Genomic DNA, 71298 nt, shown 5'->3' with positions numbered 1-71298 from the left:
ACGTTATTATTGAAATGAAACTGTTCCATGAAAATGCACATGTGAAAATCCTAACTGACACCCAGCTCGGTAGAAATGGTAGGATAAATTGTAGGCCCATGCTTCCCCAACCTTGAGACTCACATGATGCCTATGAAGTCTTTATTAAATGATTGCTTCCACCTTTCTATGGTCGGATTTTCAAGCAAGGTAAGACATGGCTCATAATATGAAGTAAAACGTTCAGGTTTGAAACAATTAAGTATGTTTTCAAAATGCATACTGCCTCCAGCTCACATTGTAAAGTGGTGGGTAACCCGCTGAAAGCCTGCCTACCATTGTTTTTTCTCCTGGTCAATTTGGCCAGCAACCATTTTATTTATCGGCTTTTCATTTGTTTTCGGCCAAAAGCTGGCATTTTTCGGCTAACAGAAACAATGGGGTCAGAGCCAGGGTCAGCCATATCAGCATCCCTGGAGGAATTGGGCTTAAGTACTTTGCTAGAGGGCACCTGTATACATCAAGGCCTGGTCAATCGTCATCGTGACAGAAATAGAAGTAGATGCCACAAAAGATACAGCCTAAACTCAAACAACAACAATTCAATTCAGGATCTTCTGAGGCATTGGGATTTTGCTGGGGAGTACTGTTCGGTTGGACAACGGGATTTGGCTGGGGAGTACTGTTTGGTTGGACAACGGGATTTGGCTGGGGAGTAGGGTTTGGTGGAGAAGCAGTATCACTGTACTGTATGAGGTATTCTGGGTAAACCTGATACTTTTCAAAAACTACAAATACTTTGGGGTCTTGGATGTTGTCCACACAGCTGTCATAGAAGATGGATCCTCCTGTTTCTTTAGGAGGTGGTTTCACATAGCTGGAGTTTCCCACAGTGTAGTCTCCCACCAGCACACGACAAACAAACATGGACCTCACTCCTGACTGGCTGGTGTAGCTGTGTGAGCACTTAGCATCCCTGGCAAAGTAACTTCCTGAAAATAAGATTTATTGACTATGTTAAGCCCAATGTTTAGATGCTTTCATGTATTAAATCTTAGCTATAAATTGCCTTTGTTCTTACTGACAGTAAGGGAAGGATATTCCAAGCTTTAATAAACCAGTTGGGACATTTTTCTGTCTAAGAATATGTAACTGGCCATTTGAACAAACCTTTTGAAATTATATTGTTTATCCATTGGGCATACCCTAATAGTCTATGATATTCACAGGCATAACAGCCTTTGTTTGTGCCAACACAACAGTTATTCATTTGGATTCATTGAAACATTGCATACACAAAGTATACTACTATACTGGCATCCAACCTTTTCCAAATGAAGTACCATTTGTTCCACATAGCCTCCAGTCAAAGTTGTTTCTGCAAATGCTGTCAACATATTTGGAGTCAGTTCCATTGAAAAGCTGCTTCTCATTGATGCTTGTCCCTGAGGATTCCATCTGATCTCTTTGCCTAAAAAGGAATATACTTGGGTCAATTAAAACCCAACTAAAGAAAAAACGAAATACATTTGTTTTGATATAACAGTCTTTAAGAAACCTACAGCACATAGAACTTCCATAGGATAGGGTTTTGCACTCTCTCGATGGTGCGTATGTGAAACCCCACTGTTGTTTTCTCAAAAAGGGCCTTGATGTCTTTGTATTCCTTTGCTGAGTTTGGCAACATAACTCTCTATGAAGACAGATTTACAGTAAGACAAACTCCTCATAAGCTCATTCATATTCAGTGCTCTTTCAATGTAAGGTCAGACTCACAGTCAGTGAGTATTGACACAATATTCAGTGTTTTGTATTACCTCAATGCCAATCCCAGGCAACCGAGACTGGTCCCAGAAAGGTGGCACAGATGAAGTGTTGGTATTAGATGTGCTTAAGGAAAAAGTGAAGGGATACAGTGTCATCAATGACCATGTTGTCCTCATCATACCACAAAGATAATACAAATCTAGAGACCCAATATCACACTCAATGAACCAAAATCAAATTACATAATCTTGTATCCTTCCCCTAGAAAATCAATCATTATTGAATTTGCTGTATTTCACTCTTACCCAGTAGCTCTCTGAACATCTCTGGATGATTTGAAGATCAGCCGTCTTCTTACCAGTCTTTGGGTGTGTGAGCTTGTATTTATCTGGATCGAGACTGAAAATATATATTTCTCAGTTCACACAATAGAACAGGTGTACAAAAATGGATGAGTAACCTACAGACACAACATACAAGTTATTCTCTATCAACAATGACGTCTGTCTATCCTGTGAGTTTCAGATAGGACAACATGTTTCATTGTTCAATCTTTAGTGTTCTGAAAACCTGTTTTTATCAACAGTATTTTAACTGTGCTGTAGCTACACCATACTGAATCACATCTGATATCTGCCTACCTTCCAAATTGACTTCATAGGTAAATCTTCCAGCGGTAAACACAACCACTGAACCATGGGAGGGATCCTTGTACACCCTCTCTAGGTCCTCCACAATCTTAGGAGACAGACAGACACACACACACACACACACACACACACACACACACACACACACACACACACACACACACACACACACACACACACACACACACACACACACACCAACACTAGAGACACCTTTTCTTTGTGCCATGTTAGAGGGAGAAATTAGGTATCCTCACTACATACAGATGACAAATATGGAGTCCAGCCACCATGGTGTTCCTCCCAGTACCAGGTCTACTTGGTAGCAAGGACAGCATCTGGCTGGTCCAGGGAGGAAACCGTAGCAAGGCGGCGAACTTTGCGGTGCCCACGGGTCATGGTGATAAAGTTAACCGGTGTTATCCTGCAACTGTAGGACATAGGAACATCTTCAATGTTTTTATTTAATTTTTACACATCCCCATTGTCTCACTGCATCCTAACAACATGTTGTGGACATACATACCTCTGGGTCTTTGCTGGGTCACAGTAGTCCCTTTCAACACCCTCATTATATGGGATACGTGACCAGCCACGTCCATTCTCCACCTCCAATTGGTATGGCATAGTAGAATGGACGCCCATGCACTTAGTTCAATAGACCTTGCTGATTAAGTCTGGGAAATTAGAACATGAATGTGTTATTCAAAATACTGTAAAGAATAATTTACAGTGTGAATGGTACTTTTCCACTGATAATACAGGTCCCCTGTAGCTCAGTTGGTAGAGCATGGCGCTTGCAATGCCAGGGTTGTGGGTTCGTTTCCCACGGGGGGCCAGTATGAAAATGTATGCACTCACTAACTGTAAGTCGCTCTGGATAAGAGCGTCTGTTAAATGACTAAAATGTAATACACCAGTGCTATTGTAACTGAGTTGGATTGATAACCTCACTCCTCAGCTTGAAATCCCTCCAGCCACACCATTGAATGCCGAACTTTTTGGTTGCGCAACATGCTAAGAAGTTGTCAAGAGCGCCATCACTTGTGTTTGCAAGACAGAGGACTTGAGATCACTAACCGGTAAGGACTTGTGAGAAAGGAAGCTATACTGTTAAGCAAGCAGTTACTGTACCTCCTCGAGAGCAGCATCCAAAAATGAAGTCATGACAAATGTCTTTTTTTTCTGTGGACAATGTAAGATTTCACATTTAATTTCACACAAGGTTGCAAAGTAAGCTTGTAATTTATTTGAAGAAGATTTCACATTTAATTTCACATTAGGTTACAAAGTAAGCTTGTAATTTATTTGAAGAGCACATGAGGCCAAAATGCAGCAATACAGTTAAATAAACAAAGCATGACATTCTAAACAACAGTTATGTGAGTGGCCAATATGTTCAACATAAAGGTTTATGCAGTATTTCACAATAATAACAATTTTGTACCTCATGTGAAAATTAAATATTATTTAGATCATTACCAAAGTTGGGCACATTTGCTGAACCTTCCATGATTTTGAAAAATTGTAAACTCTGTTGGTAAATTTCAGCAAGTTCCATGGACTTTTGGTCTACATCCTCCATCGTAGGATAAACACATATAGACATACTGTGTACAGAGAGACAAGAAGAAGAAGAAAGAAGGAAGGAAGGAAGTACAACAGGCTTCACTCCTCCCGCAGCCGTTGGATAGGCCTATAATGCTGATAGGCTATAGTCTAATTTACTTTCACTGTAGCCTACTATTACAGGTTAGGGTAGCTTACTCATCTACACTCTTAAAAATAAAGGTTCCAGTTGGAAGGTTATTCAGAGCGATGCCATAGGGGAAGCTTAAATGGGATGATTCTTTGAAGAACGATACACAAATCAATATAAGGTTCTACAAAAAACCTGTATGGTTCTTTGCGGAACTGCATTGATAAATGCAATTGGGTGTTGTTTTAACACTGTAGGGAGTTGAGCCTTATTTGCATATTTCCCAGCGTGCCTTTCGAGAGAATTTTAGAGTTATCAGTACCACCGATGACTGTGTTTGCTAGTGACAGAGACATGGTTGTTACATTCATTAATTTTCAGTCCTGTGACCTTCACCAAGTGAGATCCTAAGTGAATATGGTATAATTAAAATACAATTATTTTGAAGGCCTTAGTACAGTGGCTTGAAACTAACCACATACGGCCTGCAAGTCACATTATGCTGGCTTTCACAGTGATGTGTAATTCCTATTGGAATCCAGCCAGGGATATCCAACACTTTGAATTTTTATTTACCCCTAATGAATGACTGCCAGGGTTGGAAAGACAAACATATGAGACTACCTAAAACTTCTAAACTGGAACAACCATTTCAGTAACGGTTGCAAAAACTCCAAGTAACAGATTGGATTAGTTTAGATTAGTTTTTGTTATTACAATTGGTGTAGCATAAGATTAATTAATCAATCAATTACATGCAAAAACATTGATATTGGAAAATAAAAATAAAAAAATAAACCTGCAATAGAGCATGCTGGGAAATATAATAATTGGTGTGGTTTTGGTTCAAGTCTGGTTATTAACACCAACACGGGTGTTATTTTACACCACTGGGTGTTCATTTAACTCTTTAAAGTGTTAATTTACCTCCTGAATCAACACTATAAATGTTAAACTGAAAAATGAACACTATAGGTAATTAACACTGGCCAATTTCTGCAGACTTCCAAACATTTCAAGAACCTTTTAGAATTCTGAAGAATCGTGGATGCCACATCCAGAACCCCCCACTTAACTCAAAGGTTATTTTTCGGGCAAGAGTTCTCCAATGAACCTTAAGAGCTGAGGAAGAACCATTTAAGAATCTTCATTTTTTTCAGTGCACTTTGGACAGGCAAGACTGCACTACAGTGTAGGTAGGCTAGGTTGATCTCCCTTCACACTGTAGTGGTAGCATCCACTTGGACTACAGACTTAGAAATCACTCTGTTTTCCCAACCAACCACACCATTATTTCAACTTTAATTTTTCAAACAGCAAAAGGTACATAAAAAAAATGGAAAAACATTATCAAAATCTAAATTTTACAGGTTAGAAAATTCAAAATAAAAAAACGGACAACTATTTATATTACAACATTTGAATTAGTGGGTCGGAAAAATTAGAAATGTAAGCATTGAAACTAAAATGATATTATTCAATTCGACTGTAGTATTAGATCATTGATAAGCGTAATATGGATCCCACATAAATATTTGCTGGCTATTAGTTACCTACTATGAGATCTGTGTACAGGTGTTAGCTTTGGCTATGTAAAGCTCATCTTTGGAGAGGGCATTGCCTGCACTTAAAGACTGGACTCTTATCCTTTGTCAGATATTAGGTACTGTACCGTAGACATCTTGATTCTATACAGACAAAATAAAGTAAGTCAGCAACTACATCTGATTCAATAGGAGCCTAAAAACAAGAAGAAGTGAGAATGCTTACCTCTTGTAGCGAGATACAGCCTCAAGTGTGCTCAGAGACTATGACACTAACATAAATGTAGTGTTACTCGTACAAGGAAATGGCAAATGGCTTACCGCAAGTTAAGAATAATGCAGAAATTCCACTCTAAATGGACCATGGACTTTGCCCTTTGATTTAGTTCATAAGGAAATATCTGCCTCACACCTCTGACCCCTGAATGGTCTATAGTAATATAATATATGCCGTTAAGCAGATGCTTTCATCCAAAGCGACTTAGTCTTGCTTGTATATATTTTACGTATGGGTGGCCCCGGGAATCAAACTCACATTCCTGGTGTTGCAAGCGCCATGCTCTACCAACTGAGCCAATTATTTTTCAATCGTCTGTTAAATCAACAAATATGAATCTCTATGGATGTCATTATTTAGGTGGCACACATACAGTATTGGCTAAGATGTTGAACTTACAGTCACAGGGACCCGGGATCGAGTCTTGGTCGGTACTCCCTGAATTTACTACATTGGGTGTCAGAAGTGGGATAGCGGGAGGTCATAAAGGTCATAAAAATTATTTCCCATCAGTACGGGCACAAGGGACTTGTGAGAGTGAAGCAGAGGGCCTCACTTTCTAAAGGAAGAGGGTAGTGTCGGGACCATGGTACTTCTAGCGTCAATTAAACTAGATAACTATTGCATTCACATACATATCTTTTTAATATTCAAATTCAGAGTTGAAATGCAGTTTCCAGATTTTCAATATTTAAGCAATGCCTATAAATGACGTTTACAAACTTTCAAGATAAAAACATACGTTTCAAATTCAACTTAATGGGTTCAGATTTGTTTTTAATGTTTAATTGCATTGCATTGATGCACTGGTCAGAGCCAAAGAATATCAAAGTGTGACATGCAGCCTATTAATTTGCTTTTCTGTACCAGATTACTTGATTCTATGCACATGAAGCCATGATCTTCCCTCACCCAAAACATGTCATAAAAATCAACACTGCAGGAGTGCACACAGGCATTACAATTCAAGTCTTTACGGATTCACTGATATTTCTCATTTTTGTCCCTCAAGTGGTAATCACAATTGCAGAACAAAATGCAGTGCATTTAGATTGAATTCCAGCAATAGAGACTTCATTTACTTTCAAGCACTTGGATTTTAAGTATTTCAAAGGTGTGCAAACTTCACCCAGAGAGAAAGTAATGCTCTGTTCATAGCAAAAGCAGACATGGTATTGAGATTGGTTCTGGGACTAAAGAGGCTTTCACAATAGTTTGCTAAAGCGAGGATCAAATGGTTGTTTGCAAGCATCGTTTTCCTTGTCTGGATTAGTTTCACACCTCCACATTTCAAACACACTAGGATGTGTTTGTATAAGGCAGATGCACAGGGATGTAGTGGTAAAGGATTAAAGAGGGTAAGCGCTGAACGCTGGTTGTGATGACGGGCAGTGAGTATTTTATTTTATCATTATAAATTACATTTATAACCATTGAGGACAAAACACAATAAAGCCTGAGAGCTTATTTCCATTGTGGTCCTCTAGGATAGGCAATGCATACGCTATTGCTAACAACGCAGACGTTGCATAATAAATGCGTAAATGCTTTTCGCACAATAAAAAGGTGTTTCTGTGCGTTTAGCCTCCATTACATCCCTGCAGGTGCACCTTCAGGGTGTTCTGTTTCAGTGTAAATAAAAACATTTCAAGAGAAGCAGCTCTACCTCTGTGTGACTTCAGAAAAAGTTATGCTGCTGTCTATGCAATAGACATGGCAGCAATATTGATTCACCTATACGAAAGCCTACAATGCAAGAGTAAAAAGACAGAATATACAATTTGACTTTGTAATAATAGACAATGACAATTTGAGTGAAGACACAGTTGCAATGTTTCATTTCAAGTTATTCACACAAGTGATCAGTGTTCAGAATTCATATACTTTGCAATTGATTAACATATGTCGCCGTCTACTCCCTTGGAATTTGAGTTGATCACTTTCACACCGGCGGGAACCCCAAGAGTACCAAACTGCTATCGATCTGTGACCCCCCAGATATAGGCAAACAAGGGTGGTTTTAGTACACATTCAGTTACATTGAAACATTGATCAAAAAAATCCACAACAAACTTGAAACAGCTGTGTAAGCCACCAAAGCGTTTACTGGTTTTAGCCCAGGCTGGATATCTCTTCCTGAAACATGAACAGAGAGCCGAGCCGTAGAAGTCCCTCAGAAGCACATAAATCTGTTTCCTTGATAGCGGCGCACACAAAAATATAGTCCCTGGATGGAGCTAGTCTAACCATAAACTACAGAGTTTAGGACTGATGGTGTTGGGGGTCAATTCCATTTCAATTCTGGAAGTGAATTGAAATCCCAATTCAGGAATTGAATGAAATCCTCTTTGAAAATGCTTAAATAAATAAATGAAGTAATGTACGTAAGAATAAATATAATTTTTCAATTATTGAATTGGAATCTCAATTATTCTCCTGAATTGATGGCATTTGAATCTCTGCTAGTGAGGCCAGTGCATGTTGTCAAAGTCTACTGCGTCCCCCAGGTTGGCATCAGTCTCCAGCAGGCTCATGATGACGGCCATGGCAGCCTCATCGTTGCTCAGGGTACCGAGGCCTGGTCCCACCATGCTGTCCAGGTCCATCTGGGAGCTCTCTCCTGGGGGAGGAGAACGGGCTGTCATCAAAATCAACCAATACTCAAAGTTATGTCAGTCGTATGCTAACCAAGTATAACTCTAAGTATAACTAAGTAACCCAAATATACACTTAAAACTGTCTGATTGATAACAGTCTAGGTAAATTAAAGATCATGTAAATGCATTGCTTCTAAGTTTACTTTGTATATGCTTTTGAATGGTAACTACCTGTGTCCATATGTGTGTCGCTGCCAGCGTATGTGGCCCCCTTTGAAGCAGACTCTGATCCAGACTTGCTCACTGTATCTGAGTCAGTCACCTCCTCATTTGGCATCTGCAAGAGGACAAGTGGGTACATAATAATACAGAACAGTTTTTCTCCAGATTTTTATATACAAAGTTCCATTTACAAAACTCTTCAAGCGCACCTAATATGAGGGGTAATATTTACCCTGGTAATTGATAAGTTAAAGTACATAAAAACATTACATTCAGCTTAAAATTGTTTATCTACGCAAGGCATGTGTTCATAGGGAGACCTCCAGTGGTTATGGTTGCAATCTGCATGTAAAAAAACATTATACTCTCTCCCTTTATGCCGTAATGAAAATAGTTTTGAAAAAGTGTTTTAAAAAGTTTTATAGTCAACATGCAACTACTACCTAGGGTCCTAAAGACACTGTAGGATGAGAGGGGAGTTAGGTAACGTGACTCACATTGGCATGAGAGGAGACCTTTGGAGACCTGTCCTGAGGTGGACAGAAGGGACTGGAGGTTCCACTGGATGGAGAACAGTTGACCCTGCACAGACACAAAGACATCGTCTATGAAACAGTGACATTTTGGCGGTGAAAGAAAGCAGAACTAATGTAACAAAATGTTCAAGGTCATGGGCCAATAAAACAAAATAACAATGTAAGCCGACTACAAGTACCAGCTTCCTCCTGGTTGCCAAAGAAAACTCTGACAGAACCCTTCAGTGAAAATGGTTTTAATAATCAAACCATTGCCACCACAGCATTATGGGTCATGCTGTTGCCTACGTGGAGACCAATCAACATCCAAGATCGGTGCATTTATTGCATTGTAAAACAATGCCATAATACATGCAACACACCTGTTGGAGTCCAAGAGCTCGTTTGCTATCTGGGTCCCTATGCTACCAGCGTAGATCATAGTGGCCATGCCACTGGAGATGCCAGGGATAAGGATGGTACGTTTGCAATCTTCTGTAACAGAGGGAGGGGTCAGGACAGTGAGCTAAGTTCGGTCCACACACCCAAATTGAGTTATATCCAAAATGACAAATATTCCTTTCCTTACCCTCCGACAGCTTGGAGCTACTCGGCTGTTCAGCTTCTGTGTGACCGGGTCCCCTGTGTGTGGAGAGGGAACAGACGACAAATGATTGTACATCCCTTGTATGATGTCATTAGTATAACGCAGAGGACTCTCGAACAACAGCTACCATTTTGGGACACTTTTGACTGAACTTGTGTCTTGACTCGAAGCAGATTATTAAATTAAATGTATTTTACTGAATATCATTATAGATCGTTCAACCCACAATCTAGACCGAATGTGAAAAGGCACTCACAAAACTCGGTTGGATGACACAATAAACTCCACTTCTTTGGTCCACGGGTTTATAAAACTAAACCACTGACTTTGAAGCATGACGAAGGAGCCATGTTTTGTTTTGAACTTGTAGCAGCTGGTCTCAATCTTCTCTTTACTGCTGAGAACTGTTGAGACACAAAACACAATTTCTGTCACTGCAATGTGCTAGTTTTATTCATGAATCCCCCCCGCAATAAAAAACAAGTAAGCATCGGTTATTATGGTGTAATTACTAGGGCTGTTACGGTGACCGTATTACCGCCACACCGGCGGTCACGAGTCATGAAGGCAGTCAAATTCCACGTGACCGTTTAGTCACAGTAATTAGGCCTCTCCAAGCTCTGATGCTGCTGATGGTCATTAGTAGCCTACCAAACTTGCTAACTGCCTGGTACTCAGCACTCTATTGTCCCTCTAATCACTCTGACATCAATGCAAACGTCATCGAAAATCTAATCACACAGAGTGATGGCCTCTACTAAAAAGAGGATGAACCCATCAGCTTTCTATAGGCTAGGCCTACTATAGTTATTTCTCAGCTTTCTAATATTAAGCACATTGCTTCTCTTTACAACAGGAGTATAGCCTACCTGGCTGGCATGAAAATGAACCACAGGAAAAGCGTCCTCCATTCGCTATTTAAGTACATAGATGACATGTATTTTTTTCCGCTGCCCCTGTTTCGAGACAGGTGCATGATAATGGTCCATTTTAAATCATAACAAATTTCACACATATATTATTTTATATATGTAAAGACAAGATTAAATCAAGAATAGTGTGATGGGTGACAATATTAGCCTATCACTTGTGAATGATGCCAAGCTTAAGGCAAGAAACAGCGCATGCTTTTTTTGCAACTTTTTCAAATCATAGTCCCACACATCATGTAGCCTAGCCCATAGGCCTATATGTTTTGATAAGGTTTGTATCACAACTAAAGTGGCCAAATAACTTCTTAAAATGAAGCACAGGTGTAGAGCCTAACTGGCATACATACGCAGCGCGTGAGTTTCAAGTTTGGGGAAGATAATTTCCACCATAAAAATGCACCTTTATAATAAAAGCATCACATGCATAATCACATTTGTGGTCACTTTTGAGAATGGTGTTTTCCTGCTAATGAAACATTTGCGCTTATAGCCTACTGCCGTGTGTGCATTGCTGCACTTATAATGTGAAGAAATAGCCTAATAGTTCATCAGCATTTTAAGCTAAACGTTCTCATCTGATGCATCAGGCTCCTTGCTTAAAACAGGTTTTTTTATGCTAGTGGTTGTATTAATTTGGGATCTTTCGCATCCCACAAATGTCCCAGACTATGTTTGGAATATTTATTTCTCTCACAGAATAGAATAGCTCAACTTTTGTACTATGGGGGGTAGTAGATTGACATAGGCTAGTGCTTTTGCTGTTCGTTAGGCCTACTCATCTTGTCAGCTGACGAAAAGTGGACAGTTCTTCCAATATCTTCAATATGCGCCTCGAAATTTGAAAAAAACGCGCGCAGTTGCGTCCCCAATGTGTCTGTCTTCACTTGTAGCCTGTGAGAAAGACCCGATCACATGACAGAGAGCCATATGAGTGAGCGGTGCTTCCATGTGAGTGAGAGGTGCTTCGGCACGCAGCCGGGAGAAGGGAATTATAATTATTATATTCAACCCAAGGGCACAATGGCCACTGGCCGAAAAAGGCAAGGATTTTTTTAGGGGGTATTAAAGCCACACAAGGGGATGCAGCCAGTAAATTCGAGGCATTATCAAGTGCTTGTCAAATTGTGAATGAGAGACTGATGAAGTGTGTACAGCCTTAGAATATATAAAAAATCAAAACATATAACCCAACATTTGTATCACAACTAAAGTTACATAAATAACTCTAAATTAAGCATATAGGAGTACCTGTTTCTTTGTTAACCTCTCAACACAGAATAGCCGCATGTGTGCACTCCCTCAAATCGTTTGGAGAAAATATGATTTATATTTTATTCAGCTATGTTCAATTGTATTCTTCATACTATAAAATAATATAAAATAATGCCACGGAATTCTAAGCAAATCTTGTCTGCTAAATGAACTAGTGTAGCCCACAGCCATATGGCATAGCCAGATAAGGACCTAACATCAAATCAAATCAAATTGTATTGGTCACATACACATATTTAGCAGATGTTATTGCGGGTGTAGCGAAATGCTTGTAAGGACAACTCAGTGTATGATATTCTGTTCTTCTGAAATAGACTACATTTTCTTATATAATGTTTCTTTAGACCTGTCTTAATTAAATAATGGATTTATTGTGATGGTGTAGGCTATATTACATAGATTTATTAGACTTTTTTAAATGTAGATGTTCCAAAGGTCTGCATCAGTGGCTTGCAGGCTATGTGTGGAAGCCAGGAGATGATAAATATGTTTTTGTTAATTAACGGTCAATTACCGTGAGACCTGCAGTTATTTGCTTGACAATCACCGGCTGACAAAATGTCATGACCGCCACAGCCCTAGTAATTACCATTTTACCATGCAACATAAGTAAGAACCTGGTAATTTTCTGCAACCAAAATATCTTTCATATCTGTTTGAGCAACCTGCACATTTGGAGAACATATGGTTCTCACCTACAGTGGGGGAAAACAAGTATTTAGTCAGCCACCAATTGTGCAAGTTCTCCCACTTACAAAGATGAGAGAGGCCTGTAATTTTCATCATAGGTACACGTCAACTATGACAGACAAAATGAGGGGAAAAAATCCAGAAAATCACATTGTAGGATTTTTAATGAATTTATTTGCAAATTATGGTGGAAAATAAGTATTTGGTCAATAACAAAAGTTTCTCAATACTTTGTTATATACCCTTTGTTGGCAATGACACAGGTCAAACGTTTTCTGTAAGTCTTCACAAGGTTTTCACACACTGTTGCTGGTATTTTGGCCCATTCCTCCATGCAGATCTCCTCTAGAGCAGTGATGTTTTGGGGGCTGTCGCTGGGCAACACGGACTTTTAACTCCCTCCAAAGATTTTCTATGGGGTTGAGATCTGGAGACTGGCTAGGCCACTCCAGGACCTTGAAATGCTTCTTACGAAGCCACTCCTTCGTTGCCCGGGCGGTGTGTTTGGGATCATTGTCATGCTGAAAGACCCAGCCACGTTTCATCTTCAATGCCCTTGCTGATGGAAGGAGGTTTTCACTCAAAATCTCACGATACATGGCCCCATTCATTCTTTCCTTTACACGGATCAGTCGTCCTGGTCCCTTTGCAGAAAAACAGCCCCAAAGCATGATGTTTCCACCCCCCATGCTTCACAGTAGGTATGGTGTTCTTTGGATGCAACTCAGCATTCTTTGTCCTCCAAACACGACGAGTTGAGTTTTTACCAAAAAGTTATATTTTGGTTTCATCTGACCATATGACATTCTCCCAATCCTCTTCTGGATCATCCAAATGCACTCTAGCAAACTTCAGACGGGCCTGGACATGTACTGGCTTAAGCAGGGGGACACGTCTTGCACTGCAGGATTTGAGTCCCTGGCGGCGTAGTGTGTTACTGATGGTAGGCTTTGTTACTTTGGTCCCAGCTCTCTGCAGGTCATTCACTAGGTTCCCCCGTGTGGTTCTGGGATTTATGCTAATTTTGACCCCACGGGGTGAGATCTTGCGTGGAGCCCCAGATCGAGGGAGATTATCAGTGGTCTTGTATGTCTTCCATTTCCTAATAATTGCTCCCACAGTTGATTTCTTCAAACCAAGCTGCTTACCTATTGCAGATTCAGTCTTCCCAGCCTGGTGCAGGTCTACAATTTTGTTTCTGGTGTCCTTTGACAGCTCTTTGGTCTTGGCCATAGTGGAGCCTCTTAAAGAAGAAGTTACAGGTCTGTGAGAGCCAGAAATCTTGCTTGTTTGTAGGTGACCAAATACTTATTTTCCACCATAATTTGCAAATAAATTCATAAAAAATCCTATAATGTGATTTTCTGGAAAAAAAATCTCAATTTGTCTGTCATAGTTGACGTGTACCTATGATGAAAATTACAGGCCTCTCTCATCTTTTTAAGTGGGAGAACTTGCACAATTGGTGGCTGACTAAATACTTTTTTTACCCACTGTATAAGTAGATACCAAAGACAACCAAACTATTCTCCATTACCTTTCCTGTGTGTCTCTGCAAGTTGTTGCAGGTCGTCCTGGTGGAAGTACTCATAACACGACGTCCCCAGTAGTTCCTGTGGCAAGTAGCCCAGAACAGTAGTGGCTCTGAAGGACAGAGACAAGGAGGCTGTTATTCTCTATAAACCAACTATAGTACCAGGTTGATATCTTCTGTCCACTTACCAGCTCTAACTATGTACATCATTTCAGAATGGCACAATAAATACTAACTATAACCATCAATATACATGATGCAGCCTTTCTGTTTCTATGGAAAAGAGTAAATGGAATGGTTGTCAAACATCTGACCACAGTAAAGTGAACTGGGTTCTTGTTCTCTGAATTGGGATCAAATACCAAAGTAGAAAGAATCTCACTCAAAAGCAACAAAAATAGAACTACTTACTCAATCTTACTTAATCAAATTGGACTGACGCGTTCAATGCACTCTCTGCTGTTAGTCAGAAGATCTCACCACCAGTGTAACATTTTTGGACAGCCTGGGTCACAATAACAAATTCACATACGTGAAAGGGCTCCTGTTGTGAAATGGAGCTGCCTATTTGACAACCGATAAGTAAAAAGGTATTTATCTTGACATGCTTACTATATAAAAAAAGAATATTTCCAACACAATGTTCCAAGTAAACATTTTTCAACTCACTAGTTAGCAAAGTTATTATCAATATTTCAAACCAATAGTACCAGTAATGTACTGTTGCCATCTCTTGAAATAATCAGTACAGTCATCTCTTCAAGGGGTATATTGTCTCATTTGGAATGCATTCGGACCAGTTGCTGGAAAACTTGGGGTAACCCCATTACACTTACAGCCACTGTGGTATGGTAGGGGGTGCCATGGCAAACCCTATCCAAGATGACTGCCTGCCAGGCCTGCCTTAACCAACGTCATTGCTTTTCTCTTTATTTGTTTCTTTCTTTGGCTGTTAATACAAGCACAGGTTGGGTTACCCAGGGTATAACTGTAATGTTAGCCAAGGCCATTTTAACTTACCATAGCCTTGGCTAACATTACAGTATGTATCAAAACATACTCAACTCAGCTGAAAGAGATCAAATCTGAACAAAACTCTGAGAACAATACGCTATGAAAGTTACCAGGAAGTGACTGCCCCTCAGCATTGTAGTTTTTAAAAACTTTTGTAGGTTTTTTGAATGGTCTTCAATGGGCAAAAACATAGCGCAATGGTCTTAAGTGCAAAAACTCTGTAAAAGCGAATGTAATTGTATATATATATATATTACGAATTTGATTATATAACCGTGAAGCCCGTTCAAAAGATTAGCGGACTTGATCCAGAAGTAAAGCGAAAGGGCTGGTTACTTTCACAGGGTATAGATTCGGTTTTACTTTCCTCCCAGTGTTTTTCACCAGGTGAAGGCTATGCCCACAATGCCCCCTTATGAACAGTATTGGTTCAACATTACACCAACACCTGCCAAGAATATTTAATAATGAGCGAAAATCGCAAAAAGGGTTGTGTATTAGACACCACTTACTGTTGGTCCACGAAGGTGAACTTGCCGTCAATTGCAAAGCGAGTGACAAACTGGGTGGGTTTGACCTTGACCTCACGTGAGGGCTGACAGGCATTGTTAGGGTGAACGCGGCACACAGCGACCAGGCAGGACAGATGGGAGAACTCGTTATCGTCGCTCTCAGCATCCAGCTGGGTGGAGGGCCAACTCCGCATGTAACCAGTGCAATGGACAGTGCAGTATCGTTGAGACTCTACAGGGGTAGACAGTGCACATAAAACACGTGTTTACATTTAACCCCACATGCAATTCCAATCATGGCCCTATCAGGGCTAACCAACTACCTCAGTGAGGTGGAATCAAAAAAAAATAATTGTGCTTCTGGGTTGATGACCACCACGTTCCTCTCTGCTCTTACGATGTATTTTGTGAAAGTTCTATCTGCATGGCTCTCTCACCCTTTTTCTTGGAGCTGCTGGGCTGGATGGTTTTGTCTTCTGTCTTCATAACTGTTCTGCTGTGCTTCATGCGGCAGAAGAAGGAGCGCCGTGCCCCTGTACACAGCTGAACTGCTCCCACAGGAAGGTCCTGTACCTGTAACCCTGCAAAAGAACCCGGGAGAGCCTATGATCCAACAACATCAAATTATATTTATAATATATTTTTTAAACACAACGTAACATTGAAGACGTAACCTAAAAAGTAAAAATCTGTGACCTCAAAAGAGAACGAGGTCAAAGTGGAAACCAGTAAAGCAACAACAAACAGAACCTAGGCTCTCTGCTCTTTCCCCTGTGCTAATAGAACTGAGATAAAAGCTGTAGCTTTCTTTAAAGTAATACCGTTATAGTGGTGATAGCTTAAACTGCATTTCAACAAGACACAAACAAAACAAAACACAGAGAGAAATAAGATAGGAAAATCCCAGCAACAGATACATTTAAATAAAGTCTTTGCAGACTTACTTTTGGCATCTATGAGCCGTTCGCGAGGGTATAATCCTGAGGCTGACAGCTGCTCTTTCACTTTACTAATGTCCTTCGGGTGGACATAATCAAAAAGACTCTGTCCAATTAGTTCCAACTGTAAACAAAACAGTACTTTAATTATCAGAACCAAACTAATCATCTCCGAACCTGAAACCAAATCTTGTGTGAGCTAGCTAGCTAGCCAACTATACTAAACAACTGATTCAGATCCCCACTTCAGAACCACCTGAACTTTCTGGTTAAACCTCCACAACATAAAGCATGAAACAGTTTCAGGTATAACTTTACTATGGTACAGAAATTACAAGGTATTAAAGGGGAATTTAGTATTTTACAATTTAATGTTAGATAGTTCCTCACCCTGTAAGTAGTCTATGGGCCAGGAGAAAATATAATCCATGGCTCGGTTTTCTTTAGACAGCCACTACAAACACCGCTAGCTAAAAATCAATGGGAGTGGTAGGGGCATGGGGTGCCTGTTACAAATGGCCAAAGAAAACCGAACCATGGAACTAAATGAATGGGATAGCACTGTTAAGTAATGGACTCTTCCTAAAGTTGTCATTGAGAGTATTTAAGTGGATAATACAGTGGGGGAAAAAAGTATTTAGTCAGCCACCAATTGTGCAAGTTCTCCCACTTAAAAAGACGAGAGAGGCCTGTAATTTTCATCATAGGTACACATCAACTATGACAGACAAATTGAGGGAAAAAAATCCAGAAAATCACATTGTAGGATTTTTAATTAATTTATTTGCAAATTATGGTGGATAAGTATTTGGTCACCTACAAACAAGCAAGATTTCTGGCTCTCACAGACCTGTAACTTCTTCTTTAAGAGGCTCCTCTGTCCTCCACTCGTTACCTGTATTAATGGCACCTGTTTGAACTTGTTATCAGTATAAAAGACACCTGTCCACAACCTCAAACAGTCACACTCCAAACTCCACTATGGCCAAGACCAAAGAGCTGTCAAAGGACACCAGAAACAAAATTGTAGACCTGCACCAGGCTGGGAAGACTGAATCTGCAATAGGTAAGCAGCTTGGTTTGAAGAGAAATCAACTGTGGGAGCAATTATTAGGAAATGGAAGACATACAAGACCACTGATAATCTCCCTCGATCTGGGGCTCCACGCAAGATCTCACCCTGTGGGGGTCAAAATGATCACAAGAACGGTGAGCAAAAATCCCAGAACCACACGGGGGGACCTAGTGAATGACCTGCAGAGAGCTGGGACCAAAGTAACAAAGCCTACCATCAGTAACACACTACGCCGCCAGGGACTCAAATCCTGCAGTGCAAGACGTGTCCCCCCTGCTTAAGCCAGTACATGTCCAGGCCCGTCTGAAGTTTGCTAGAGTGCATTTGGATGATCCAGAAGAGGATTGGGAGAATGTCATATGGTCAGATGAAACCAAAATATAACTTTTTGGTAAAAACTCAACTCGTCGTGTTTGGAGGACAAAGAATGCTGAGTTGCATCCAAAGAACACCATACCTACTGTGAAGCATGGGGGGTGGAAACATCATGCTTTGGGGCTGTTTTTCTGCAAAGGGACCAGGACGACTGATCCGTGTGAAGGAAAAGAATGAATGGGGCCATGTATCGTGAGATTTTGAGTGAAAACCTCCTTCCATCAGCAAGGGCATTGAAGATGAAACGTGGCTGGGTCTTTCAGCATGACAATGATCCCAAACACACCACCCGGCAACGAAGGAGTGGCTTCGTAAGAAGCATTTCAAGGTCCTGGAGTGGCCTAGCCAGTCTCCAGATCTCAACCCCATAGAAAATCTTTGGAGGGGAGTTAAAAGTCCGTGTTGCCCAGTGACAGCCCCAAAACATCACTGCTCTAGAGGAGATCTGCATGGAGGAATGGGCCAAAATACCAGCAACAGTGTGTGAAAACCTTGTGAAGACTTACAGAAAACGTTTGACCTGTGTCATTGCCAACAAAGGGTATATAACAAAGTATTGAGAAACTTTTGTTATTGACCAAATACTTATTTTCCACCATAATTTGCAAATAAATTCATTAAAAATCCTACAATGTGATTTTCTGGATTTTTTTTCTCATTTTGTCTGTCATAGTTGACGTGTACCTATGATGAAAATTACAGGCCTCTCTCATCTTTTTAAGTGGGAGAACTTGCACAATTGGTGGCTGACTAAATACTTTTTTTCCCCACTGTAGATAGGATTGAGTGATAGTGACCTCAATAATTAGCTCAATTTAGAATTAAGTAGTAATTATGCGCGTTGTGTCGTGCTTAAGAACAGTCCTTAGCCGTGGTATATTGGCCATATACCACACCCCCTCGGGCCTTATTGCTTAAGTATAACCAGTTCACTGACCCGACTGTAGTTGAGGAACTTGGAGACGGATTCTGAGGTAAAGAGGATCTTCCCCCTGTCGCAACTCACCACGAACAGGAACCCATCTGCAGCCTGGGAAAAAGAGACACGGCACGACCTCAATATATTTCAATCTGGATCCATGAAAACACTGACACTGCTACAGTATTTTGAAACCATCAGTGTGTATCCACTCCCTCTGTTTACTCCAAAATGGCAGACTCTGTGTGACAAACATGCACACTTGTGGGAGATCAGAGCTGGCAAAGGTTATACAACAGAACACTCCAAGCGAGGGGAAAGAACTGGAGCCGTTGACACATCCTGTTTTTAATAGGGATTTCCCAGAGTGAAATGAGTTAGCGACAGAATGGAAAAAATACTGTAGCAAACCCAGAGGGTATGCCTGAGGTACTGTCCTTAAAATAAAGTGTAGACTTAAAGTCTGAAGGAGAAACATGTCCACCAGTCTCTCATAACTTTGGATAAAATGCGGCACTTTTAAAGTAAAAACCACACAATTGTAGATTTTTCCTCATTATTGGGTCATGAATTTATTATTAATTAATATTATATTTCCCATATTAAAACCAAAATTCTCAGCTATTTTTGGAGCCTAGTAGACCCAACACATAAAAACTGTAAATCGACATACCACATAATCCTACCCCACTGTTGTGACTGCTGCCACAATACCAAATGGGATTGCTCTTGGTTGATTGGAGAAAGAGATTGAGACAGATTGAAGGGCGGCCTACCGTGAGCACCAGGTGCTTGAGATCATCCTGAGGCAGAAACGAAGGCTTGCGTTTGTAGTTAACGTCAGTAAAGGAGCTGCTGGCACCTGCTGAGGAGACGAACACAGCACTGAGCTGTTAGTCTGTGTTGTACCTGTCCCTTAGGAGCTTGATATTTCTACCATAACTTGAGTTAAAAGTATATATAAATATTAACAATATATATATATAATAAACTCAGCAAAAAAATAAACCCCTTTTTCAGGACCCTGTCTTTCAAAGATAATTAGTAAAAATCCAAATAATTTCACAGATCTTCATTGTAAAGGGTTTAAACACTGTTTCCCATGCCTGTTCAATGAACCATAAACAATTAATGAACATGCACCTGTGGAACGGTCGTTAAGACACTAACAGCTTACAGACGGTAGGCAATTAAGGTCACAGTCTACTGACTCTGAAAAACACCAAAAGAAAGATGCCCAAGGGTCCCTGCTCATCTGCGTGAACGTGCCTTAGGCATGCTGCAAGGAGGCATGAGGACTGCAGATGTAGCCAGGGCAATACATTTCAATGTCCGTACTGTGAGACGCCTAAGACAGCGCTACAGGGAGACAGGACGGACAGCTGATCGTCCTCGCAGTGGCAGACCACGTGTCACAACACCTGCACAGGATCGGTACATCCGAACATCACACCTGCGGGACAGGTAAAGGATGGCAACAACAACTGCCCGAGTTACACCAAGAACGCACAATCCCTCCATCAGTGCTCAGACTGTCCGCAATAGGCTGAGAGAGGCTGGACTGAGGGCTTGTAGGCCTGTTGTAAGGCAGGTCCTCACCAGACATCACCGGCAACAACGTCGCCTATGGGCACAAACCCACCGTCGCTGGACCAGACAGGACTGGCAAAAAGTGCTCTTCACTGACGAGTCGCGGTTTTGTCTCACCAGGGGTGATGGTCGGATTCGCAGTTATCGTCGAAGGAATGAGCGTTACACCGAGGCCTGTACTCTGGAGCGGGATTGATTTGGAGGTGGAGGGTCCGTCATGGTCTGGGGCGGTGTGTCACAGCATCATCGGACTGAGCTTGTTGTCATTGCAGGCAATCTCAACGCTATGCGTTACAGGGAAGAGATCCTCCTCCCTCATGTGGTACCCTTCCTGCAGGCTCATCCTGACATGACCCTCCAGCATGACAATGCCACCAGCCATACTGCTCGTTCTGTGCGTGATTTCCTGCAAGACAGGAATGTCAGTGTTCTGCCATGGCCAGCGAAGAGCCCGGATCTCAATCCCATTGAGCACGTCTGGAACCTGTTGGATCGGAGGGTGAGGGCTAGGGCCATTCCCCCCAGAAATGTCCGGGAACTTGCAGGTGCCTTGGTGGAAGAGTGGGGTAACATCTCAGAGCAAGAACTGGCAAATCTGGTGCAGTCCATGAGGAAGAGATGCACTGCAGTACTTAATGCAGCTGGTGGCCACACCAGATACTGACTGTTTTTTTTACCCCCCCTTTGTTCAGGGACACATTTTTCCATCTGTTAGTCAAATTGTCTGTGGAACTTGTTCAGTTTATGTCTCGGTTGTTGAATCTTGTTATGTTCATACAAATATTTACAGATGTTAAGTTTGCTGAAAATAAACGCAGTTGACAGTGAGAGGACGTTTCTTTTTTTGCTGAGTTTAAATATATATATATATATATATATATATATATAAATAATCAGCAATTAACCAAGCTATTTGTGCACAGCTGTGTATTTTGCAGCCACCATGTGTCCAAGACTCTAACTGCATTAGTGTAGCTTTATGAGATCTACCTTAAAGAGATGTGTACTGTGTTGTAGGGGCAGTGTTGTAGGGGCAGTTTTGGGATGATGAGGCCTACCTTTCAGGGCTTTGAGGTGGTGCACAGCCATTCGCAGCACCGTGAGTTTGTCAAGCTTTCTGGCCATGGGGTTACAGGAGGGAATTATGCCTGACAACTCATCGATAAGGGTGTTCATTTTGTCCCTCCTCCGCTTTTCAATTTGGCTGTGTGGCTCCCTGTGAGTGAGGGCACAAATACACTTATTTCTCTCTCACACACATATCTCACTACGGGCTGAGGCAAGGTGAAGCTTGTTGCTATCAAGTCAGCATGATATCATTTATTAAAGCAACAACACATGAGAGGGTGTGTGTTATTGTTATTATTGGCGTTATGGTGATGTGGTCGCTCGCATCGTACCACCAGCTTCACAGAGTGCCAATAATCACACAAGAAACACACCTGAGTGTAGTATTAGGTAATTTATAATATTAAAGTATCCTCCTGTTTTTTACTGAACTTGAGAGGATATGCCTAAAGCATACTTTAAAGGGCCAGTGGAGTCAGAAATGTGATTTTCCTGTGTTTTATATATATTTCCACACCATGAGGTTGGAATAATACTGTGAAATTGTGAAAATTATGATAATGCCCTTTTATTTATTTTTATTTATTTTTTATATATTTTTTTCACCTTTATTTAACCAGGTAAGCCAGTTGAGAACAAGTTCTCATTTACAACTGCGACCTGGCCAGTAAGTAAGATCTGTTTGAAATGACCGCCTGAAATTTCAGCCTGTTTTGGTGGGATGGAGTTTTGGCCTGCCTGTTGGTAAATTAGTTGATAGACCAATAAGAAAGAGAGTTCCAAACCGCTCTGCCAATAACGGCTGGTTTTCCCCTCCCCACTCAGACCACTCCCAGACAGTCCTAGCAAAATTCTTGCTTGAGAAACTGCTTTTGCTAAGAAGCTATTTTTGTTTATTTTTTACCATTTTGATTTAAAGGTACTGAATTGTTACCCAGAAAGGATTTGATATTGAGATAAAACGGCTGCATTGGGCCTTTAACTCCCTTTCAATATACCAAATGAATATGTACGCCCAGGCTCTTACCTGAAGCATTTCATTTTGACCTGCTGATCATCGTCTTCCGATCTGAATTGGAATGGGAAATATATATGATTATTTAAAATGATTCATTTAATCACCTGGCCTGGCCCTGAGAGATCTTTCCAAGATTAGTGCTGAAATAAAAATCATTTCTAAAGAATCTTCAAATACCTGCTCTGTTCCTCCTCCATTTGAGTATCACTATTTTCCCTGCAAGACATAGAGAGAACACAAAATATAAGTCCACCGAGTAAGAGAAAAAAATAAGAATTTTGTTATTTTTATGCTACTTTATGATAGGTGAGATCTCTCTGCTCTTACCTGTTGTCTAGATCCCCCTTCCGTTTCCTAGGCAGCTCTTGGATTGGCATGGCTCCTGCCAGGTGGGGGGTTATGACATGAGGCATGGCTCCTGCCAGGCGTGGGGTTATGACGTCAGGCCGAGAGACAGGAGGGCTATTGTTTTCTCCTACGGGCACAAGAACCATACAAAACTGACACATTAGTTTTGATTTCTCATAATTTGTCATTCCTCCACGGTCAAATTGATGCATTATTGTAGCACTGACACCCTTACGGAGGCCTAGAGACAAAATGGGTTGGTGTTTTGTTTAATTCCTCTGATTTTTATATTTGCCAATTTTGACAACCTCTATGAAAGACATTCACATATCCCGATCCTCAATTGAAACACTCAACTGAGGACTGAGAAAATAAAATAATGAATGGATGCTTGCAGTTACTTGCTTTGCCCAGAAGATGGCACAAATACCAACTCAATGGATGTTGACTTCAAGCAACCCATACATATGGTTGGAACCTTGTATAATTACAAGGTGCCTGGGAGTGTAACTCAATATTGTGTAAAAAGTTTCAAAAGAAAAATAATTGTAAAACATCTTATAAATATAAATGTTATTGTGTTGATCAGTCACATGATAAGTGTGTATGCACTAACTAACATCCACTTGAGAGGACTATAAATAAACTCTCCATTGTATGCCTATTGACAAATGTTCCTCAGTGTAAATCAGTTTTAAGTTCAGCTAACTGGAAATGACCTTCCAGCTTGTAACTGATCATCTTGAAAGCTATAAGCCTGGCAGGTGAGGTGAATGAACTCATCAACCTAAATCAGCCTAGCAGACACCAACCTCTGGCTCAGACAGTTTCTCCCCGCTGTCAGGCAGCACGTGATGAGTTTTCATGTCCCTAGTACAAGTCACCATGAGAGGGCGTCTAACCACTGGCTTTCTCCCAGTTTCCCCCCAGCATGTGGCACGTGATGGTTTCTGCTATTGCCTTACCTCACTGCTTATATAATGCTGTAACATTGACCTACTTCCTGCACATGACTCCCATTATACTTTAAGAGTTGACATTTTATTTGAAATATTGTTGAAAGGGGGGAAGATATTTTGGGATTCTAATGCTTTTAATGCTAAAAAATGCTTACAAATAATGAATAATCAACTAACCTAGGCTATTTCTAGGAATTTGGGGGTCATTTCTGACAGAGGTGGAATGCACAAAATACTCCACCCCTGCCCTCCCGCTCTTCCTTTTTCTGCAGGCATCTCACCAAGCATTGAGAAACTGTAGTAGCATGAAATCAAAACAGGTGGAAATATTCCACAGGTAGAGAAATTGTAGTAATTTTTATAATTTAGCTAATTCTGTAGTTACCAAGTTGTACAATCATGTAGGGTTAGCCAGTTATTACTTTATTTTAATCTCCATTTATTTATTTTTCAATTTTCATTAAAATAGTTAAGACAAATCTGACAACGTTTGTTGCCCAATCAAAGTAGAAACATTGTGGCTTTGGATGTTTGACTAAGACAGAGAGTAGCTCAGGGTTGAGGTACATTTAGAATGCTTTGGTACACACTAACATGTATTAATTGAAACGTGTTATAAATTAGAACAACATAATACATTTCATAAAATCCAACACAATTGTAAAGGGAAGAGTGGAGATCCCTATTTTGCAGTAACTAACTAAAGGGGAAGATAATGTCATATCAAATAGAATTAGGTAGGTATGTAGGGAAATGGTTGCGCTACACATCCGTTTGGTTGACCCACTTCAGATCAAAGTTCATCAGGGGACCAGAGCAACCCCTGGTAAATACGCAGCAGTCATTTCCTGGCTAGGCCAGCCTCTCTCCATGTCATCTCCTGCCGTTGTGCCTTTGAGCAAGGCAGTTAACCCTTAAATGCTCAGTGTGTTTCCGACCCCTTAGGGTGTGTGTGTCTCAGGGGGATTGGAACCAATTTCTGTTTTCTGAAAGAAAGAATGGACTGTAAAGTATTCTTCTTAAATGTTAATGCAATTCTTGTGGCTAATAGGAGATGCAGAGGGAAACGCAAACTCACTGACAACTGGGAACCAGACATTAACAAGATCTCTGGTTGTGCAGGACATGAGTGGGTGGTGCAGAAACCAGGTCAATTTAATCACCTTGAATGAGACACAAGATTACACTTCTGGTCCTGGCTTCCTAAGAGATGACTGTATGGCAAGTGAGGCCTGTGTGACGGAGTGAGAAGCCTCTGCATTGGAGCTTGATAGTGCAGCCGCTGAACCTTTCATGGATGATGCTCTCTCCTGGCTGGATAAATGTGGTAAGGATCGCACTACTCCATTGGTCCAGGTCTTCAGCTGATAATGATGAAGACCCTGGCAGTCACAGCCAATATAAACAGACCCTTAAAAGGACTCTCCCTCATCAGATGAGCTTCCTGTGGCTGGTGCTTCAGGTGCTGGTGCCTCTTAATCACCCTCCCCTATCCCTCACTACTGACCCGTCGCTCTCACACAAGAACTCACTACACCTCTATGTTTGTTATAAAGCCATTGTGTCGATAGGGTCTATGGTAAAACTAGAACATGAATGTCGAAAAATTGATTAGACAGCACAGCAGTATGACATTATGGCAATATATAGTTATGGCAGTGTCTAGATAAGGCAGTATGATGTTATGGCAGTATATAGTTATGGCAGCAGTGGCGTAAAGTACTTAAGTAAAAATACTTTAAAGTACTACTTAAGTCGTTTTTGGGGGGTATCTGTACTTTACTTGACTATTTCTATTTAAAACAACAAGAAAATTGTGCAGTCTGGTTTGCTTAATATGAGGAATGTGAAATTATTTATACTTTTACCTTTGATACTTAAGTATATTTAAAAACAAATACTTTTAGACTTTTACTCAAGTAGTATTTTACTGGGTGACTTTCACTTTTACTTGAATAATTTTCTAAGGTATCTTTACTTTTACTCAAGTATGACAAGTATGACAATTGGGTACTTTTCCCACCACTGTATGGCCGTATCTAGTTATGGCAGTATGACGTTATGGCAGAATCTAGTTATGGCAGAATCTAGTTAAAGCAGTATTGGTGAGTGGTGAGTAACCGAGTTCAGATTCCCTAAATAAATACTGTTACAGCAATTGAGTGATAAACCTACACCATTAATAATCGTCAACTAATGTCAAAATGTTTGCCTCATATTTGACATGGGCCACAGTCCTGAGCAAGACTGTTTGTAGTCTCCCAACAAGGATAATGTTGATGTTGATAAATGAAATTCACACCATATTTGCTGATAGAGTCCTTTTGCATTTCATATTGTTAACTTGAAACTATAGTCCTATATAAGCCAACCCAGGACATGTTATTGGTGTGTGACGTTAATGCGTAAAGACGTGTGGCGAGAAGAAAAACTCCCAAGTGTTGATTGACCTACAGCCTACCTCTTGTATAAGCGTCCAAACGCTCACGTGCAGCTTGCTTTGAAGAGTTATATGAAGTTATAGGCTATGGTGTTTTACAAAATAACTGAACACATAGGCCTAATTAGCCTAAACAAGTTGTAAGGTAATATTGGGCAAATGTCAGCTAGCCTAGCCTACTTGAAGTAGCATAGGCTCAATTAAAATGGGTCAGGCAGGCCTATACATTTTTTTCAAATGTTTTATGCTACAAATACGTATTATTTTCAAAGGAGCGTCCTCGGTGACCATATTCAACTAAATTCATAACACCTACGTTATTGGATGTTATGGACAAATTCCAGAATGGGAAATTGTGTTATTAAGCATGCATGCAGCATATTAGCCTAGCGTGCACGTTAGCGAACTAACAATTTCCCATTCTGCATTCCAATAAATCCACCCACCCACCTTGAAAATTTGGAAACTGTTTCATAACCCACTTCTTGGTAATATTCTTTAACATTTTACCATGCATCCCAAAATCACAATGGGGTTATGGGGATCAGTCTACGAAACATGTGGCAATGCATCAGAATGCTTTAGACATTGGAAATTCTCGTCGCCAAAAGTACAAACCTGCCGCGAAACATTCTAATTATACTATCAAGATACTCACAACTCTGAAAACATGTAGGCTAAGCTATGACTTTAGGCTACCCAACACACATATTTAAAATACAGTTTAGGCTATACGTCCGACTGAACAGGATATGGTACAAGCATAAGCCATGCATAAAATGCGTGATTGGTGCCATTTTAATTGATTATCTTATTTTATAATAGCCTACATAATAGCCTACAAAATACCAAAGGGATGAACAGAAGATCTGTTGACCGCCTATGAAAAGGCAGCTGCATAGTTTTACACCAGGTTTACCATAAACACAATTCCACAATGCACAAATTCTAATAAAATCACGCCAACTCATACCTGTGAAATTAAATGGTAGAATGCCACAAATATTCCACAAATTATTAAACTCCCACGAGCGCATCCCAGGACTTCCTCGAGTGTGCGTTTGCTCCACTGATCTACTGACCTACATTTTTGGGGAGAACCAGAATTGTTTTCAAAGCGAAAGACATGGAAACAGCTCCCCTCAATTCCTCCCGGCACATAGCATCGACTGCAATAGGCTATTTTCACCTCACAGACTAGACCTCACACGTGATGCTTTCATGACAACTCGGAAAGATCAGAACATCCGAGTGAAAATGTGGGTACGATTTTTTGCGTAGAGGTTCCTATTGGTTGATTCTGATACTTTCCAAATGGGAAACGTGGACCTCATCTTACGAGTTTCCGAACGAGTTTCCGAGTTGTCTTGAACACGGTACAAGTAGGTCTACTGGTACCTGTTCGTTTGTCCGCGGTCCTGTCATTGCCGCCGGCCGCTGAATTCTCTACGGACATGGCTGGAGCCCGTCAGTAGGAGCCCGGCGCCGCAGAACATGAGGAAGTGGTAGTGTAGCTTAGATGTTGTAGAAGTAGTCTACTGTAGGGGAGAAGAGGCGGGGGATTGTTGTATAATTTACTTTATTTTTTCCTCCTCTCTCTCTTTTCTAAGGCGGGGAGGGGGGTAGACATAGAAACGTAGACCTACACGTGCGAGGACAAAGTAGGCTCCTGAGTAATGAGAACACAACTCCAGGAAAACGCGGAAGAGGTCCATCTGACTCCTCCTCTATCACCAGTCACCACTACACTCGCATTCATTCACACAAACCACCCGAGAAGGGGACACTCTGTCCATTGCATTCACACGTACACACACACACACACATACACACAGAGGCTATCGTTTAGTAGGATATATATTATAGCCCAGAGCCAGTAGGACAACCATTCATGAAACACCAAGATTTCACTTTCATTACAATAGGCCTCCTGTAGCTCAGTTGGTAGAGCATGGCGCTTGCAACGCCAGGGTTGTGGGTTCGATTCCCACGGGGGGCCAGTATGAAAAATGTATGCACTCACTAATTGTAAGTCGCTCTGGATAAGAGCGTCTGCTAAATTACTTAAATGTAATTGTAAAGAGTTTTCTGTATGCGTCCCTTATCAATAGGCAATAGCATAGCTCATTATATTACAGCCCGATTTTGGAATGAAACGTTCCTTTTATCTTCTAAAATGATAGGCTACAAAGTGTAATTTTGCATTTATTTGAGGGAAAAATGATTGTCTATATAGGCTACTACTCTAGGCTCCCTAGAATTGAACGGTTTCAATCTGTGAGTTATAACACTGCTTTCTCGTGTAAATATACGTGTCCAACCTGAAAAATTAACATATATATATAGCCTACATATATGTAAACTTATTCGAGTGGTCTTTTCCCCCCTCGTTCGAACTTATTTTTTTGTCTCTCAGGTCAGTGTTATTCGAGACCTCTGCACGATACTTTATGTAAGTGTACGTGCCAAACAAGAATCGTGTTGACCTAAATATTTTGCGTTATACAACCATGTAACCGTCACGTGTAGCAGCTGTCTCATTACCCCGTCTGAAGCGCGGGGTGTAATCATAAGTCCAAACAGTTGCATTCCGTTTGCAACTAAAACGAGAGTTTCTATTGGACCAATTGAGGTAAATCCGTCCACGTTTCGTTCCGTTTGCTTCCGTTTAAGAAACGGTTTGCAACAGTATCGGCGGAATTGAATACGCCCCTGTCTACAGCTAAAGTAAACGTGCGTCCCAGTGCACTTTACAGCCCCGCACACAACGTTAAATATATTTAGGGGAAAAGTCCCGTTGTGTAGGTTAGTCTTGAGTGTCATGGATCGAAGACATCTACAACGAGTTGCCTTTTACGCATGACCACCGGTCGCTGTGATATCTTATATTGTCACGACACTGCGAATTAATCAATTGAACCACACGTTTGCCTACATGTATTTACGCTACTATATAGCCTAAAAACAGATTGTCATAGTATGCTGTGTTCTGGCAAAACGTCTTGCCTTGCCTTGGCGAATATCATAGGCCTGTCTCTGATTGACAATACGTAAATACAATGACGGGTAAATCATAGGCTACAACCGTGAGACATTATTTATTATTGTGTAGCCTAGGCTGCGCATTGTATTTCAACATGCGATTTCAATTTCAACATCAAATCAATTTTTATTTGTTCCATGCGCCGAATACAACAGGTGTAGACCTTACAGTGAAATGCTTACTTACAAGCCCGTAACAAACAATGCAGTTTTAAGATAGAATACCAAAACAAAATCACAAAAAATACAATATAAAATAATACTAAATAAAAGTAACAAATAATTAAATAGCAGAAGTAAAAATAACAATAGTGAGGCTATATACAGGGGGTACCGCCCCATCTGTACAAGTGCATGAGAACTTCCTACATGAATGTTTGGAAATTAACAAAGGCTACCATCAATAGAATATATAGGCTACGGTAAATATTTCGGCAAAATATTTTTTGGGGAGATAAATATATTGGTAATACTTTTTAATAAGCGTAATTAATAATGTATAAATAGTGTATATAGCATTAATACATGCATTTTGGCATTCAGCCAATTGGCATTCAGCCAATCAGGTTGCAGCAGTCTGTGTTTACTAGGAAGTAGCATTAGCCACCATAGCATGGGAGTGGCAAATTGTGCTTCATAAAGAAAGTACGCATATTTCCCCCGTTTTTTTCTCCTTTTCGCCATTAAATCCAGTTAAGGGGAACTTTGCGCCTTTGCAGCCTGAATGGAGAATGTTTAATGTATGAACCGGTCCATGGGGATACAAGTGTATAGCCAGCTGTATACATGCCCTTAAGATGGAACGGCTCAATATCGCCATCTGCCGGCCATTGGGCTAGTAGTATAAGCATACAGTTATAGCCTTTATAATATTGTATAAAACATGTATAATAGTTTATTAATTAGTTATTATAAAGTGAACCTACATATATATACACACACACATATATACATACACACATATACATATATACATATTTACACACATATACATATATACACACATATACATATATACATATATACATACATACATAGTGCATTCAGAAAGTATTCAGACCCCTTGACTTTTTCCACATTTTGTTACATTACTGTCTCATTCTAAAATTGATTACATTGTTTTTTTCCCTCATCAATCTACACACAATACCCCATAATGATGATACCGCAGGTGAAGAAGCTGGATGTGGAGGTCCTGGGCTGGCGTGGTTACACGTGGTCTGCGGTTGTGAGGCCAGTTGGATGTACTGCCAAATTCTCTAAAACGACGTTGGAGGCAGTTTATGGTAGAGAAATTAACATTAAATTCTCTGGCAACAGCTCTATTGGACATTCCTGCAGTCAGCATGCCAATTGCACCCTCCCTCAAAACTTGAGACATCTGTGGCATTGTGTTGTGTGAAAAAAACCTGCACATTTTAGAGTGGCCTTTTATTGCTATTTTCTATTCTATATATATCACTCATGCTCGTTGTATTTATATTATGTATACATTTCAGCATTACTGTAATGTTTATTTGAACACATTTGCCTGAGTTTCATGTGTACAAATATAATAGGTTATGTAGTCTATTGCCATGTGACTAGGCCTTATGCATGCTGTAGTGTATAGCCCTTGCTGTTATATACTTACCTGTGCTAGCTTATACAGCCATGGCATTCATATTATAGCAGTGCTATAGCCTACATTTTATTTCTCTGCTTTCCTTTCAGAACCACATAGTTAATGTCAGTTATCACTGGACATGATTCTCAGTTATCTGAACCATGATTGGTCAGGTGTGTGTGTGGATGTGGACATCTTCCATTAAACTCCCCTTAACCTGAACATCCGCCTCATCCTTGTTCTGACCGGACATTCTGTAGTGGTTGCTACCGGCCTTAAGACAGCACCTAAGGTTTCTATTACATTCATGGTCCTTCGATTCTCTACAACACTCCACTCTAAATGTTGCGTTTATATTTTTGTTCAGTATACATACATACAGAACATGTTTCACAAGCACCTGACAAATGAAAACTAGCCTCGACTTCTTTCAGAAACAAGTTGACTCTTTTTGATAGAATTGTCTGCACTCAACTGATGTTGGTTTTAGCGCAAGTCAATGGCGCACCCTACTGGCATAAGGATCATTTTCAGCAGCAGAAATCTGACTGCATGCTTATTATTTCTTATACTTATCAACATTTTGGTCACAGTAAGATAGTAAACCGATGTAGTGACTAATCCGTTTGTATCCTTTTTGTACCAATATGGAGCCTGGTTCCCAATGTTCTAAATCATTCTGGGCTTTGTAGTTTTGGAATCGTTTATTTCCAGTATTTCTGAACTCAAATATTCAAAAGGTTTTGTACATATAGTTCTACAGTGAATATATTAATTAGCCCATTCATCCTTACTCTACCTATTACACACAAACAACATAAAACACTCATCACATCCTTAGTCAGTGTTCACCTACTCCCTTTACCATTCAGTTACACTGGATCATTGTCCTGAGGCAACAGGTAATGGGCATGCAAAACAATGGCCGATTAACGCTAAGATTAGAACCTATTGAAGAAAACAAATCTATAAAACTAAGGTTGCGTTTACACAGGCAGACCAATTCTGATATTTTTTTCACTCATTGTTCTTTTTTTAACCAATCAGATCATCTCTGAAACATATCTGATGTGAAAAGATCTAATGTGATTGGTCCAAATATTCATTAGTGGAAAAAATATCAGAATTGGGCTGCCTGTGTAAGACCTGAGACAGAGGCCATTATATGAAGTTCATGTGGTTTTGGCGAGGTACACTTTGTCAGTACCATTTATCCCCTAGTGAAATAGACATCACGGTAGGCTTCCAGTTCAGTCATATCCTCTGTGTGGCTCCCTAACTATTTCATCAAAACAGTGATTATAAATGTAACAAACAAGCAATCTATTGCAAGTATCTATTGCAGTTATAATATATGCACTACAATCGCTTAGTCCAACTGTCTTCAAGACCATAATGTAGAGTAGCCTATATTATGAGAATGTACCAATGGAATATACGGTTGTTTGCTGTGAAAGACAGTTTAACAAATTATTTACTCGATGGATGTCAAGCCATATCTACACAAATATATTTTTTTGTGTATTCGATACCAAATAATTATCTTCCATCCAAGGAAATCCTCTTGCGGTCTCCTTTCCCAGGAATAGGAAACAACAGGGTTCATTAAAACACTAGCACATAGCTCACAGGATTTTTTTTTTTGGTAAAATAAGACGTTACTAACCAGGTTTCCATCCAACTTTTTTATGCGAGTAAAGTAAATGTTGGATAAAACATGTGACGACACATTTGACGGTAAACTTTACAAATGTCGACAAAACAAAATACGCTAGATCTTTGTGCGGGTAAAATTAATTATGCTATAAATTGCCGTGGAAACCCCTTTATGGGCATGTATTGATATAATTAACATCATATCGAAGTGAACTTGGAGTCACGCGATGATATTGCGTGGTCCTCCCAATACGACACGGGAAAGCATGCAGTTTATTACGCTACAGATAAAATCAATTATGAACTAAACCCGTGGTGAAAGTGCACAGGGATGAGTTTGATCCTCCTTTCCAATAAATATCGAGGGTCTTACTCTGGTGAGACGATCGATGCTTGGCTGCCGTTTGAAAAAAACAAATGTATACATCTTGCTCTTATCCATAATAATCTTATCATGTAGGTATATACGAGCTGTTGGCTAGAGCGCACGTGCCAAGACCAGAGTGGGTACATTCACTATATAACGCCTCCTGTAGCTCAGTTGGCAGAGCGTGGCGCTTGCAACGCCAGGGTTGTGGGTTCGATTCCCACGGGGGGCCAGTATGAAAAATGTATGCACTCACTAATTGTAAGTCGCTCTGGATAAGAGCGTCTGCTAAATGACTAAAATGTAAAATAACGCAACATTTGTTGTGACAAAACCATCAGCACACCGTACATAGCAATTTAACAGCAAAAATTATTTTATGTGCACTACGTCATCACGCACAGCCTTTTCTCCACAAGTCAATTTGATGGAAACCTCTCAGGTGGGAAAATACACATTGTTTTTATGCGGATTTGAGAATAATCGCATGAAAATCTGTCGCCAATTGGATGGAAACCTAGCTACTATCAGCATTTTGTGCAAATCCTCTTCCACACATACACAACCCCTTCCTGCTCCCTCCCAGTGCCAACCCAGGGAAATTAAAACCAAAGCATAGCCTGCTTATTAAAGGGTAAGGAAACCAATGTGTCATTTTGTAATCTTGGTGAACTATCCCGTTAATATATTTTGCAACATGTTCCGGTTAAAGACTGAGGAACAAATGCATCAAATAATGAATTTGAGGAAAACTACTTACAGAATCGCTGAAATGTTTGACACCTATATTTGAATATCTATATGACATCACATACAGCGGGGGTTCAGTAAAGTTTAGGAAATGTTGACTATAAAACGTACATTTAATTGAAAATGAAGTTCCTAATTTAAATGGATGAATTTTGGTGAGCGATGTGAAGTGGAGATCAAACATGATTTCCGATGTACTTTTAAAAAGGTTTAATCTGATATTTGTCAATACATTTGAACAGAAATGTAACTACTGTAAAGTTAGACTCAGCGAAATGCCATTGCCACGAGCAGCACCGCAGATATTGAGATGAGCGAGATGCAAGATGTCATACTCCCGCAGTCACACACAGCATCTGCACATGTGCCCGGGTTCGCTTCATACCGTATACAGCGTGGTAGCCACGGGACCAAAAAAGCAGAGAAGTTGAGCCTCACGCTTCAACGCTCTTAGTTGTGGAAATTGACCCAATATGCTGTTTAATTTCTGCATCTACGTCATATTGCTACCTTTAAGCATTAATTGCATTGAATTTTAATTTACATTCATGACTTGTCCTCTAACTTGCAAAAACAAATCTGCTTATACATTAGTTTCTAATCTCAACCACTAGAATACAACACTTTTCTATGAATCTTTCACACCATTAAATAATTTATAGATCTATTAATTCCAGATTATCAAGGCATTAAATAGATACAATGGATTAATCCCAGAGCAATAGATACATGTACGTATGGCTCACCATACTCCATGTTGGCAGCGAACGTTCCATGACAGAATGATTATTATTTGCATTGTAACTAGAATGAAAACAGTATTGAAACTTTTTGACTAACGTGGCACCCATAAAAGACTTGAAAGCTTAGAACTTTGTATATCTACAAGTTTAGCAAACAACGTTACTTAACATTAACTATATGCATTTTTCTTCAGTCATATGAGGTCACTAGGATAACCACCAACTGCTCCCCCCAACGAATACCCTGTGTGTGGGGGTCCTTCTACAGCATTTTAGACCCTGCAAATCAGTTTGTAAACATGCAGATATGATGGTTGCGTTCCCCGCTCAGACATTGCATGCGTCAACCAATGGTTGTGTACCACATCATTGACTGTGCCGTCGCCGGGCACCAGATTGCTATAACATATGATGTGGTTAGCCGATAGGTAAAATACTTATCCAGGTGTTCTAAGATCTGGCATGCGTCAGCAACGCCTGGGCAGAGGAAAGCGTCCGTTGATTTAGTCACCTAGTAGTAGTCGCTTAAAAAAAGGGGGAGGTTCCGTTTTTTCAGGATGAGGAACCATCTAACATTAAGTTGTAAAACACAAACTTCCCCTTTAACAGCCCAAGCAAGGCCTAAGACAAAAGACAATACGTGTTATTTATATCCCTGTGACTCTTGCTATTGTCTGGTGCCTGGTGGATCTCTGGTCAATCAGGGAAGCCCTGGTGAAGCATGGAACCAAGAAGCTCCTCATCCTTCTTGATCCTGTGCTTTCAGCACAGCAGGGGTTTACCGCCCAACCCTGTGTCCACATTGTCTCTCCCATTTTCCCCCATGCCCTCATCAGGCCTTCCCTGCCTTCATGTAGGTGGGGATGGTGCCTCGCTGAGTCAGCCCCTCAAACCTCTTGTAGGTGTAGTTCAGGAACACCCAGTCCTTGGATTTGTCTGGCTCAGTCACATTGGAAACTGAAACAACAAGATTGTAAATTATATACAACAGTGTATTAAAGGTTAATACCAGTGTTATTGTCTCCTCCTTGCCACTAGAGGTTAACACTGAATAGGAAATTAATCTAGATCTCAGAGCTGTAGGAATGTGTGAATAACAACAGGACTATGGGTCCTATTTAATCTAAATTGGAGATGAGCTGGAGATGATGACTCAGATTCCTGTGCACCAAAGCAAACTTGCACTGTAGCATAAATGTTTCTTCTGCTTTAATCGTTTTTATCATTCATTTCATGCTGATTGTGAAGAACTTTGAGCTGCATTTTATGTATGAAAAGGTGTAATAGAGACAAAGTGATTATTATTACCTGGCTGAAGGATGTCTGATTCTGGGAACTCATCAAAGTTCGATGTGTCATCGATGCTCTTGATCTCAATGGAGATAGCGGCTGGTCTTTCCCTATGGAAGGAAAGCAAATGTGAGCCGTTGGTCTATTTAAAACCTTTTTCCTAATGCATTTTGCTGAAACGCATCAAAGACAACCCAATGAAGGCTAAGTGACTTGGCTTTTTTTTGGCTGTGATTGCATGTTATACCTCATTTAAGATATTTCCATCCCATATGCTTAGACATACACACAAGTACTGAAGAACAAACACGTACCTGATGTGTTCCCAGTCCACAGGCTCAAAGAAGGCGTGACTCTTCATCTCCTCAACACTTACAGCACCAACACGGTTCTCAGCATCATTACAGTACCTGCAATGGGTTCATGTTGTTGGAACACCAAAGCCTTTGTTTCACAAAAGAGGAAATCCATTGCGCTGAAATAAAATGTCTACTTCACTGCAGTTTGATACTGCGTGTTTTTGTGGATGTGAATGGAATAATTATTGTGTGATCATTTGATGGTGTACCAGACTGAGAAAATCATTTCAGTAACTCATCCTGCAGATATGTGACTTACACTCTAATTATAATGCATTAGAGGACATGTCATTAGCATGTATGACCCCCTTATGTCTTATTATCATCTTATAATGATCATGATTGAGTAACTGCTATTTTGAGTCAGTTTCAAATTTGCTAGATAGGGAGACATAGGCCTAACATATAAGATTTATAATAAGACATTATAAAAGGCTCATACATGTTTATAACAGGTACTAAAGCATTATACCAGTAAAGTATTATAATATTTTTTTTCCTAAGAGGACAATAAACTCTGATATATACACACACACACACACACCAGCGGATATCCTATAAGGTTTCATATGACCACCAACCTGAGAATCAAGTCCTTGGCCCTCTCCGAGATGGGCACCTCGGGGGGGAAGACTAAGGTCTCCTTCCAGTTCATCACCTTCCTATACGTCTCCTGGGGTGTCTCAGAACAGAACGGGGGGTACCCTGAGAGAGACACCAGGAGAGATTGTCAGTTTGTTACAAATTAGGACCAATGAGTTAGCCAGCTAACTTTCTTAAAATATTCTTAAATAACGTCATATGAGTTCATAATGAAACACAGACTTGGGCATGGTGTAATTGACTCGGTTACATAGACATACCTATTAGCATCTCATACATGATGACCCCCAGAGACCACCAGTCACAGAGCTTGTTGTATCCCGTCTGCAGGAACACCTCTGGGGCAATGTAGTCCGGTGTTCCCACTGTGGAGTAGGCCTGTTGGTAAAACACAAACAGATGGGGAGACACTAATAAGAAAAAAACAACCCAAAGGCTATAGTATTGGCTGTGCTTGTTTCACAGCACAAGGTCTGTGGTGCTCAGAGGATCCTTAATAAAACATCCATGAGATCCCAGAGAGGGATCCTACTCAAATGGACCAATGGGAAAGATATAACGGGCGATACAATATATAGTCTCTCACATGCACAAACTCTTACCAGTTGCCTCCGGTTCTTCTTCCATGTCTCTGCTTTCCTCTTTGAGTTCATGTTTTGGAAGGCTGTGGAATATTGCAAGTTCAAAGACATGGCAGTGTTCTACCATAAAAACGACTGAAAAAACAAATTATATTTTGTCTGAATGAAAATAAAAGTTAATGATTCACAGGTTGTAAAGAGTGACTCACAGAAGTCACTGGGAGGGTTGTGTGTGAGGTTCCTGTAGAACTCTGTACGGTGGGCCTTCTTCAGTCCCGTACACAGACCAAAATCTGACAGTTTTACATGGCCCTGCAGAAAAAAAGACTCTCCGATCACACCTTCAATACGAACTGCAAATTGTAAGTGAATGCTTCTCTGTGTGTGAGTCTCTGAGCATGTGTCTATCTGTTTGTGTACGGTGGTAGGCCTGGACCAGGCCAGTGTCTCACCCTGGAGTCCAGAAGCAGGTTATCAGGTTTAATGTCTCTGTGGATGAATCCCAGCTGGTGGATGGAGTCGATGGCCAGGACAGTCTCAGCGATGTAGAACTGGGTGGCCTCTTCAGACAGGGTGTCCTTTTTCATCAGCAGGGTCATCATGTCACCTGCATATCAAATTGATATTAATAACACTGTGACACTATGCCACTAACCCCCTCGTTTTTGACATGATGTGGGTAACAGATGGCCAATTAAATTAAAGTATATAATAACAGTATACACTGAGTGGCCAGTTTATTAGGTACATCCATCTAGTACCAGGTCAGACCCCAATTTGCCTCCAGAACAGCCTGAATTCAACGGGGCATGGATACTACAAGGTGTGGCATTCAAACATCGCACAATTGGTATCAAGGGACCTAACGTGTACCAGAAAAACATTCCCCACACCAGTACACCACCTGCCTGTACCGTTGACACCAGGGAGGATGGGGCCATGGACTCATGCTGCTTACGCCAAAACCTGACTACAATCAGCATGACGTAACAGGAACCGGGATTCGTCGGACCAAATTACACTCATTGTTGTTAATTACACTCAATGGAGTATTTGACATAGGCTTTGAAAAAGCACCCGCGAATACCAGTCGTGGCAAGTGCCGCAGGCTGCTGGTAAACGTTCTTGACAGAGTTTGCACTTCCTCTTTCAATTATAATGTGGGGAGGTCAGAATAATGAAATACTATCTACCAGATCTATTCATTGATTGCTTCTCCTTGCCATTATCATTCACCGGATAAGATAAGATAAGATATGAAAATAGTTTTTATTGCTAACATGATGGGAAAGTAAAGGTTAAAGATCCTTGCTCTAGATGTCTCTATGTGTAATGTGACTATATTTTATTCCCTGTAATTATATCTAAAAAAACATTTTTTTAAATGTAATTTGTGGAGGGAGACTGTCGCCAGCAAGAGAAACCCACCTCCAGGTAGAAACTCCATGATGAGGTAGAGGTTCCTCTTATCCTGGAAACTGTAGAACATCTTGACCACCCAGGCCCCGTCTGCCTCCACCAAGATGTCCCTCTCTGCCCGAATATGAGCCACCTGCTCCTTCTCCAACATGTCAGCTTTCCTCAAGATCTTCATGGCATATATGTGCCCGGTGTCTTTTTTCTGCACCAAGCGGACCTGATGACAAACGTATGAGTCACACATGAGTATGCCACATTAGTTGCTAGCTGCTTTATAAACGAGTGATCAGACCAACCTATGCATTGCAAACTTCTCAGTAAAGACCATATTAATCCACAATCAATACCAGCATACACTCAAAGGTCCATATAAAGAAAATAAACTGAAGAGAGAGAGCTATCATAACACACCTCTCCAAAGGCGCCTCTACCAATGACCTTTAGTGACTCAAAGTCATCCAGGCCCAACCGGGTCCTCTTCAGCCGCAGGAACTCTGTCTCCTTCCTGGCGTGCTGGGAGCGTCGCATGACCTTCTGTTGAGGAACATGGGCACAGAGACACAGATGATCAGTTCCATTTGGTTTCCTCCAAAATAGTAGACATGACAAACACGTAAAGAAAGTGCTACCCACGATATTGAATCCAATCCATTATTAGAATTAAAGCCATCGTTCCACAGGAGCGGAGGTTTACCTCTTCATCTATCAAGCCATCCTCATCCATGACTTTCTCCAGCTTCTTCTGCCTGGAAAAATAGAGGAACATGCAGGTATTCTGAAACGCTCTACCCAGTCTAGTTATTCTGAAACAGTCTACCCAGTCTAGTTATTCTGAAACAGTCTACCCAGTCTAGTTATTCTGAAACAGTCTACCCAGTCTAGTTATTCTGAAACAGTCTACCCAGTCTAGTTATTCTGAAACAGTCTACCCCAGTCTAGTTATTCTGAAACAGTCTACCCCAGTCTAGTTATTCTGAAACAGTCTACCCCAGTCTAGTTATTCTGAAACAGTCTACCCAGTCTAGTTATTCTGAAACAGTCTACCCCAGTCTAGTTATTCTGAAACAGTCTACCCCAGTCTAGTTATTCTGAAACAGTCTACCCAGTCTAGTTATTCTGAAACAGTCTACCCCAGTCTAGTTATTCTGAAACAGTCTACCCAGTCTAGGCGGCGTTGTCTTTCATGATCATCTATCAACATTTTTCAGACATAAAACTGTGATGATTGTTAATGATTAAAGTGCCATTTCTACTCCAAATGTTATGGTCGCTATATAGCCTACCCTGAGAGTTATTGTTGTCTGTTACGGTTTCACCCACCGTAGTAGAAATGTCCTATGGGAGCCACCGTACTTTGGCTAAACAGTTGTGATTGTGATGCTAGCTCACGAAGGTTAGGATGCTCGGGTTGGAATAAACCCCAGCCATTTTATAAAGAACAAAGTCTCTCTCGTCCTTTCAACATAACAACCCACAATTTGGGTCCTCTTAAAATGATCCTAAACAAGCTTGCGTTGCCAAATGCAAATATTCGGAACACCTGGCTGTCACATGCATGGGTGGCCTATAGGAGACACGTACCTCGTCTCTCGCTCCTCGTGCTGTGTCAGCAGAGTGCTGTAGAAGTTCTCCAGTGTCAGCTTGGCCACGGTCACCCTCTCTCGGGTGTGGTTGCTCATGGGAAGGGCAGCTGCAGTCCCTCCCGTCATGGCCATACTATCCTGTTGAGCAAACAATGACTGACTGAGGCCCAATACACATTTACTGATATTCAACATAATCCTACTGTACATCCAATAGCTTTTAATTCTATTTTTGTAATATCTGAGAGACATTGTATTGCTACGGAGTCTCTTACTAGCAGTGAGGAGCCTGTTTTAACTCGTCTTTGTGTAATACAGACCAGTGATGCCCACTCTAATACATCCAACGTTACTGCTGTACATATTCTTAGTATATCTTGTGTAAATTCATTCGGTGTCTATACGTATAGATTACATTTGTATGACTGTTACAGTGCTAGTTGGGTTGTTAGGTTAATTGGATTCATTTAGACATTTCTTGATTTGTTTAAATCTTTTATTATTTGTGTACTTGTTTGACATTTTACTGCATTGTTAGGAGCTAGTAACATAAGCATTTCCCTGCACCCGCTATAACATTTGCTAAACTGTGTACATGACCAAAAAACGTTGATTTGATGCAATTTCACTCTGTTTCTTGAAAGACCGGTGCAGAGAGAGAGGCCATTGTGTGCAGTGGAGAAAAAAAAGGAAACTTAACAAACATGCAATCAAGAAACCAAGTGGTCTCCACCCTGCGAGTCAGCACCGGACAGGAAGCAACTCCCCTTCAGCATGAAAAGACCCAGTCATGATGCCAGAGGGAGGGGGACTGTCTGGGGGACACACACAGCCAAGAACAACACCAAGCTCCATGCCCTCAGCTACATCTCAATAGGCAGTGAGGAAGAGCGTCTTGGGGGACTGGTCACTAGGGTTGAGCTCTTGTACCAGTCCAATGAATCACAACAGAATTTCCAATGCCTGTTTTGATGAGTTGTGCACCAGGCTCCCGCTCCGGTTGCCTAATACTTCACCCTTAAAATGTGCACTACATAGACCGTTTTCTTCTGCTTCACCTATGCAAAGGCCATCTTTAATTATACTATTAGGCATATCAATTTAGCAAGAATGACATATTGTATATTCTGAGATTTAAGCTAATAGTTAATACTAGTAGTAATGTCCTTTATTGTGTGGATTTCAGACATTCTGTATCTCATCACTATTACTCAGGCATGATTGAAATAGGGAGATTTCTGATGGCCTTACCAAAGAATTGTGATGTTTGATTTGATACAAGTGTATCAGACTGTTTCCGAGGTCCCATTGTTATTTGAGAATTTTAAACTATTTCATTTGATGCAACACTAGATCCAAAATAGAAAATGATTGGACTGTAATGTAAGGATATGTTACTTCATTCAATTCAATTCCAATGACTCACTGTCTATAAGAGGATGCCCATGATGAGGATGCTGCTTATGTGGCACTAGTGTTTTTAATAAGGACTGTACGAGCAGGTGATGATGAATACTTCATTGCCATGATTTGTGCACTGGGTTGCGTAACCAACAGACGTAAACGTGACAAAACCACAGGTATGTATGCAACGAGACAGGTCTGCCAAAGAGAACATAACTGTATTGAATGCTGTCATTGCATTTTGACATGTAGGCTAGGTGTAGGCTGTCTATGCATTGATAGTTGCTGGTCTACGTTGACCATAATATCAAAACTATCCCGAAAAGCCCTCTCAGTAGACAGACAGACTTGGGTGTAATAATAGCTTTTACCTACCTCAGTATCCTGCTCCAGAGTCAATTGATGGCTAGGCTAGCTGCCCAGCCCTGCTCCAATTTGACAGAATATAGGTCCGTAAATTTGGCTAGGGGATGAGGCGAAAGACCCAACGTTAGGTACTAGCTATCTAGCTAGCTTCACACACTGCAAACACGGACTGTGTATGGAGAAAATAAAAGACTCGAGTCAATGACAACTATTTCTGAGATTTAAAAAGACTACAAGGTTTTGGTAAGCACTGCTTGTCTCCATTCATTAATCTTCGACCTCGAATCCACCCTGTAAATAGTAAAATACCCAATTACTCCCGGAATGGATGCACTAACAACATAACAATCTCACGCCACGCAAGTATATGCTACATAAATGACACCTAGATTAGCCAATAGAAGAAGACAAAATTAAACGAATGTTCATTTTAACCAATTGGTCGTGGAAATATTGGGGGACGGAACCTAGCTATCTACCAATCAGATGAAAGTAATATGCCTTCTTTCAGGTCCGTCCAAAGGATTACGCGGAGCATGGTTGCCTACATTGTACTAATTTAAGGTACAGTACATTACAGGAAACCTATTTAACGATCGGACAGGACTGCAATATAGGCAGCCTGGAACACTTCTCACGTCTATTGTCAAAACGTTGAAGGCCGGTTTCCCAGATAGTGAGGGAGTTCCCTTAATGTCCGGGGTGAATCGGGTTAGCGTTGATTGCATTCGTTTTGGAACTGGGCTGCCTCCCGGGCATGAGTCAGGTGCCCCATTTTGACAGATGGCGAGGTCGGTTCAAAACAAAAGTGATGTCCAGTACCAGTCAAAAGTTTGGACACTCCCACTCATTCAAGGGGTTTTCTTTATTTTTACATTGTAGAATAATAGTGAAGACATCAACACTATGAAATAACACATATGGAATCATGTAGTAACCAAAATAAGTGTTAAACTAATCAAAATATGTTATATTTTAGATTCTTCAAAGTAGCCATCCTTTTCCTTGATGACTGCTTTGCACACGCTTGGCATTCTCTCAACCAGCTTCACCTGGAATGCTTTTCCAACAGTCTTGAAGGAGTTCCCACATATGCTGAGCACTTGTTGGCTGCTTTTCCTTCACTCTGCGGTCCAACTCATCCCAAACCATCTCAATTGGGTTGAGGTCATCTGATGCAGCACTCCATCACTCTCCTTTTTGGTCAAATAGTGCTTACACAGCCTGGAGGTGTGTTGGGTCATTGTCCTGTTGAAAAACACATGATATTCCCACTAAGTGCAAACCAGATGGGATGGCGTATCGCTGCAGATTGCTGTGGTAGCCATGCTGGTTAAGTGTGCCATGAATTCTAAATAAATCACTGATAGTATCACCAGAAAAGCACCCCCATACCTCCTCCTCCATGCTTCACGGTGGGAACCACACATGTGGAGATCATCCGTTCACCTACTCTGCGTCTCACAAAGACACGGCGGTTGGAAACAAAAATCTCAAATTTGAACTCATCAGACCAAACAACAGATTTCCACCGGTCTAATGTCCATTGCTCATGTTTCTTGGCCCATGCAAGTCTCTTCTTATTATTGGTGTCCTTTAGTAGTGGTTTCTTTGCAGCAATTTGACCATGAAGGCCTGATTCATGCAGTCTCCTCTGAACAGTTGATGTTGAGATATGTCTGTTACTTGACCTCTGTGAAGCATTTATTTGGGCTGCAATCTGAGGTGCACTTAACTCGAATGAACTTATCCTCTGCAGCAGAGGTAACTCTGCGTCTTCCTTTCCTGTGGCGGTCCTCATGAGAGCCAGTTTCATCATAGCGCTTAATGGTTTTTGCGACTGCACTTGAAGAAACTTGAAAAGTTCTGGAAATGTTCCGTATTGACTGACCTTTGTGTCTTAAAGTAATGATGGACTGTCGTTTCTCTTTGCTTATTTGAGCTGTTCTTGCCATAATATGGACTTGATATTTTACCAAATAGGGCTATCTTCTGTATACCACTCCTACCTTGTCACAACACAACTGATTGGCTCAAACGCATTAAGAAGGAAAGAAATTCAACAAATTAACTTTTAACAAGGCACACCTGTTAATTGAAATGCATTCCAGGTGACTACCACATGAAGCTGGTTGAGAGAATGCCAATAGTGTGCAAAGCTGTCATCAAGGCAAAGGGTGCCTACTTTGAAGAATCTCATATATAAAATATATTTTGATTTGTTTAACACTTTTTTGGTTACTACATGATTCCATATGTGTTATTCCATAGTTTTGATATCTTCACTATTATTCTACAATGTAGAACATTTAAAAAAATAAAAACCCTTGAATGAGTAGGTGTGTCCAAACTTTGACTGATACTGTATGTTAAGCACGTGGAGTAATGAGTAGGATTCTGTCTTTTCACATGCAAAAGATATTGCATTTGATTAAAAGGCTTTTATCTGCCGTCCTAATTAAAATGTTATGGAAAAATGTTATGTTTCTGAATGATGCACGATGTTGGCAATATCACCAAACGGCGCAGATTACCGTTCGATTTGAGCAGGGTGTGCCTCCCTCACCGAGTTCGCCCAGTCACGTGACGGGCCATAGCCCGGTTCAACCTGGGCTGCTTAATCGAATCCCTTCAATATATAAGACTTAAAAAAACACTTTCAATTCAGGGACATTCTGAAAGCCATTTTTCTGTGGGGCCAAGGTTTGTCTGTGTTGCATATCAAAATGTGCAGCACTAACATTCCACATAAAATGCAAACACTTGACTTAATTTTAAAATGCCATTTATGCCTGGAAATTTTTAACCGTTGATAAAAACATGTTCATAAATCAAATAAAACACATTGGTATAAAATAATACAAAACATGACTTTCTAAAACATGACAGGGCTTGCTTTTATAGGGGTATTATTTGCTGGCATGCAGCATGTAAAATGGGCTTCTATCAATTTAGGATGGTTGTTCTTTTTACCAGCTGCTTTCAGTATGTACAAAAATGGCTACCAACAGAAGTCAGCAGACCCTTAACTAGCATCCTCAAAATAACCTGGGTTAAGAAAATGACAGCAGATGTTGACTCCGGAGCAGTGCTGTTTAATCCCAAATAGCGTGTGCTAAGAAAAGGACAGAGTAAACAGAACTCAAGGTCCTTGTGTAAAGGAACATGTGGGTTCATAGCTTGCCTCACTGAATTCCCCAAGCACCAACTTCCCAATGTCCTACTCAAATATTGCGAGAAGGATTTTCCATAGATTCAGCTCCTTGAGAGGTCAGCTGTTCAGGTCCACCCAATGGGCTCTTTATTTGATTTCCTGTACACACAGGCACCCTCTGGTGTGTTTATGTGAGAAAGTGATGTGATGTGAGAATGTCTTTGCCCCATGTTGTGTGGGGTCATGATTCGGGCGGTGTGGGCTGGCTGGGCCCTCCACTGCGAGTACGAAGTTGTGACTGAGCAATATCAGCCAGGGCACCTTGGATCTTCTCCAGTAGCAAGTCCCCTCGGTATACCACCTCCTCAAGACGTGCCGCTGCATCATGATTCTCCTCCTCCAACTGCCGCAGACTGGCCGCCTAGGGAGAGGGGCAGGGAGTAAGACAAGGAAGGTGGAGGAGGGGAGAGGGGGTGAGGGGAAAACGAGAGAGGGAAGAAAGTCCATCAAATCTCCATACAAAATGTATAGAAATTGTAGTTATTTGAGGCTGAACTTATTGAAGTAATGTGTGCCAAAGTGAGAGTGGAGTGTCAATACTCCCACCTCTTATAAGGCGATTTACCCAAGCCATTTGTTTGTATGTCCGGGGCAGGGCTATGGTAACCAATGCTAATGATAGCTACTTACAAGTCTGACTTGGATTGCAACCAAAGTAGTTACAGATTCCAGCCAGTCCTCCCCCAGGCCCCATATGCTATTTTCAAAGTAAGAGTATAGCAATACAGAATTAGAAGTGAACTATCGCTTTCACTTGAAAGAACACACTATAATAATTTTCAACATGGGAATGGCACTCTAGTTGGAGGTTTTCCACTCCTGTTGAATCACAGGAGTCAATTCAACCTCCATACCTGTAGAGCTGCCGTGGACTCCTCACTGGGCAGTGAGTCAATCAGCACGTCCACATCCTTAGCTGTCCGGGCAATCAGTGCAGCAAATAGTTGTGCATACTCTAGGGAAAGAAAAAACAACCCCATTACAAATGAAAGGTGTAATCCGTAAATGTTTCATATGCAAATAGCGCTGTGCGGTCAAAGTCGTGATTTCCGTCAAATTGTATCATATTTGGGGCGACATGAGATTACATTTGTATCAACAAAGTGTCAAAAATGACTTTCACATTGCTGGTGGCCAACATATAATGTAAGCGAATGGCAAGGGTGTGTCTTGAATTTGGGTCACCCCGTCCGAAGGCAAACACACTGACCACTGCTCCAACTTGGGGAAGGTCGTAACAGACTTACATTGGCTAGGTTCGTTACACAAACCCCTCAGAACGGGAAGCATTTCAACTTTCTTGCAAGTGCCTTCCTACGTCCGTCCTTGCCTCCAACTGCATCACAGGAGAGTACATCATAGAAATAGAATTAATGATTCTATTTCTGTGGAGTACATCCCACTTCTGACACCAGTGTAGCAAACGGTGGGTTTAAGTCTTGAACTCAGGTTGCCTGGCCCAAAGGCAAACATGCCCCAACGGTATCCCACTTGGATCTAATATTACAGTTAACATCTGAGCTTAGGACAGGTCCTTACCCTCAGTGGGGTTAGATGGCTGGTCCTTGTTGATTGCTGTTTGAATGTTGTTGAACGAAGCAGGCGGCGCACACTGCTGCAGCACCCCGATTGCATTGCAAAACTGATCAGCAAGCTGAATGACATCAAAAACACATGTCATGAAAATACTGTCATGAGCATATTGATTTAACAAAACATAAGACATTAAATAACGTGATTGTTTGTTAGATAGCTAACGTTAGCTCAGCAAACCTTGCAACCGAGAACTTAGCCAACTAGCTAGCTGTCATTATTCAGCCTAGTCCACTTCTAAATACTAAGAAGTCAGTCAACCTAAACGTGACATGACAATTTGCTGACCATGAAATCGTTTGTGGGGTGTAATAATAGCTGAATAAAAAATGTATCGTACCGAATTGACTGCATCTTGAAGTTGCGTTAACCTGTCCGCCATCGTTGTTGTTTCTCCCTCCCCTTGGATTTCCGGGCAGACTAGACGTTTCTTAGCGTGTTGTTGCCACCCGCAGGTTGGAGTACACAACGCACACAGTGATAGAAAATCAAAGAAAGAAAACAAAACTGGGAAAAGAGTATCAGAGATTTTATATAATGTAATCAGTATCTGATTGGGAAAAGTGTCTGATAGACCTAGCTATCCTAACTGGAATATAGAAGGAGGGGAGGCTATTCAGTTTGACAGCAGCGCAGCGCTTCTAATCTAAAGGATCCGGAACGTGCCCATACATTTCCCAGACTGCAGCAGGAACAACAGGAAGTGTACAGTTTGGCTAAGGAGTTTCTCGCTCAGGTAAATATACGAGTATTGGTTTGTTTTACGTGTAATTTTACTTTTCTTCTGACAGCTAAGTATATCAAATTTTCAGCAAATACAATGCCAACATGAGACTCTTGCAGCTTTTGTTTGCTTGTATTTTCAGTGACCGATTCACCTGATTTCCGTAGCATTTAACTAGCTACTGTAGCTAGCTAACCTTGTTGATTCGCTAGCTGTAAGGATACTAGCTAAATAGTATCTGACAGACAACTGCCTAACGACATCATTCCGATTACGACAGTCTGCTTGGAAGGAACGGAAGGTTATCAGCTAGCTAAAGTACCCTGTTCTAATACTTTGCAAACGTCCTTCTGGTGTCCACTGGTCAGTCACTGGGATTCTATTGTAAAAACGTTTCCTAAACGGAAGCAAACGGGGCGGGACCTGCCTGAATTTGTCCAGTAGAAACGTTCGTTTTTCTCCGTTTGCTTCCGTTTGGTTCTTAAAGGGTAAACGGTTTAGGTAATGAATACGCCCCTGCTGACTGGGAGATTATACGAGTTAGCTAGCTACTTAGGCAGGAAAGGTACATGAATGAGGGTCCAGATCAGATCATCATGTTTAGTATTGTTTGGATCTGGTGACTCTGACAGGATTTCAGTCCATTCATTTTGACAAGCTCAGGACCTATGTGCCAAGATCTGAGTCAGATGTTTATGTAATGGATGCCAAGGTGTAGCCCTGCATGATGAGTAACTTTGCCTAAGATCTGAAAAGTCTTCCTCTAAGTTACTTTAGGACTGATTTGATAAATATTATAGTCTAGCATGTACTTATACCAATCCATTGCTTTCAAATCCTTGAGGGGCAGTGAGCAAGTGCACATTCTAGGGAGAAGGGGGGAAAATGGAATGATGCATTTGAGTTTGGTGAGGCTTTGGAGCGGCATCTTAACCTTATTTATTTTCCTTCCAGTGTACTTTTTCAAACAGGGATGACGTGTTCATTAGAAAATGTGTTGTCAGACGCCAAGTCGCTGGTGGAAAGACTTCGCAGCCATGACAATGCAGCGGAGGTACTTATTGAACAGACAACGTCCCTTAACAAGAGGGTGGAGGCCATGAAACAGGTAATGCCAATGTCACTGGTGATGCAGCTCTTTTGATTGGTGTTCGAAAGCGTATACACTTGCCTTTAACTGACCTTTTATTGAGTTGAACTGAGTTGACTGGAGTTATGTGTATCTGTTTGCAGTATCAGGAGGAGATTGAATCGCTGAACCAGGTGGCTCGGCATCGGCCCCGTTCCAACCTCGTCATGGGCATCCAGCAGGAAAACCGGCAGATCCGTGACCTACAGCAGGAAAACAAAGGTAGAGCAGTGTGTGTGTGTGAGAGAGAGAATGTGATAAGCTGAAAAACAAATGAAGCTACTCTGTTTATTGGTTTCATAATACAGGCATATTACCAGTTGAAAAAGTACCATGTATGGATAAATCCACAAAAATGTGAGTAATGTGTGTATCCATATCTTCTCTCCCTGCAGAGTTGAGAACATCCCTGGAGGAACACCAGTCGGCCATAGAGCTCATCATGACTAAATACAGGGAGCAGGTCTTCAGACTCCTCATGGCCAGTAAGAAGGACGACCCAGCCATCGTCACCCAACTAAAGGAGCAGCACTCCACTGTGAGTGACGCACCCTCTACTACTGTCACATTACACTCAGGAGCTACCCTTTCCTCTTGCATCCAGGAAGTTCAAAGCAAATATTTAATTGTTTCTATTCTATGACTGCAGGAAATGCAAGCGCACATAGACAAGATCAATGAGATGGCTACGGTGATGAGGAAGGCTATCGAAGTGGACGAGGGGAGGTTGTGTGAAGACGAGGAGAGGATCAAGCAACTAGAGGTGAGTCTCACAGGTTGTCTGTATTCTCTCTGTTTACTAAAAGCATTGAGTACTACTATTTCAAACATACTGTTTTTTTTGGGCAGCTGGAGAACAGTGGTCTTCGTGAGCTGCTAGGGATCAGTCGAGAGGCCTTCCTAGTTCTGACGAGAGAGGAGGCCTCGGATAGCACATCTCTGTCTGCCCTGTTGACCAGCGCCGACATCAGCCTCTGGAAGAGTTAGGCCCACACCAGCTTGGAGAGACTGTATATATATATATAGATGCCCCCCGCCCCCCAATCACCTACAGCCACACAGACTCCCAGAGGAACGATGTCCCAGGTCTTACTGCCACAATGCAGTAGGAAGCCTCAGTGACAAATGGGAAAATCTTCCAGCTACAGCAGTTTAGTCGGTCATGCTTTTTTAGTCTTGGCATGCATTGTGCTGCCTGATGAGGCTGTGGGTTTTTAAGAGTGAAAGGAAGTGCTGCTCTTGAATGACAATAAAACACTTGAAAGAAACATGTTAAAGTTTGGCTAGTGCCCTCCAGCTGAAACCCAGTGGTGGAAATACCGTATGCGTGAACAGGACTGTTTGAATGCACAACTTACAGTATGTAGACTGTAAATTGGACCTAATAGTTGCACCATGATACATCACAACTTCACTGATGACACACTTTGGGACAAGAGGAGCAGAGAAACGAACACAAGTGATTTTTAGGAAAAACAATTTATTAAATAATTAACTACATTTCTCTCCCAACAAAACAGAAACACTGTAGACAAACAGCCCATTTTAAAACATGACATGGCACATGAAAAGGTAAGTACCTAAGAGCTGTAGTGAAAAATACTGGAAGGCAACCTTGATCTTTAAGAAAGCTTCATCAGTAATCTTAGTGCATAATAATAACTTTATAACTTTATGTTGGCCTCATCACACCCCTGTGTGTTTTGGTTTGGAAACCAATAAATGGCTATTTCTACGTGCATTTCACTCTTTCCCATCTTTGACATTGTAATCCTAATCTGAATCCTGTCAGGTGATTCTGCTAATCATAAAATATCAATAAATTCCCTATCAAATTTTAATTCAACATCCTGTCGTGTGCAAATGGCGAGGATTTACAAAATCACTTGTGGGATATTACACTGCATCTGAGGATACCTTGTTCTGCACAAGAGGGAAAATAATCTCTTAAATTATCCACTTAATCAAGCTTCAATAATACTGAACATTTGGAGGAAAAACTGACATCGGTCATGGGATGCATTAATAAACCATGTCAGGTGACTCTGCAGGCAAATTCCTGTACACATTATTAATGCCTCAATAAGACAGCTTTTCATACCAAAGCACATACTGGGTGGGTAATAAGAGAGAAAGAACCTAAAGAAAAGTCCCACAAGACACGTATTGGACTACCTTAAAATCAGTGTTTCCCCTATGTTCATTTAGCAGTGGTGGCTAAATTGTTGCCACCATTTTTTAAATTAATATATTTCTGCAGAGACACGCTTTTAAATGGACAGTCGTTGGCTCAATGATTGGAAGTCTATGGGAACAGCTAGCAGGACATTGTCATAGGGGAAACACTGAAAATGCTTTACCAAACGAAAGCTGGCAATAAGGAACATCAACAGCAGGCCCACTTTAAATGAAGTGTTAGGCCACCTGACAGCAAGAGGCTGTGACACTTGTCGTTTCCTCTTCCTGCTACTGCTCAACACGGAGGAAATCCTGAAGGGCTATAAACATCAGTGCTCAGGATCCACCTACACCTGCCACTTGTGGTTTATGATTTTAGAGTGCTGTCAAACATGTCCATGAAATCAAGAGGATACATTTTAGGCTGCAAGTTCCCACCCATACAGTAGTGTTCGATGCAACAACTACATTTCGCAAAATGGGTCCCCAAAACACATGCATATTTCAATATAACATCTCATATTTCTTAAAAATCTAATTGTATCATATTTGTAAAAGAAAATGAAAAAAAGAGTGGCCTCTACATACAGTTTTATAAAACATGGTGTAAAAGTGACAGTTTGCACACAAAAATGTTGACAAAACATAAAAAACAATATAGCCATTGGAGCTGAAATGGGCATACCCAGAACTCCCTGACAGTGGTGTCATACCCATTAAAACTGGGGGGACAAATATTAAGTGGTAGCGGTAACAACTTCCTCAGTACCCTCTAAGAACATGCCACCAAATACCACAAGACTAAGGAAGTGAAACAAATTATGGTAGAAAATAATGCTTTAAATTCTCTGTGTGCACTTTGTGGGACACATTCTGCAGAAGTTACATGCCAAAGTTCCACCACGGGCATATAAACACTACCTTACTGGACTGTTACCATCATCAATAGAATCGAAAATCCATAATCTGGAATAAAAATGCTCCAACGCAATGGTGCTACCTGGCTGGGTAAAATGGGTCTGGGTCGAGTGGGTGGGTTTAAAGGAGGAGGGGTGTGCGCTCACCAGCGGACTCTCTCCAGCTAGTCAGCTGTCGGGCACGGGCGAGGAGACGGGAAGGGAGTGAGGATGTGTGGTGGCTTGGGTCCAGAACGTTTGTCTTGCGGCGCTCCCGCTCTTGCAGCCACATGAGGTAAGGGCTGGGGGGGAAGAAGGGCCGTGTGCGTTCCCGGTAGAACTGTAGCACGATACCAGACACACCCAGAACCACCCACACTGTGATCATGATGAAATCTGGAAGACCAAGAATGAGAGAGGACAAAAAGGATGTTAGGGTGAAAGGTCAGAATCGGGTTAAAAAAAAGAAAGAAATGATTTTACTCACCGATGTCCTGGAAAGGCACATCAGTAAAGGCCTTGCTGAAGTTGTCGTTGAGGAAGCGCTTGAGGATGTTAAGGGTGATGTACGAGAGGCTGATATAGATGTAAGCATTCACAGCCAGCACCACAGCATAGGCTCCAGCGACACCACACGTAGTGATGTTACCCTGCAGAAAGACAACACCCACACAGCAATATTACCCAGAGGCTCCATTTCCACATTTGTCCTCCCAAAGCGTTGAAAGTTCTAAGCCCTTCTTGAGTTTAAAGTGGGAGGGGACTATGACGTAGAATTGGACAGCCACTGTAAAGAAAGTGCAGAAGGGTGGGGATCAGGGCCTACCTCTCTTGGCCAGCGCACAAAGAAGAGCGGTACCACGACCACGATGCAGCTGAACGTCACCCAGAACACCACATTTGAACGGAACACCTCCATGTCACCTGAGGAAGTGGTGATGATAACTTCTTTACCACGTTGCTACAATACTTTCTGTGTCATACAACATTAATCTGACTGAGCATTATCCTGCTTGAACTTGTAAATAAAATAAATAATAATCTGACGTAGGTGTTTTTTGGTTCTTTTACCGATAGGCGTGAAGAAGACAGTGGAGGAGATGAGGAACCCCAGCATGAGACCGACTACGATGACACAGGACATGACCGAGCCGAAGCGCCACCAGCTCATCACCAGGATAACTCCCCCCACTACGCCAATCACTGCTGTCAGGGTCAGACGGACTGCAGAGAGGAAGCACACACACACACTTCTGTTCTGTCTTTCCACTAAAGCATGTTGGAACCCGTGCTCCAACTTAATTACTGGAACATGTGCTTTTACAGTGAGATGTTTGTTCTATGCATAAATGTGTTGTTTCACACTGAACTGTGTGCTATGCACAGGGGAAGTTTCCCATTGCGTCCTGGATGAGTTCTCTGGCATCCATCCATCAGCTCCACCATTGACCACATCACATTAGGGTTAGGTGGGTAATTCTCAATTCATACGCTCACCGCCATCCTCCATGACTTACACATACTCGCATCCACATACATGCCAACGCTGACATCACCTTGCATATGGGGAGCTTCCAAATTAAAATTGGATAATGTATTTGGGGAAATCATATTGATATGGCATGACTATCTAATTCGCACTAATGAGAGACCTATGTCGATTAATGCAATTTGGCTGGAAGCAAAGCCAGTTTGTATGGCTAATTTCATTCCAAAATACTGTATGCTTTGGAGACGCATTAAAAAATACAGAGGGAGTACAGAGATAACTGAACAAGCATATGACCAAATAAAAAACAACATAATTAATATCCTTATCAACCTGGCTGCCAAAAAAGGCAAGTACATTAGATAAGACAATGTCAACAATCTTCTTATCTTCATTTGAAATCACTTGAACTTACTGTCATAGTCCAGTTTTGTAGTTCTTGTGATCAAGATAAAAAAGAAAAACGCTGCGAAGCCAAAGCCCATACAGAATAGCTCTAAGAGAGAGGAAGATAGAGAGGAACAAGGGAGGAAAGTTTAATATGGGAGAGCAACACAGTAAAGACTCTAGCATGACATCTAGGACTGGTTTCCCAGACCCAGATTAAACCTGGTACTGGTCTAAAAACATGACAGCAAACAGTCTATTTATTATTTTTCTTTCAAATTATTTTTGCCCATTATATGGGAGCAACAGTTTACAACAAGACCTTTAACCTCCAGCCCATATTTTCATTAGCTGACTGGCATGAATTTGAATGAGAGTTGGACTTTCACAAACCATAAATAGCTGGGATAAAGCGGCTATTTATTACTGGTGTTCTATGGGGAGGAAAAGTCCTGGACTTCCCAAACGTATCTTCCAGTGATGTAGTGGAAAACTCGGTAAATCAACACTTGTTTCCCTTGTTTACTCACCACATTTGAAGAAGCGGTGCCCAAAGAAGCACACGAAGAGGCCAGCTAAACCAACAATGGTGAAGAAGATCGTTGTGGATATCTTTCCTAGAAGAAAATAAAGTACATCAGCCTTTAGTCATTCTGTCTTTCCCCATAGTTGGTCTAACTTGTTGTTGGTCTAATAAGAGCAGCAGACCCTGTGTCGACGGTTTGTCTTTTTCCTCCTGCTATGAAATTGCTCCATTACAGTTTGTTACTGTTGACTAGAGTTGACATATGGGTTCATAAGTCAGCTACTAATCAAAATAGAGACTGAAATCAGCTGACAACATATTCCTAGGGGACTGGTGTTGATCTTCCCTGGTCTGAAATGCACGCTGTCCTTCAAGGTGCATTCCATAAGATTTCCACGCAAATAGATATGTCTCCATTATAGACATACACTATATATACACAAAAGTATGTGGACACCCCTTCAAATTAGTGGATTCTGCTATTTCAGCCACACCCGTTGCTGACAGGTGTATAAAATCGAGCACACAGCCATGCAATCTCCATAGACAAACATTGGCAGTAGAATGGCACTGGCACTGGCTTCCGTTGAAGCTCGCATCTGCTACATGACCATGGTGCTTGCCTACGGAGCTGTGAGGGGAACAGCACCTCCGTACCTTCAGGCTCTGATCAGTCCCTACACCCAAACGAGGGCATTGCGTTCATCCTCCTCTGGCCTGCTGGCCCCCCTACATCTGCGGAAGCACAGTTCCCGCTCAGCCCAGTCAAAACTGTTCGCTGCTCTGGCACCCCAATGGTGGAACAAGCTCCCTCACGATGCCAGGACAGCAGAGTCACTCACCACCTTCCAGAGACACTTGAAACCCCACCTCTTTAAGGAATACCTGGGATAGGATAAAGTAATCCTTTATCCTATATAGCAGCCGCACACAAGCCTAAGATCACCATGCGCAATGCCAAGCGTCGGCTGGAGAGGTGTAAAGCTCGCCGCCATTGGACTCTAGAGCAGTGGAAACGCGTTCTCTGGAGTGATGAATCACACTTCACTATCTGGCAGTCCGACGGACGAATCTGGGTTTGGCGGATGACAGGAGAACGCTACCTGCCCAAATGCATAGTGCCAACTGTAAAGTTTGGTGGAGGAGGAATAATGGTCTGGGGCTGTTTTTCATGGTTTGGTCTAGGCCCCTTAGTTCCAGTGAAGGGAAATCTTAACGCTACAGCATACAATGACATTCTAGACGATTCTGTGCTTCCAACTTTGTGGCAACAGTTTGGGGAAGGCCTTTCCTGTTTCAGCATGACAATGCCCCCATGCACAAAGCGAGGTCCATACAGAAATGGTTTGTCGAGATCGGTGTGGAAGAACTTGACTGGCCTGCACAGAGCCCTGACCTCAACCCCATCGAACACCTTTAGTATAAATTGGTACGCTGACTGCGAGCCATGCCTAATCGCCAAACATCAGTGCCTGACCTCACTAATGCTCTTGTGGCTGAATGGAAGCAAGTAACCGCAGCAATGTTCCAACATCTAGTGGAAAGCCTTCACAGAAGAGTGGAGGCTGTTATAGCAGCAAAGGGGGGACCAACTCCATATTAATGCCTATGATTTTGGAATGAGATGTTCGACGTGCAGGTGTCCATATACTTTTGGTCATGTAGTGTATATTGACTGATGTTTCCCTGCAAAAATACCTTTTTGGTCCAGTGCTGTTTGCCCCACTTACCCAGAGTGTCGCAGCCATCCAGGGTGGAGGAGAAGCTGCAGGCGTAGGTGTGGACAGGGATATACGAGGAAGAGGTGTTAATCACTGGGTCTCTGACTATGACAGAGTAGATTACACCCTGGCCCGGGATGGAGCTAAACACTACCTCCGTCTTATCATTGGACGAAAGTGTCATGAGCTACAGGGAGAGAAAAAGGAGAAAAGCGCACCATACCATTACACCACAACCAGCAACTTTACAGTCTACGATTCCAATCTGTATTTTTATACAGCTGTCATCAGCTCACCCTTTTTCCATGCTCTGTCATGGTCTGCACGTTGGCCACACTCTGGATGCTGGTGATGAGGCTCTGCTCTGATAGGTCGCTCTCAGGCAGGAAGTACTGGTAGATGTCGTACCTCAGGCGCCAGCGAGTGTTTTCACCCACTTCAGTGTCACAGGCGGGCGGATTGGAGCCCCTGAGGAGGTGCCAACAGAGGTCAGTTCACAATGGATTCTGAAAGTTTGCTTTAAAGTACGAATGCGTATTTGGGGAAACTGCGCCACTGTGCGCCCCAGTGACTTTGTTATTGTTTAGTTGATGAAAACAGAGCAGAGGAGCGTCCGGCAGCGTGGTAAAAAGAATTGCTGTACATATTTTGCTGTTCTATCGCATGTGCAATGATGTCAGAGGGAAAAACAGTGTTCGTTGTTTACAGTAACTTCTTTGTTGTTGTAATATCCTAAACGGACATGGCTGTTTCACCATTAAGGATTCTAGCTTTAAACAGAAATGTTGTAGATTTTTTTATTTAAAAAAAAGTTAAAATATTTTTCACAATTAAATAAGATGGCTCAGAAGAGCCGTCACAAATAATTATAATAATACAGCAATATGAAAATGCAACAGAAAGGGCAGTAGTATCCTTTAAAAAAAATACAATTTAGAGACAAAACAAGTGTCTCCATCAATTTTATCTTATTCAAAATCTTTGTGACTCTTTTTGGTTTCGCCACAGACCTCCCCAGACCTCTTTGGTCTTTTGCTTTTTGAATCACTGCTATTTGAAATCTTAGTTTCTTTTTCTTCTAGGTAAATTCAGATACAGTTCAGTCAACAGACCACAGGCCAATGTAACATTGAAGCTGCTTGATGCACAACAGGAAGATTGTGTGTGTGTGTTTCCTCTCTGCGGTCCACGTAATGCGAGTAGGTACTGTATGTGGAAATACTAAAAGACAGCACTTCTCATAGCCTGGTCACCAGATCGGTTTGTGCCATATTGCCAACTCCTATGATCATTATCTCATCATAGCAACAAAGTATTTTATTTATTTACATTTTTTTTTTTTTATGATTTCCCTATCCCAAAATGCTGAAGAGGTTGGGTTCCAATCAGTGTACCTCGCCCCTTGTGGGTAAAGCTCTTTTCTCTACTAAAGCACATTCCTAGCCAGAGCCCTGCCATTAAGACATTTCTTACTCTGCTTCCACAACAATGAAAAACACACAAATGTAAGACAGCACAGTGCACTCATAAGATTGCATTGTCTTTCAGTCGCAGGACTATTTCTTTGACTAATTGTTGGCTTTTCACCAGGGTTAACTTTAAAATGTATAAACCAAAACATATGCAGAGAGTGCCCTGCCTCATATGTGTTTGCAGTGAGACAGAAGTGGTTAAATCCAAGTGGTTAAATCCATAAACCCTCTAGTGTGTTGTTACCTTGAATATCCAATATTTGCAGGTGCAAAGCGGATAGTAGTCTCAAAAAGGTTGTAGTGGAGATAGACATTTGGGTCAATGTCCAGGTCAAACTCCAGATTACAAGCTCCAGGGACTGGGTCTGCAGAGAGAGAGAAAACACATTTAATTAAAACCAGCCAATCAAGTCATTGTTTTTTCTTGAAGTCCATTAACAGTGCAGTAGTAGCAGTAGTAGACTGAGTTAGTACCATTGGTCTATGCAGATGGCCTACTGGTGACTTTAGAGAAGTTGTAGAGTGCAGATTACTCTACACAGATACAATCAGTTTGGTGGAAGGCAAAACAGCTTTGAAGTTTGTCCTCAGTTGACTTTCTATTTGTTTTGTTCAGTAATCCAACTGACATTCTTGTTTTGGGGTTCGTTTGAAACGGACTCTAGGTCTACTAGACACACTTGCTATTGCTTTAACATGGTATATGGAGTGGTTAAAACAATGGTGGATTGAGGGTGAGTAGTGAGAGGTAAAATATCCTGGAATGCTAACAGTGATGTAAGGCAACATAGCCCCTTGACAGGTAGTGGGAGGTCACCTAAAACTGTAGAGGAATTAGTGTATTATTTTGGGAAGCGGAGATTGATGATGGAAGGGCATACATACCAGAGCTGGTGTAGGGAAGGATGACCCCAGTGCCGGACACAGAGTCCCCATCAGCGGCCAGCAGGAACCAGGAGAGCGTGGTCTGACCGGGGATCAGGGGTGAGAGAAGGCCTGAGTCCACCGCTGTTAGAGAGAGGCCCAGCCCTGGCATCTGCAAATAGTCAGCCAACATCACAGCACTAATCCATCCAAATCGGTCGCAAAAACAAAGCCTGAAATCCCATGAAGATCCATGTTCTAAAGCTCTAAGTCAATCTTTAGTTGATTTTAATGCACTGATTTGCCTGAAGGTTTCAGTTGCTCTCAATTTTCTCCGTATCCTGGCAAATAATGTCGCCATTGTGAGTAACTCTAACGTAGTAGTTACCATACTACCACCATGTTATTACTGCTTTATTCCTCCGTATTGTAATGTAAAGTACTACTGAAACGTGCAGACGCCCAGCTGACCATCTGTTCTCACATAGCTGTAGGCTATACCTGCCAGATGGTTTAGACAGTGGAGAAAGAACGACTTGTGGTGATATTCACTTCCAGCTGACACTCATTAACTGTCTATGCTGTGTTTGGTACATTTGCCCCTTAACAGTTGGGGCCAGTTTTCATGTTGACCTCACTACAGTCAGAGCATGTTTACTGCTTTAGCCTATTCCCACTATGAGTTAGGACTACTTTAATTTAGGACTACTTTAATTTAGACTACTTTAATTTAGGACTACTTTGAGTTAGTTCAAAGTGTTTTCAGTAGTAAGAGGGAAAGGCATTCACAAAGGTTTCCGTCAAGACCAAAGAGCTTGTGACCAGCCCAACACATGACAGCTCTACTCAGTCAGAGTGTCTGCAAATCTCACAAGACTCCGCCACAAGTGGGTCAGTAGAAACGGTGTGTGTGTGATAGGGAAATAGGCGATTGTTTTTTCACCCAACCCTTAGGTTCTCTGGGACCAAGGCCAGGATTGGTCAACCCATCTTACCCTTGCCTCATGCCCCGCCTTCCTCCCATGATGTGCAACCAGTCTGGTTGCACATCATCTGACTTCCCTCCAAAAGTCAGTGGACCAATCAGTGCCAATCGTGTGGTTATGTGTGTGTGTGTTTGTTCGTACGTACGCACGTGTTTGATATGGTAATAGGCAATATTGAATGAATGAACACTGACCTGAATTAGACTATTACATAAATCTATTTTACTGTGAGCATGTGTGTTTGTACGTGAGCCAGTGTCTTACCCTGTTGTAGGACAGCGTAGCATTGCTGTGCTGTGTGTGGAACTGGAGGGTGATAAAGGCCACTTCAGGGGGGATTCTGGAGACCACTGCCTGCACCGTCTCGTTCTCATTCATACTCACATTCTGAAAGGTGTTAAACAGGAAAACCACGCGATCTGAGAAAGGAAATAGATGTTACAGCATTATCATCCCAGGCTATCCACAACCTGTTACATAGGTTAATTTACATACAGTGGGGTCCGAATACTGAGCTATATTTTATGCTCAATTTCTTTTTTTAAATTATATTATTTTATACTAATACAATTGCTCAGAGAAAGAGATTCTGTTTAACAAGTAATACTATTTTTCTCAAAAAGGTAGGGGTAAAAAATATTTCAATACCATTCAATACCTCACCTTGCAAGGATAACAGCACAGCCTTTTTCTAAAATGTTTTATGAGTTGGCCAACCGTAAGTGTGAATGTCTTTCCAGTTCTGCTGTTCTGATTTCTGTTGAGTGCCCACTGATAAATCTCGCACAGGGACCAGTGACGATGTGGTTACACCTATTGTATGTACCTCTGAGAATTGACACCTTCAATCCACAACATATACCAAAAACAAGCCAGGCCAGATCCTCACACAAAACAACTATTGTGGCACTGCTTAGCTAATCTCCAAATAGGGTACTGGTTGTTCTCACTGCTTGTGTATTACACTTGACTTTTTCACTTTCTACTCTCTTGCTCCCCTTCCTTTCTACAGCCTTTTTGTCTACTTTTCTGGTCTCTCTGTCTGTCCATACCTCCTGAATTGTCACCTGTCTCTTATCTCTCTCTGTTGAATATTCCAACACATGATGTCACGTCTACTCCTGCTCCTCCCCTCCGGCGTGCAACGTCGCCGGAATACTAACCACCGGTCCTGGGATTCATCATTACGTACACCTGGCATCCATCATTACGCGCACCTGCAGATCATTGTGATTCACACCTGGACTCCATTACCTTCCTCATTACCTCCCCTTTATATGTCCCTCCCTTACGTTTAGTCCTCAGTCGGTATTGTTCCTGTGTCCATGCTATATCGCCACTGTTACGCTGTCTCGTTTCATGTTTGTTGTTTTATTAAACGTTTCACCTGCACCTGCTTCTCGACTCACAGCGTCATTGCTACAGAATACCGACTCCAACCATGGAAGCAGCAGGAAATTAGAATATCTCTCAGACGGTCGATGAACAGGGTTATCTTCTACGTCAACACCATGACCAGCTGGCACAACTGGGATCGGCTATGGAGGAGGTTCTTCACAGTGTGCAACGTCTCGAACACACCCAGGAGGAGTTGCCTTCATCCAGCGGAGGATACTCTACAACCAGTCGACCCAGCACATCAGCCCATTCAGTAACCCGCTCAGGTCAGCGATGCCCATTTATCCCTCCCGGATAAATATGACGGTACACCATCCAAATGCTGTGGCTTCCTACTTCAGTGCTCCCTATATTTTACGCATCAGAGGGGAGCTTCCACCACCGAGAGGTCCAAGGTTGCCACGGTGAATTCTCTGCTGACTGGGCGGGCATTGGAATGGGCTACGGCCGTCTGGGAGAGAGGAGAGGAGGAGCTTGATTCTTATGAGGGGTTCATGGCTAAATGTATTTTTGATCATCCCCTGGAGGGCAGAGAGGGAGGTGAGCGGCTACTGCAATTACGGCAGGGGAACCAGACGGCTGCTGAGTACGTGCTCACCTTTCGGACAGTAGCAGCATCCAGTGGATGGAATGAGCCGGTGCTTCGTACGCTATTTAGAAGAGGTTTGTGTGAAGAGGTCCAGACAGAACTGGCCTGTCGAGACGACAACTTCACCGTGGAAGAAAATTGCGATGGCCATCCGTCTGGATAACCTACTTCGGGAGCGCTGGTACTGTCATCGCTTCTCTCCCTCCCTCAGTGAACACTCGGTATCAGAGTCTGAACCCATGGAGGTAGGGGTCACTCGTCTCCCTGCGGCAGAGCACCACAGACGGATACAGCTGGGGCTCTCTGTACTGTGGACAAGGTGGGCACAAGATCCAGAGGTGTCTGGCATGTCCGAATCCGGGATCCACAAGAGCAGAGGGACAGTCACGTGATCTTCCACCCCCTAGGGCAGGAGTGAGTATTCCATCTTCATCACTGTCTACTAGGCTCTTTTTGGTGTCCATTACACTATCTGACTGTCCCTCATGTACTGAGTCTACAGCATTTGTGGATTCCGGTGCCGCTGGGAACTTTATTGACCAGACCCTTGCCTCCTCTCTTAACATCAACTCATACCCACTCTCCTCTCCTTTTCCGGTTCAAGCCCTGGATAGTCGGCCTTTGGATCTGGAACCGTCACCCACATCACTCAACCACTCACCCTCACCGTGGAGTCCATTCATCAGGAGAACATTCCCTTCTTCATTACCAGTGCACCAGTCCACAAGATCATCCTCGGCCTCCCTTGGCTTCAACGCCACAACCCTACCATCTCATGGTCGAGAATGAGAATTACAGACTGGTCACCCGAATGCCGGAAGTTGTACCCGTGTGCGTTTTACTCGAAGAAACTGTCCCCTGCAGAGAAGAATTACGACGTCGGTAATCGTGAGCTCCTGGCGGTGAAGTTGGCATTAGAGGAGTGGAGACACTGGCTGGAGGGAGCCAAGGAACCATTCGTCATTCTCACCATCGGAACCTGGAGTACATACGGACAGCGAGGAGGCTTAATCCGCGCCAAGCAAGGTGGGCCCTTTTCTTCACAAGGTTTGACTTCACGCTGACCTATCGCCCAGGTTCTAAGAACACCAAGGCCGATGCTCTGTCCCGTCTCTACGATTCGGGGGAGGGTCCTGTCCAGAATGTGCCCATAATTCCATCCTCCCGAGTCGAAGCTCCTGTGGTCTGGGACGTTGATGCGGACATCCGCCAGCCTCTGGAGAGGGAGCCCGCACCCACTAATTGTCCTCCGGAGCGCATTTATGTTCCCACAGGGATTAGAGATCGGCTGCTGACCTGGGCGCACACAGCTGTCATCGCTGGACATCCAGGTATTTCTCACACTATCCAATCCATTTCTGGGAAATACCGGTGGCCCACCTTAGCGCAGGACGTCACTCGCTATGTCAACTCCTGTTCCATATGTGCTCAAACCAAGTCCCCCTGGAACGCTCCAGCAGGGAAGCTCCTGCCGCTTCCCGTGCCTCAGCGACCCTGGTCACATCTATCCATTGACTTTGTAACCGATCTTCCCTCCTCTGACGGTTTCACCACCATTTTGGTGGTAGTGGATAGATTTTCTAAATCCTGTCGTTTAATCCCTCTTCCTGGTCTCCCCACTGCTCTCCAGGTCGCTGAGGCACTCTTCCAGCAGGTCTTCTGGCATTATGGCCTTCCGGAGGACATCGTCTCCGATCGTGGCCCCCAATTCACATCACGAGTATGGAGGGCCTTCATGGAGAAGCTCGGGGTCACGGTCAGCCTCACTTGCAGGTACCGGCCTCAATCCAACGGGCAGGTGGTGAGGATGAACCAGGAGCTGGGGAGGTTCCTGAGGAGTCACTGTCAGGACCGGCAGGGTGAGTGGGCATGATTCCTTCCAGGGGCAGAGTACGCCCAGAACTCACTACATCATTGTTACACATTATATGGTTTGTCAGGGTACAAGGGTTATTTGCGCATGGGTATACTGTATTCTCATCATGACCGATTTTTGAAGGTTAGACTGAAAAAGAAGCATGACTGCCATGGAGGGTTATTCTCCTTTCGTTTAACATGTGATGAGGGGGGGATTAAGCAGCCAATTCCTAATGCCTGCTTCTTTCTCAAGCATTAAATCTGTCAATGGCATCCAACCTGTTCTCTAGGGCCAATCCGAAGATGCCTTGCAGTGCAAATAGACCTACATTTCAATTATATGTAGTAGAAAAATGAATAAAATTCCATGAGAGGAAAATCTATTTTTGAATGCTGTGCATACTGGCATGGCAAGGGTGGGTGTATACAATCAGCATTTTATCCTATGTTTAGTGTAGAATATACATAGCCTATACAACCTGGGTATGAAATTGAGCGTGAGATAATGCTTATTAGATTTTTTACCATGAACAATAATATTTTGAAATCCCAGACTAATTCCACATAACTATTTTAATGTTGAAGACATATTGAATCTTTTTTTGCTTCCACTTTTCCAGCAACTAGTACAACTGTCTTCACCTCATCATAACCCAAAATATAAGGATGTTTTACTCCACTGTTTATGTTTTTGTTGACATTTGAGTCGTTGTAAAAAAAATAAAACAATGCCATTTCAAAATGCAACTAGTTAATTCATGTCATGGACTATCAGCCCGTGCATCAACAGTTCCATCTATGAATTTGAGAGTGGTTCATACTTCTCCAGCCTCTGAATGTGAAGACTAACTACAACAATTGGTAACTTCTCCAACATAGGAATGGTTAACAATTCATGAAGTTAGTGGAGTGGATATCTCTGATTCAAAGAAGACGTAACATATCTTCTTAATTTAAAACAATAAGACGCTAGCTAGAGTATGATTGGCTTTCAGCCAGCAGCCTTGATGTAATCTAAAAGTTATTCAAGTTAATCTAATGCCAATTTTATTTGAAAAGAATAGCATAACATGACTTACTTTCCACTTGTGCTACAACTCCATCACAGACCAAGAAAGATACAAGTATGTATATTCGCCAGGAGGACAGCATTTTCTTCAGGCCCACGTTCCTACTTCCTAGTCTGCTACATTCACTGGAAACACAGTTGCTGAGATATTCAATAAAGGCTTTCCTGCAACTGGCCAGTGCAACATAGTGTGCCTACGAATTCGTTTTCATTGCTGTTGTTGCTTCAGCGGAACAACTCCAACCACGTCCGGCCACTCAAACGTACTGCCGAAATGTAAACTGCTGCCAGCCACTTCCTTTCTCCAGCGAGACGTCAAAAAACAAACTGGGCAGGTCCCAGTCCTAAGTCCTAGCGTGCGTTCCAGAGCGCCTAGATTGTAACCTTTCACCGAACAAAACAGCAACTGGGTGATTGTCAAGAAACCAGTTTTAAACACGTCTGTAGGAAATTGAGTTACAAAACCATGATGCATCTGCAAAAATCAACTATCATTCTGAAGACTAAGATGTCTCGTTTTTGGCAAAGTGTCTTATTTTAAATACATTTGTAATTTTCGCCAGGATTTTGTAAATTTTCATACCAAATTCTCATTACCGAAATGCATGCAGATTAAATTCTCGGGCCCAAATTGTATACAATTTTACTTTAGAAAAACCAAACTTATTTGAATAAAACACAAAATATGTTGCTGTAGTTTGTCCATCAATCATAAAAATAGAATGCTAGTTGAAATGTAGGGTGACATCAGCTAAATTGGGCCACTTTTTGGTAAATCGTTTGGGACAATAATACAATACCATATATGCCTTTTCCATGTGTTTTTATGATTAATAATGACTGTTTTTGATAATTTTGTGTTGAAATTATTTAATAAAATATAATTATTTAGGCCCTACAGTTCTTGAAACATCAGCTCTGCCAACATTTGTTGCATGAGCAGTTTCAGGTAAAATGGGCCACAGCTTCAGGTAAAATGGGCCAGTCAAACTCCAAAGGAAATAGTCATTTATCATCAATTTTAATTTTAAAACACAGTTGCTTATACAGCCACATAACATTTAAACTGCATTAAACAAAAATTCATATGTGCCATTCAAAAAACATTTTGGGTGCAAACCCACATATTCAAATGTGCAATTAAAAAAATCCATTTTGGAACAGCATAGATCAGTGAACTGTCAGTGGTGTGTGTGTGTGTGTGTGTGTGTGTGTGTGTGTGTGTGTGTGTGTGTGTGTGTGTGTGTGTGTGTGAACAACACATTTAGAACAAAATGTGCATTCACAAAAAATACAAAATTCACATTCCAAATTATTAACTGATATGTTTGTGTGAAAACTTTTCAAACACAGTCTTTGCAAATGAAACCATCGTCAGCACAGATACCATTGTCTTCACCACAGCTCTCATGAAACCAGGCAGAACATGGAACACATTTTAACCATTCCTCAGTAGCCTTAGGGTCATTTGGGTCACCATAGTGGGTGTTGCAGACTTTGCAAGGTGATTTGCTTCTCTTGCCCTGCTTTTTTTCCCTTTCGGTTGCTTGCTGCCCGGGTACCAGCTGGCTTGCTTGGCTGGATGCTTGCTGGATGATTTTTTTGTTTGAATATATTCAATGTGTTGCTCACTTGTTAGGTTATACGATGGTGGCTTCACTCTCTTTCTGATGGCCCTCTCCCTTTGCGGCATTGAGATCAAGTCATTGAATGTGACCGATCTCACAGACTGAACAGAAAGAAAATAACAAAAAGAGCCTATATTATTGCAAGAAATAGAATAATTATTTGGTGTACATTTTATATGATTAGGGACTAAATTGTGTGTATGTATGTGTGTGTGTGCGTGCATGCGTGCATGAATGTGCATGCGCATGTTTGCGTGAGCATGCATGTGTAACATGTCATGTAGCCTAAGTTTGAAAAGTACCAGTGGTGCTTTTAGACTCTTGAAGAGGGCCTTGTCCGCGGTTGCAGCGCATGGGTTGTGTGGGGAGGGTAGCACATGATGTGCACATTCTGCTTTTCAGTAGCTTAATAAATTCCAGATTATAGACGTGGCTACTGTGGCCGTCAAGGAGGAGAAGATGGGGCCTGGGGTCATCCCTGGGGAGGGACTGAATGAACATTTGACCCCATTCCAGAAAGAGGTCAGAGGTAATCCAGCCATTGTCTGAACACCTTACGCTGGTGTTCTCCGGGCATCCTGTAGCCACTCAGAACGAACACGCTTCCCCTTAAAAATAATTATTGTTCGACTGTATGTACCTTCTGCATTGAACGCTGCCAGACAAGTTGTTGTCTCCCCCTTCTCTCCGGCACACACCTCCACACATGGCTGGCCAACCTGTCCAACAACCTTTGTCGAACTGAACTGGTCCTGAAGCCCAGACTCGTCACAGTTCCATATATGTGACGGTGTGCCCTCAATACCCAGCTCGACCAAAAGGTTCTCATACTGGTTAAACCACTGGCTAACCACCTCTTTGTTAAGTCCAGCAGCCCGTGCTGCAGACAGGACCTCTGGCTTGCGCATCCCAAGCTCTGGGTTTCGCTTTAGAAAGTTCTGAAACCAGTATATCCGGCCCTTCCTGCTGTCAGGGAGAAACCAGATATGTCGTTGTTGGCTGCAAAATCAAAGGCCACTTGCTGGACATCACCGCTTTGTGAAGGGAAACCCCCTCTGCGCCAATGTCTTGAGGGTGGCAGCAAGCTCCCTTTCCGCCTCCTCTGGAAGGTAGGGCTTCCGCCCTGACACATGTTCACTGCCAGTCACCTTTCCGCTGATGCGTCTTTTGCAGTGTGGATCGCGGCACACCCCATGCTCGTGATAAGAAGTGCACACTCACTGTAATTCCTTTCTTCACTCCCCTCCCTGTATTCATCTAAGGCACCCTTCATCCTCTCCTCTTTCCACAGATTGTAGTTGTTTGGCCTTCCTTTCCCTCCCTGTTTTATCTTTGTATCCTTTCCTCTCTGGTCCTTGCTCCTCCCCTCTCTTTTCTCTCGTTCTGTCTCCTCTCATTTCCCTCTGCATTCCTTTCTCCTCACCTGTTCTCTCACTTCCTGTCTCCTCTGCTTGTCTCCTCTCTCATCCTTCCTTCTCCTCTCACTTCCTCTCTCTCTTTCCTTCTCCCTCTCTCTCCTCTCCTCTCGCTTCCTTCTCGTTTGCCATACTCACTGTAAATAAAATACTACCATTATTACTGTTGGGGGGGGTCATGGTGTGTGTGTGTGTGTGTGTGTGTGTGTGTGTGTGTGTGTATGCACGTACATACACATACAAACACAAACACACACCCTTACACACAAACTCACTCACACACACTCAAACACATGTGTATGTGTGTTTGTGAGTGACACAAATGATGGCCCATTTTAGCTGAAACCATGTGGCCCATTTTACCTCAAGGGGTTAAGGTAAATTGGGCCCCCCAAAAAAGCATCACTTTTTCAAAAAATATGTTCATATACCAAACTAACAACATTATTTCTGATTGATGCCATCAAGACAGCTGCATATGCATAGTTTTTTATGGGCATGTTGTTGTTTTTTACAGATTTATCATCCTTATAATAGTTTAGTTAGATTTGGTATGCCAGGCTACTCACCATGCAGCTTTCTGGTGCAGTCTTGATTTGAATTATTGCACTGCCCACCATAGCAACCATGAACCAATCAAATCACCTGTTACTTGTCAAGTACAGTTATGACAACAGTTTGAAATCCTTTGCAGTCATTGGCTCTAAATTCCAGAGGGGCTGGGACCCCCAAACCTTAAATGGCCCATTTTACCTGATGGCCCATTTTACCTGATATCACCCTACATTAAACTATCATATTTATTAGGTACAAACAGTGTCTGTGGAGATGTGTTTCATTACTGTAACACTTTTTCAAGTTCGTGTAAAACTCCAATCAGTATTATTAACCCATGATGCATCATCTAGAGGAGTAGTAGAGGTTAAGTTAATTTATTCATTTAAAGCCTTCATAATTAGGTTCTTATTCTCAAACACCGCTTTACCTCACTTGACCTTCTCATTACCGAAATGGCTAAAACGCTCAAATTGGCAAAAAGTCAGATATAATTGTATAATTATTTTATAATTTCATTTTTTTTTTTTAAAGTAATAAACCAATACAATATTTATTTTCAGTGTTATGTTTAACTCAGGCTTTTTCATTTATGGAGAAATGTGGGAAAAAATAAATGTATTGGTTTATTACTTTTTTGGACTGTTACAGTAATAAGAATATTGTGGTCAAATGCACAATTTCTGATTTTAAAAAACATAATAATAATTATGAAATAGATACAGTGCCCTCAGAAAGTATTCACACCCCTTGACTTTTTTACATTTTTGTCCTGAATACAAAGTGTTATGTTTGGGGCAAAACCAATACAACACATTACTGAGTACCACTTTTCATATTTTCAAGCATAGTGCATGGCTGCATCCATGTTGTGGATATGCTTGTAATCGTTAATGACTGGGGAGTTTTTCAGGATAAAAAAGAAATGGAATGGAGCTAAGCACAGGCAAAATCCTAGAGGAAACCTGGTTCAGTCTGCTTTCCAGGAGACACTGGCAGATGAATTCACCTTTCAGCAGGACAATAACCTAAAACACAAGGCCAAATCTACACTGGAGTAGTTTACCAAGAAGACAGTGAATGTTCCTGAGTGGCCGAGTTACAGTTTTGACTTAAATCTACTTGAAAATCAATGGCAAGACCTGAAAATGGCTGTCTCAATGTCTAGCATTGATCAACAACCAATTTGACAAGAGCATGAATACTTTTTTAAAGAATAATAAATAAATGTTGCACAATCCAGGTGTGGAAAGCGCTAAGAGACTCACAGCTGTAATCGCTGCCAAAGGTGCTTCTACAAAGTATTGACTCAAGGGTGTGAATACTTATGTAAATTAGATATTTCGGTATTTCATTTTCAACAAATGTGAAATAAATTCTACAAACATGTTTCAATGTAATCCTTTTTTAATTCAGGCTGTAACACAATACAATTTGGAATAAGTCAAGGGGTATGAATACTTTCTGAAGGCACTGTAAGTACAGATCCTAACCTCAGTGATCCAAGAGGAAATTTCGTGAAAAAATGACAGTTAAGAGTTTTTTGGTCAAATGTCAGTTTCGTGAGAATGACCAAGCTACAGTTTATGGGGAAAATAAGTAATATTATTTGTGGAAAATATTATTTTGTGCAATATGTTGGAATTCTTGGGGTATGATAAATATTAATTTGTGTTTTTCATTTCTCTATGTCACAATTTCAGTCCTGTTTCACCTCCAATTCAAGCCACCAGGAGGGATGACTGTAACACAGTTGAGGCACAGGCATTTTGGCATTGATTGCCCTGGGAATTTGTTTCAGTTGGGTTGATTCAGACAGTCTTGTTTTACACTATGAAAGTTTGCGAGAATATTATATGGTTATCAGGGTCTTATTCATTAGGGCATGCATACCATAGAAAATGTGAATGGATTGAATCTCATCACTTTTAAGAAATGGCACTGGGTATTACATTTACATAACATTTTATTCATTTAGCAGATGATCTTATCCAGAGCAATTTACAGTTAGTGCACTCATCTTAAAGGGGTAATCTGCTACATCCATAGAAAATATGTAATTGCTACATCCATTTTTGGACTTTTAAATTAATTATAGTACCTATTGATTCTTGAAGAATATAATTTATACACTGAGTGTACAAAACATTATGAACTCCTGCTCTTTCCATGACATACAGTGCCTTCAGAAAGTGTTCATAACCCTTGACTTATTCCACATGTTGTTGTGTTAAAGCCTGAATTCAAAATTGATTAAATATATAGTTTTTTTCACCCATCTACACATACCGCATAATGACAAAGTTAAAACATGTTTTTAGACATTTTTGCAAATGTATTGAAAATGAAATACAGAAAGATCGAATTTACATAAGTATTCACACCCCTGAGTCAATACTTTGTAGAAACACGTTTGGCAGCGATTAATTTCCTCTTGGATCACTGAGGTTAGGATCTGTACTTACAGTGCCTTCAGAAAGTATTCATACCCCTTGACTTATTCCACATTTAATTGTGTTACAGCCTGAATTAAAAAAGGATTACATTGAAACATGTTTGTAGAATTTCTTTCACATTTATTGAAAATGAAATACAGAAAGATCGAATTTACATAAGTATTCACACCCCTGAGTCAATACTTTGTAGAAGCACGTTTGGCAGCGATTACACCTGTAAGTCTTTCTGGGTAAGTCTCTAAGAGCTTTCCACACCTGGATTGTGAAACACTTGCCTATTATTTTTTATTTTACATTCTTCAAGCGCTGTCAAATTGGTTGTTGATCATTGCTAGACAAACATTTTCAGGTCAAGCCATAGATTTTCAAGTAGATTTAAGTCAAAACTGTAACTTGGCCACTCAGGAACATTCACCGTCTTCTTGGTAAGCAACTCCAGTGTAGATTGGGCCTTGTGTTTTAGGTTATTGTACTGCTGAAAGGCGAATTCATCTCCCAGTGTCTCATGGAAAGCAGACTGAACCAGGATTTCCTCTAGGATTTTGCCTGTGCTTAGCTCAATTCCGTTTCTTTTTAATCCTGAAAAATTCCCCAGTCCTTAATGATTACAAGCATATCCATAACATGATGCAGCCACCACTATGCTTGAAAATATGAAAGGTGGTACTCAGTAACGTGTTGTATTGGTTTTGCCCCAAACATAACACTTTGTATTCAGGACAAAAATGTAATTTCTTGCATTATTACTTTAGTGCCTTGTTGCAAAGAGGATGCATGTTTTGTACAGGTTTCTTTCTTTTCACTCTGTCATTTAGGTTAGTATTGTGGAGTAACTACAATGT

The 71298-nt window shown here is 41.6% G+C and overlaps 5 protein-coding genes across 9 annotated transcripts; 1 reads left to right on the top strand and 4 right to left on the bottom strand.

Annotated features, from left to right (window-relative positions):
• Positions 1–7731: 7731 nt before the first annotated feature.
• On the bottom strand, positions 7732–28197 carry LOC121543604 (aryl hydrocarbon receptor nuclear translocator-like protein 1). Of its 5 annotated transcripts, none has more exons than XM_041853618.2 (17): positions 27940–28197; positions 23122–23269; positions 22972–23010; positions 22804–22845; positions 21767–21924; positions 19895–19983; positions 19137–19229; positions 16756–16873; positions 16249–16392; positions 15812–16043; positions 14289–14395; positions 10114–10261; positions 9840–9892; positions 9634–9745; positions 9233–9317; positions 8745–8850; positions 7732–8536 (listed from the first exon to the last, which is right to left on the bottom strand). In XM_041853618.2, the coding sequence occupies exons 1-17, from the start codon at positions 27995–27997 to the stop codon at positions 8379–8381; spliced, it is 1890 nt and encodes a 629-aa protein (XP_041709552.1). In that variant the 5' UTR covers positions 27998–28197; the 3' UTR covers positions 7732–8378. The 5 variants fall into 5 exon arrangements, with proteins under 5 accessions (XP_041709552.1, XP_041709549.1, XP_045065688.1 ...); XM_041853615.2 differs by lacking the exon at positions 27940–28197 and adding an exon at positions 27624–27931; XM_045209753.1 differs by lacking the exon at positions 27940–28197 and adding an exon at positions 27624–27931 and having other exon boundaries at positions 19895–19980.
• A 5960-nt stretch (positions 28198–34157) lies between these two features.
• Positions 34158–42691, bottom strand: LOC121543607 (serine/threonine-protein kinase 38-like). The gene is made up of 13 exons (XM_041853621.2): positions 42320–42691; positions 40539–40678; positions 39652–39703; positions 39369–39491; positions 38967–39174; positions 37991–38145; positions 37748–37850; positions 37560–37621; positions 37218–37335; positions 36936–37059; positions 36310–36405; positions 36014–36105; positions 34158–35662 (listed from the first exon to the last, which is right to left on the bottom strand). Exons 2-13 carry the CDS (start codon positions 40670–40672, stop codon positions 35538–35540), a joined length of 1392 nt encoding a protein of 463 aa, XP_041709555.1. The 5' UTR covers positions 40673–40678; positions 42320–42691; the 3' UTR covers positions 34158–35537.
• Positions 42692–45078: 2387 nt separating this feature from the next.
• LOC121543609 (mediator of RNA polymerase II transcription subunit 21) lies at positions 45079–47601 on the bottom strand. Its single transcript, XM_041853623.2, has 4 exons — positions 47458–47601; positions 47064–47178; positions 46379–46479; positions 45079–45885 (listed from the first exon to the last, which is right to left on the bottom strand). The coding sequence occupies exons 1-4, from the start codon at positions 47497–47499 to the stop codon at positions 45706–45708; spliced, it is 438 nt and encodes a 145-aa protein (XP_041709557.1). The 5' UTR covers positions 47500–47601; the 3' UTR covers positions 45079–45705.
• Positions 47602–47761: 160 nt separating this feature from the next.
• Positions 47762–50238, top strand: LOC121543608 (FGFR1 oncogene partner 2 homolog). Its single transcript, XM_041853622.2, has 6 exons — positions 47762–47853; positions 48796–48949; positions 49075–49192; positions 49366–49508; positions 49620–49733; positions 49820–50238. Exons 2-6 carry the CDS (start codon positions 48815–48817, stop codon positions 49955–49957), a joined length of 648 nt encoding a protein of 215 aa, XP_041709556.1. The 5' UTR covers positions 47762–47853; positions 48796–48814; the 3' UTR covers positions 49958–50238.
• A 192-nt stretch (positions 50239–50430) lies between these two features.
• On the bottom strand, positions 50431–64701 carry LOC121543605 (transmembrane 7 superfamily member 3-like). Its single transcript, XM_041853620.1, has 12 exons — positions 64413–64701; positions 59754–59908; positions 58525–58675; positions 57884–58004; positions 56464–56635; positions 56177–56354; positions 54451–54537; positions 53949–54029; positions 53116–53268; positions 52871–52968; positions 52532–52694; positions 50431–52440 (listed from the first exon to the last, which is right to left on the bottom strand). The coding sequence occupies exons 1-12, from the start codon at positions 64483–64485 to the stop codon at positions 52187–52189; spliced, it is 1686 nt and encodes a 561-aa protein (XP_041709554.1). The 5' UTR covers positions 64486–64701; the 3' UTR covers positions 50431–52186.
• Between the last annotated feature and the right edge of the window lie 6597 nt (positions 64702–71298).

Source organism: Coregonus clupeaformis, chromosome 4, assembly GCF_020615455.1.
Source record: "Coregonus clupeaformis isolate EN_2021a chromosome 4, ASM2061545v1, whole genome shotgun sequence".
NCBI lineage: Eukaryota > Metazoa > Chordata > Actinopteri > Salmoniformes > Salmonidae > Coregonus > Coregonus clupeaformis.
Note: the sequence above shows the minus strand (reverse complement) of the source record. Positions and strands in the feature narration are given on the sequence as shown.

Coding starts and splice junctions, on each gene's coding strand:
- LOC121543604 (XM_041853615.2), bottom strand. CDS start 27,702: ATGTGCCGGGAGGAATTGAGGGGAGCTGTTTCCATGTCTTTCGCTTTG. Junction 16,874..19,136: donor AGTTCCTCAACTACAGTCGG/GTCAGTGAACTG, acceptor TTTTGTTTACAG/TTGGAACTAATTGGACAGAG. Junction 14,396..15,811: donor TTCACCTTCGTGGACCAACA/GTAAGTGGTGTC, acceptor TCTGTCCTTCAG/AGCCACTACTGTTCTGGGCT.
- LOC121543607 (XM_041853621.2), bottom strand. CDS start 40,672: ATGGCCATGACGGGAGGGACTGCAGCTGCCCTTCCCATGAGCAACCAC. Junction 37,851..37,990: donor ACCTGCTTCTGGACTCCAGG/GTGAGACACTGG, acceptor TTTTTTCTGCAG/GGCCATGTAAAACTGTCAGA. Junction 36,406..36,935: donor GCCAAGGACTTGATTCTCAG/GTTGGTGGTCAT, acceptor AACCCATTGCAG/GTACTGTAATGATGCTGAGA.
- LOC121543609 (XM_041853623.2), bottom strand. CDS start 47,499: ATGGCGGACAGGTTAACGCAACTTCAAGATGCAGTCAATTCG. Junction 47,179..47,457: donor TTCAAGATGCAGTCAATTCG/GTACGATACATT, acceptor GATGTCATTCAG/CTTGCTGATCAGTTTTGCAA. Junction 45,886..46,378: donor AGTCCACGGCAGCTCTACAG/GTATGGAGGTTG, acceptor CCCTCTCCCTAG/GCGGCCAGTCTGCGGCAGTT.
- LOC121543608 (XM_041853622.2), top strand. CDS start 48,815: ATGACGTGTTCATTAGAAAATGTGTTGTCAGACGCCAAGTCGCTGGTG. Junction 48,950..49,074: donor GGGTGGAGGCCATGAAACAG/GTAATGCCAATG, acceptor ATCTGTTTGCAG/TATCAGGAGGAGATTGAATC. Junction 49,509..49,619: donor TAAAGGAGCAGCACTCCACT/GTGAGTGACGCA, acceptor CTATGACTGCAG/GAAATGCAAGCGCACATAGA.
- LOC121543605 (XM_041853620.1), bottom strand. CDS start 64,485: ATGCTGTCCTCCTGGCGAATATACATACTTGTATCTTTCTTGGTCTGT. Junction 54,030..54,450: donor GCACCGCTTCTTCAAATGTG/GTGAGTAAACAA, acceptor CCTCTCTCTTAG/AGCTATTCTGTATGGGCTTT. Junction 52,969..53,115: donor TGTCTTCTTCACGCCTATCG/GTAAAAGAACCA, acceptor CCACTTCCTCAG/GTGACATGGAGGTGTTCCGT.